This window comes from Helianthus annuus, chromosome 3 (assembly GCF_002127325.2).
Source record: "Helianthus annuus cultivar XRQ/B chromosome 3, HanXRQr2.0-SUNRISE, whole genome shotgun sequence".
NCBI lineage: Eukaryota > Viridiplantae > Streptophyta > Magnoliopsida > Asterales > Asteraceae > Helianthus > Helianthus annuus.
In genome coordinates, this window is record NC_035435.2 from 114106192 (window position 1) to 114178280 (window position 72089).

At 36.2% G+C, this 72089-nt stretch overlaps 3 protein-coding genes and 1 pseudogene across 3 annotated transcripts in view; 2 read left to right on the forward strand and 2 right to left on the reverse strand.

Moving 5' to 3' along the window:
- Positions 1–33333: 33333 nt before the first annotated feature.
- LOC110932021 lies at positions 33334–41117 on the reverse strand. Its single transcript, XM_035988127.1, has 13 exons — positions 40883–41117; positions 39400–40788; positions 37847–39308; positions 36617–37778; positions 35585–35654; positions 35211–35313; positions 34997–35124; positions 34834–34918; positions 34636–34741; positions 34400–34557; positions 33903–34026; positions 33435–33742; positions 33334–33343 (listed from the first exon to the last, which is right to left on the reverse strand). The coding sequence occupies exons 1-13, from the start codon at positions 41115–41117 to the stop codon at positions 33334–33336; spliced, it is 5340 nt and encodes a 1779-aa protein (XP_035844020.1).
- Positions 41118–52006: 10889 nt separating this feature from the next.
- On the reverse strand, positions 52007–52548 carry LOC110887949. Its single transcript, XM_022135503.2, has 3 exons — positions 52312–52548; positions 52182–52247; positions 52007–52081 (listed from the first exon to the last, which is right to left on the reverse strand). Exons 1-3 carry the CDS (start codon positions 52525–52527, stop codon positions 52007–52009), a joined length of 357 nt encoding a protein of 118 aa, XP_021991195.2. The 5' UTR covers positions 52528–52548.
- Positions 52549–59893: 7345 nt separating this feature from the next.
- LOC110887948 lies at positions 59894–60872 on the forward strand (annotated as a pseudogene).
- An 8968-nt stretch (positions 60873–69840) lies between these two features.
- LOC110889889 (L-type lectin-domain containing receptor kinase IX.1) overlaps positions 69841–72089 on the forward strand; it is a 2335-nt gene continuing 86 nt past the window's right edge. Inside the window, exon 1 of the mRNA XM_022137466.2 lies at positions 69841–72089. This exon is cut by the window's right edge and continues 86 nt beyond it. Coding sequence (XP_021993158.1) covers positions 70028–72046 — 2019 coding nt within the window. The 5' untranslated portion in view covers positions 69841–70027 and the 3' untranslated portion in view covers positions 72047–72089.

Sequence of the window (72089 nt, forward strand, 5' to 3'; positions counted from 1 at the left end):
GCGAAATTAGGAATTTGTGTCCCTATGAGCGAAACCTGATTGTCCAAATGAGCGAAATAGGGTGTATCTATGAGCGAAATTATTTCTTTACAAGGTCTTATGAGCGAAATAGCTTCGATGTCCGAATAAGCGAAACCCTATTTTTAACCAATTTTTACCATTTTTAAACCGTATTTTAACCTGATTCTTTCTAGGGTTTGTTATTACTATGTTTCGCACGTTATATTCAAAATTCAGGCCATTTCAACCGTAGAAACCAATTCAAATCGAAAAAGTATGAGAGAAAGTGAGTAGAAATGAGAGAATCTGGTAGAATCAAGCTGTAGTAGTATGAACTCCTCGTCCTGAGCTCTGATACCACTTGTTGGACCGTTCTATGACCCTCAAAAGTCAGTCATGGTAGTTCATCTCCAAATACAAAGGCGGAATCAATGCACATGAAGTTACACAGCTTTTCCTCTTTAATTTCTTCTCTATTGATGCTTTCTGATTACAATTTGACAGAGTTTCGTTACCACAAGCATGACCAGGTTTTGCTCTAAAGGTTACAAATGAAGACACACACTAGGTATATATATGTTGATAGATTTCGCTCATATGGCATGTCCTATGAGCGAAACCCTGTGTGATCATAAGAGCGAAACCCCCAAGAACCTAAGAGCGAAACCCCCTAAGTCCTAATAAGCGAAACCTATACTAAACTGTACATAAAAGCGAAACCTATACATTAAACCTAATTTTGACTTTCAAGCTCCATTATTGACTTATCTTGACCTAAGACTCAATGTATACGTAGTCAACAGACATTTCATGCACCAACAATGCACTTCGTTACTTCGGACAAGTAAAACCTTTTGAATGGCAAGGCATAATTGCACAAACTTGTTTCGAAAAGTCAAATTTCATAACTCACTCGACAATTCACAAATATAGTTCAAATGCAAGACAATTGTCAATCAATTCAAATACAATTCAAGTTGTCACAAAATCAAACTAAAACATTGTTCAAACCCTAGACTTACAATAACCTACACCGGGGTGAAACCTCCAAGAAATTAGCCACGCATGATCAAAAAGACGTGATCACTGGATGTTGGAAAATTGTTCTTGATCATCTTGATGCTTGGAGATAGTAAGTGATGGTGACTAGGGTTGTGATGAGTGACGGTGGTGAGAGGATTGAAAGATAATGGTAATGGTGATGAACTAGGGTTTCGATTTGGTTTAATCGGATGATCGATTAGTGTCTTGATGGAATGGAGATGATGTTGGTTGGTGAGAGAGGCTCCAAGATCAATTCAAACCTCTAGTCAATGTGTAACTGCCGAATATTCATGACTGAGATGTTTTTAGATCATTCAAACACCCAAAGAAGCAAAGTTATGCGTCGTCAACATTGGGAGGCCGTCACCGACGGCCTGAAGCCCCGTCGGCGATGGTTCGTGTTTTGTTTAATTATGGCCGACGGCCTATACCGCTGTCTACGGACTTTTGTGGCGATGCAACTTTGTAAACGGCGTGGACGACGGCCCATATGGGCGTCGGCGACGGTGCCCGTAAAACCATCTTTCTATTTTTCTCATTTCTTGAGTCCGATTGACCCGTTTCGCGTCCCGGTGGTCCGGTTTTCACTTCGGTGACCCGTAAAGCTCCCGAAAAGCTCCTTAAACTTCATTAAACCTGCAAAAGACAAATCTAATTAAAAGTAAGCTATTCAAGATAAAAACTCATATAAAAACATGATGTTACATAACAACGAACACCGGTTTTCGACCACGTATCACATCCCCACACTTGTCTTTTGCTTGCCCTCAAGCAAATCTGTTTTTCACTTTCATATGGGTCGAACAACGAATACATTCCCCATTCCCGAGACGAAGGTTAAGGTCAATTGTCATACAAAAGTTCAAACTCTTTTACAGTTTTCAACATATTTAACGGTCAAGTGAATAATCACATATAACAATGGTTATCCAAGATTAACCCGCCCGCGAAACCAACAATTCATGCACATCCCTCACAATGTTCTCTCCACTTGGTTTATAAATTGGCTAATGTTTATAATGTATTAGCACTTCAACAATTAATCGCTCAAAACCGATTAGAACACGTACCCGCATAGGCTTGCAACTCAATCATTCTCCCGCACCGAACACGAATACCAAGCACAAGTCATAAGGTCTTTGAACGGGTTGTAACGGGGCTAGGCTAAGGGTAGGAAATAGGATATTTTAAGGTAGCTAAGGTGATGAAAATTCGTTTTTTTTTATTACAAAAGACTACTCTAAACAAAACTGAACTATAAACATCACTACAAGGCAACAACTTTAGCCTTTTATTCAACAACTACTAGCTTCTTGTTTTTGTTCTTTTCTCAATCATTTTCTATTATTTTTCGCAACATTTTCTGTTTTTTTTAAACAATCAAATACAATTATACAAACTCAACTCATATAATCGAATTTCCATCACACGGGTTTAATTGAAGCATAAAGAGTTTAAGCATATAAGATGATCTTGAAATTTTTTAGTGTGCAAAAACGAAGTGTAATGATAATATGCATGAGATTGTCATGAAACATTGATTAAATTGTGTACGACGATATGCAAGTGTAATTGTTTGAGTAAATCGTTGAGTTTATTGACTAAAAAAAATTGAGTTTGTCGGGAGTGGAGAGTTAGATTTGTGAATGTCAAAACAATATAAAGTATCCATTTGTTATGCGAGATGTGTTTTGTAAGAAGAAAATGCTACTTTTGTTTCACAAAGAAATGGAATTACGTGTGTCGGAGATTGACTACTTCTATGAAGTTTCCCTGCCCATGTGTTTGGATTTAGAATTGTGTATTAGTGGTGTCTGAAAATATTTTTGAAAATAGTGGGTTTGCTTCATTTAAAGTATTTCGTGAAACTTTGGTCTTTGAAAAGAATTTAGCAAAATAAACTTATAGGTAGTCGAACTTCGTTGGTATAGTCGTGTAGGTGTAGAGTTACTATGTCTAACATATGTATTGGGAGTTAGTTTGGCCGGTAAGATGATTGTGGTAGGTTGATTGAATGATAGGTTAATGGTAAAGTGTCGGGTTCCGACTAAATTCCTATATGTATGATGCTTGGTGTTTAACGGTATAGTGTACGAGTGGGTTACCGGTCATGGGCCTTGGAAGCTTTCTCTAGGTATGGTTCGTATCAAGTTTCTTGTGTTCTGAGTATAGACGAGGGTTGTAAGAGTTTCATCCTTGTTCTAAGTTGTTGATGGATTTTCTGGTAGGAGAGCTAGTTCTAAGTTAGGATCTACTGTTGGAAATCGAAGTCTTGAGGGTGTATGGATAGGCCATTTGCATTTGTTGGCTAGGTTGACTATGGGTTGTTGATGTTTATCAAACTGAGTGAGGTTAACGAAGCGACATCTATAAGTTTGCCCGTATGTGAATGAAAGTTTCCTTGGTTCCCTATTGGGAACATAGTATTTTTAGGATAATAGTATAATGTGAGTATGTTTTAGTGATTGGACGAAATACGAAAAATTACGGGCAAGAGATTTATTAGACCGACTAGGTTGTTAGGTAGCATTTCATGAGATTTTAAAAATCGGGTAATAAAACATTTAAGGTATGATTAGAAATTTTGTGCATGTGATTTACGTAAAATAGATTGTGGGGTAAGAAATACATTTGATAAAATAATGAGGTTTGAGATTTTTGCATAAGTAGAAATTTTGACAAAATGATAAAAGATTTAGGTGATCATGTGGTTGGCATGATAAAGTTTCTTTGGAAAAAGAGAGTTGGTAACGATCACCGAGGTAAGGAAATTACCCTTATCTCATTGGTGAAGTCGTTGTGAGAAGAAAAGGGAGCGGAGCTAATCGTCAAGGTAAGGAACTAACTCCTATCTTGATGATATGCTCCCATTTTTGGGAATGTGAGTAGTGTATTCCTTGTTGGTGAGCGCATATAAATAACGTATATGTATATGAAAAGGATTAGTATGTTGTGTGTGTAACCATTGTGAAAATAATTTTATTTTTGAAAAGGAAAAGTTTGGATCCTGTTATGCATAAAATTGATACTAGTAAAATGGAGGTTTGATTAAAACTTGGATTGTTTCGAAACAGAACTTTGACTAAACCAAAGTGGTCGAAAGTTCTTTTGAGTTTGGGAAGCATGCTTTGGCCTAATTGGTAGAATATTCTTGCCGAAATTTTGGTTAGCGGTATTTTCCCTTCCAGTTACTACATGTCCTTAGTCAATCGAAAGTTCGAGACTTTGGCGGGATTTAAAAATCGAGGAGTGGGACTAGTTTGACAAGATGCGGGTTTCACCCCTAACTTGACAACCTCGTACCCTAAGTGTGATTAGTACTCGTCGGGTCAAGAAAGTTAATTCCGACATATTGACGAGGGTCTACTAGAGTTTGAAATGGAAATTTTCCATCAAGGAGATGATTTCACTCCTAACTTGATGGCGAAATTTCGTCCAAAAACGAATTAGCAGATTGAGAGTCATTCACCAAATTGTGGATTTCACGCCTATTTTGGTGAAGCCTTCTCATTTGTATAATACAAGTGTTTTCATGTTCTAACATAATCATGTAAGTTGCCTTAGCAAAGGCATATGTTTTGAAATAGGACAATAAATATGAGCACATAAAAGACGCTTCGAGAATTTAATACATAAATCAAGTATGGTGCTTAACTATAGACTAGGTCAAAAGCATGACAATTTTCCTAATTCCCTATAGATATGGCTCTGATACCAATCTGTCACACCCCAACCGATGTCGGAAACATCGGAGTGAGACGAACGAGATTGCTCAAGACTTCATAACACCAATTGTGACAAGTATTTAATAAACAAGTTTCATTTGATTGATAATAGTTGTCTAATACAATACATGGAAAATTCAAAGTACAACATTTGATGAACGAAATACAACAAATTTAAAGGATCAAAATACAATGACATCATTAATAGTCTAAGTGTGTATCTAAGCATATCCTACTAGAATCCATATGCATCAACATCAACAACCTGCAACATGTTTAAAAACATAGTTCAATACAAAGTAATGGCGAGTATACAAGTTTGATACATAACATATGTATAAAATGATTGAAACAAATCCACATGCCACACCTAGTTATCAAGATTAACGTAAAACTGGCATGCGAATAATAAGTCAACCCTCTGATTAGCGCAAGTATAAATGAATGAATAACTTAATATGACCTCACGTTCATGGGCGGTGCGTTACTCCTATAGCGCTATACATGTTAAGGGGAGGCTCATACGAAGTTAATGACAAGTTTATCACATAAGAATCACCCAGAAACACGAATCAAGTATAACGTATTAGTATGCGTGTATTAGATTGTTTGTGTGATTGCATAAAAGTATAAGTGATTGTGTAAGTTGAATAAGTAAACATATTGCACCCGAAAGTGTAAAATGAAAAAGGGTGTTCGAGTATACTTACGGTTTGCGAAGAAATTTCCACTTTGTGAGTTTGACGAGTCTTGAGTTGTTGGAACACCGAAGTTAGCAATTTTGGTTCTTGAACTTTTTGCACAAAGTTGAAAATCTTGGGGATTTGAGAGAGTTTGGAAGTAATTTGGAGGTGGTGCAAGTGTTTGGAAGGTGTTAGGGTTGGTATTTATAAGAGGGTTAAGTGGTTGGGGTTTAAATGAAGGTGGTTGGGAGTTCGGAGTGGTATTAAATGAGTTGGTTGTAGGTTAGAAGGTGGGTTTGGGGTATTAAATGAGTTGGTTAGAGGTTAGGACATTAAAGAAAGTGGTTGGGGATATGAAAATTTTCATTTTTAGTCCTTGCACTTGTATTGTTGGTTATTTTATGCTATAAAGGTGTATGTAGGTATATTATAAGTATGATAAATGTATGAATGTGATTCCGAGAAAATATAGTCTCGATGTATGTCTCGGTTTTAAATTAAAAGGTGTATTTCGCGACTGATTACATATTATGCATGTATGATTAAAAAAGGTTGATATAAAAATACGATTTCCATTATGATCAAAGTCTCGAGATTACAAGTATTGAAATAAAGTAAGAATACAAGTTTCTAAAAATAAAAATGTGAATACAACTTTCTAAATATGAAAAGTAAAAAAATGCGAAGCATTACATACTGAGTCTTGGCGAGCTCCACTCCTAGTCCGTGAGACCCTGTTGGAATGCTTTTGTTGTCCCAATAGTCGTGGTACACTATGTACTTAGTGGACGGAAAGATAACCATCATCTAGGTTTGGTTGCTTTACTTTTTCGGCAAATATATTAATATCCTTGCAAAAATATAATGACCAACGAATTTCAAAGATGCTTTGCATACTGGTTTTCAATACCTGTCTTAACAAATGTTTTCAAGATTCATTTTCTACAAAAACAAAACACATTAATTTACCAACATTATTGTTGACTTTTTAAACTTAACATGTATTTAAAGAAAGTAAGCATATCATGATGAAAGGCCAATGAACTAAGGAATACAAGAGACCGATTCCCACTTTTGAGGGATTTTCCTTTCATATACTGCCCTCATGCGGGAATATAGGAGTTAAAACCTTTAGTTATTTACAAGAAGAAAAACTGTACTTTGTTTAATTTGTGATGTAAACTTGAAAAAGTTTTGGGAATGTTGCGAACAATTTCTTAAATCTTGTATTTTAAACTTCAAACTATATATCAAATGGCATCGTTGTTTATTTTTATTCATGTAGATTGTTTACACTATCGAATGCTATGAAAACCTTTCATGGTCACACGTTTTTTTTTTTTTTGAAACGCCATATTTTATATAACCCATTCGCCTTAGAAACGCCAAAAAACCCAAACATCAAATATCTTCTACCCCAAAACGTTTTTTTTGAAATTCAGTTTGGCTGTCAGTAAGATTTCGCTCAATGAAATAGACAAAATCCTTAAGTGAGCATATTGTCCATTTCATTGAGTAAAATCTTATTGACTTATCCTAAAACTTCCATCCAATTTATAACGCCAAAACATACAATAACATTATTGAGGTTTGTTGTCAATAAAGTTTAGCTGTATGGGGTGGACAACATTGTCAGTTATCTTTCTTAACCGAGGATTAACAATGTTGTCCATCTCATTAAGCAAAACATTATTGATTTTAGCATGATCAAAATTTGAGATTTAAGGTGATCTTATTTCGTGGCGTTCTTTTTATCAGTAAAACGTCAAAAAAGTTAAAAAATCAAACATCGTTGATTGTAAAAATTCAAGATTGTTGGCTGAAGGATCTAAACTCAATAACATTTTGCTGCATGAGATGGACAAATCTTCAAGAAAAATATGTTGATGTCAGACTGTGTGCTTCCAAACAGCAACACAAAAAACTACTTGAAAAACAAAAAAAAAAACAAAATGAATCATACAAAAGTCGAACCAGCCAGTTAACATGATTCAAAAAAGAAGAAAGAGACTGGTAACAGAGAAGATTAGGAAGATCAATTGTTTATGTATTCCTTTTTTTATTTTCCTTTTCAGTTAATTGTTATATAATAAAAACGCCATATATTATAAAAACGCCAAAACAGCGAAAATGCTTGTTTAAACGATATCATCTAGTTAAACGCCACCAAAAAACTCCCAAACTATAATAAAATTACTTTGAAAAATTATTATAAAAAACCCAAAAAAATAATAAAAAATAAAAAGCAAACCTGAAAATGTAACTAGAAACAGTAAATACAAAATCAGTAAATTGCAGTAATACTGAAGAATCTAAAACGCCAAACTTGAAAGATGGGACGTGTTACAGACTTCAGAGATAAAGCTCATCAAAAACATTAATTACAAAACAGTAACTGAAAAGACGAATATTTTATTATAATAATGCACCGCCTAATTTAGACGCCAAAAAGACATCCTATAAAATGATACGTCTCAGCAACTTCCATTTGATCAAACAAAAAAAAAAACAAACGCCAATACTACTAAATACCACCCACTGTAAAACGCCAACAAATAAACTGAATGAATTGTTATCAGAGGGGAGTAACTCAGAAAGATTTTGCTGCATGAGATGGACAAAATTTCAAGAAAAAGATATTGATGCAAGTCATATGGCATTTTGTATTTTTTGTTCTTGAAAAAGGTTTGGATGAGGAGGAGAGATCAATAACATTGAAGAGTGGATTCACTGTAAAGATGAAGATCCAGATAAAGAAAAAGCGAAAAACCCACTCACACGCCATAGATCTATGTCCCCAAACATCCATAAAAAAAGCCAGTTCAACAGACGAGCAGGCAAAAAAAAAAAAAAATCAAACCGATGGGTTTATTAAGTTTTACATAAAACACCATATATTTGGTGACAGTTTTGTACTATTAAAGAAGAGAGAGACTGATGACAGTGAAGATTGGGAAAAGATATCCGATTAGGATTTTTAATTTATTTCCTTCCCTTGTATTTTTTTTCCTGTCGTTGAAATATAATTTAACAATAGTAAAACGCCAAGATACCACAAACGCCAAAATGTTTATAAAAAATAATAGAACAATAGGCCATCTTGTTTAAAACCCCTTGGAAAACGCCATTCAAATAGATTTCCTGCCCCCTGGGTTTCAATGGCATACGATGTGAATAAACGCTATTAAATCCATAGACGCCAAAATGTTGATACAATTAAACCATTAAAACACCATTAATTATTGAATTTGGTTAACGCCAAAAATCTTAAAAATAAAAAATTAAAACAACATTGGGAAAAAACGGAACTGGAAAAGCAGAATATGAAAGGACAAAAAAGCCCCTCCGCCCTTTTCTAAGCGACGTGACACGTGTTGGGCCAGGAAGAGTTCTCACACTTTTGAGCGTTTTCTCCAGATCCCGTCTATATATATATAGGGTAAGGTTCATGCGAGAACCACCTTTATTGCGAGAACCGCGAGAACCAATTTGAACACAACCTAAAATAGCTAAAAAAAACCTAAAAAAAACTAACCCCCTCCCCCACCCCCCAAAAACCTAACCCCCCCCCCCCCCCACCCCCCAAGCTAAAATGCTAAAAACAAAACCCCCAAAAAAACCTAAAAAAATCTAAAAAAATAAAAAAAAACTCTAATTTTTTTTTAATATTTTTTATGTTAAAATCGCTACTTTTAGTAGCCAAAATTTTTTTTTGGCTACTAAAAGTAGCGATTTTTTTATAAATAATATTAAAAAAAATTGTGTGTTTTTTTAGCTATTTTTAGGCATTTTTTGTTGTGTTCACATTGGTTCTCGCGATTTCGCAATAAAGGGTGGTTCCTAACGGATCTTTGTCCTATATATATATATATAGTTACAAAGTTACTTATGCTTTAATGGTTGTAAATTGTGGTTTGTTAATATTTTTTCTTTGTATCATATTTATTAAGCTTATATCTATTATTGATTGTTTATATAAAACACTTTTCCTTTTATTAATTTTTTATAATTTTTGCAAGCATCGGACGAACTCTATATGTGGTTATATATAATTTTTATAATCATATCTGTCAAGCTCCAAGTGAACCCGGAACGGCCGCTTTTATTCTTTAAGTCGAGTTTCCGGTGGTGATGATGATAGCTGGCAGTGGTGTAACGTTGGTGCTACATGGCATGATTTTACATTCCCACTGCAACATAGGTTGGTTAAGACTTGTTATTGAATAAATCTCTAAGTCTCATATATTTTTATTCATGATTATAACCTGCCCTCAAGTTAAAATAAAATTAAATTGGTTTAGTTGAGGAAATTTAATGGAAAAAAATATCTTACAAACGATTGGATGCATACGTTCTAAAAGTTATATTAAGTTGAGTTAGTTTGTGATGGTCCTGTACTCCTATAGCTAATCAAGTCAGTCTTCTTTGTCTCAACCTGGAATCCGATCTTCACGTATAATTACTTAAGTTACCACTTGCATAATAAATTCAATATGTATGAAGATTCATCAATGACAACTTTTGTCTTGGTTTCACATTTTAGAATCTTCTTGGAAAGACTGATAGACGTCTTATTTGATTGGATTTCAGCCTCAGAATTTATGCCAATGCCAAGATTATAAAACTCTATTGCAAATATTATATTCATTGAATAGAAACATCAAAACTACACAACCTACAACTTTTCTAGCAATTTACAGCAATCATGGCGTTGTCCATGACCCATTTCATCACTTCTATGCTTATGTTGATCCCAGTTGTAGCTTCATTCTCCTTCAATTTGACAAACATCGGTCCACAAAATCTGAATCGTGAAATAGTTACAGAAGGTGACAGTGAAATCTCCAACGGTAGAATCCAAGTGACCCCAGATGGCGACCGAAAAGCCGGACGGGCCACATTTATCAGTGTGACTTTATGTTGACTATGCAAACCTCACAACCTTCATAACATTGCTTAATCATGATACTATATTCTGATTAATCTTCAGAATATATAAGGTATCGAAAGGCGTTGTTAGAAGACTGCTTATTATGGTTCTTATAGCCTTAACAATTAATTTTGTCACTAACTCTCATGTTAGTTATTTGTTGACTTCTGGTAAGGAAACGTTTAAAACTAGAGTCAACTAATCATGTGTAAATAGGAATATTAAAGAATTATCAGGCTTAAATATCATTAGTAAGTTACTATCTAATTAATTTATCCAACTATTCTTTAGAATAATGGATAGTCTCGTTGCTTATGCCTAGTCTAATGACATAATTATGCAGTGAGATTTTCCCTTGAAGAACCTTAACGTTGGGATTAGCACTTGTAATTTGTCTATGGACCTTAGAACAATCCTCTCTTAAGGTTTTAGTGGTTATAAGGTGAATAACATCTTATTTTCCAGTTTCAAACATTTATTTCTATGTACATATGTTGCTTATCAACACACTCGTTATACTTTGGTATTTTTGAGTGTTATAGTTGATTTATAAGGCATCAAATTGTACAAGTGAAAATCTTAGTATGTAATGTACTGGAAAAATATACTTATTTCCATGTGTAAGCCCTTAACTTTATAGGTCATGGTATTGTACATTGTTATGTATTCACATAAACCACTTAGCTTTATAATTAATAATTTTAAATGAAGGCATGCATCTTAGGAGTTCTAGTGATTATTCCACAATTATAGATTAGTCTTAGGAAAGACCTAATCTGGAATAACCTTTTAGTGACAGCACTTATGTTACAGAGTTCTTGATTATCATAAGAGACATCATGTTTGATTTGTCCTATTCATCATGCTCTACTTTTCTTCTGTAGTGCTTTATCAGAAGAGAGCAATAGGGTCATCGTGTCTTAAGAGATAATCAAGGATTTAATTTAAGAGCTAATTCTTATAGAAACTTTAAGCAAAACATATTAGATTTAGGAATTAGAGTGGATGAGACATAGATTTATAGAAGAAAATTATAGTGAGTAAAAATTATGGGTACTAAGAATAAGGCAGACAAAATGATCACAAAAATTAACTGAGGATCATTAATATAAGGATCATTATGTGAAGAGGTTGTGATATGTCTATTACTAACATCAAAATAATAGACTACTTAAAGTTCTACTTAAACGAAGACAAAACAGCTTTGGCCAGAAGTGTAATCATTTAAGCATGTGTGCAAAGTGGTTGTAACAAATCAGCTTTGGCCAGCAATTGAGACAATCACTTTAGTTATGCACTTGTTAAGTATGCCATCTATGAAGGAATTAAATCAGCTTTGGCCAGATATTAAGACATTCATGTTTATGATGCACACTTAACATAGCTTTCGTAATACTTGAACGATAAGTAGATGCGTCAAATCAGCTTTGGCCAGAAGTGAAACATCAGAAGCTCATTCAAGTTAAGCCATTTTGGTTTTGTAAAACATTATTTGATCCTCATTAATTAACTAAGTAATTACAAAAACCAATCATTTAATAGCAAACCACCTGTTAGCGCGGATCGAACTCCGCGGTGAGTTCGCTGTGGGGGTGCAGGGGACAGCGTGCCCCCGCACGGGGTTCGGGCGGAGCCCCGAGCTAAATCTTAGTTCACATTAAACAGCCCAAAATAATGAGGTTTCGAGTGAGATCTCGACTGAGTTATGAGATCTGGAATCAGTTATGAGGTCTCGAGTCAAGTCTCGAATCAGCTTATAACATTATGAGGTCTCGACTCATTAATGGTCTTGAGTCACAACCTCAGTGTCTCGAGTCGTAATCATGGTCTCGACTGCTGTGAATTATGAGATCTCAACTCCTTATGAGGTCTCGAGTCGCAAGCATGGTCTCGAGTTGTGACCTTTATGGTCTCGAGTCGAGACCTTTGTCTCGAGTTGTACAGATTTAAGCCCTTAGTCGAAACCTCAGTGGTCTCGAGTCGAGACCTTATGATTTCGAGTCGAAATCGTTGTCTCGAGTTATAAACATTTGAGAACACTTATGATTTCGAGTCGAGTTCTTGTGGTCTCGAGTCGAGACCTTTGTCTCGGGTGGTTAAAACTTATCTCGAAACTTCTGTTACAACTATTAATGTGAAAACATAACCGAAAATTCGAATTGTTAGGGATTTTGAGATATGGTTTCCTGTTTTAGTGATGATCTAATTTTATCATAATATTTCGAAAATTATAACTGTATATCTTTTAACAGTTTTCGAATAAACTTAACAGATTAAATTGGATCAAATAGGGAAATAACACTCAAAAATCCAAATTATATTCCAAAACATAAAGGAATTTCGAATTTTCCTAAGAACACACGATGAACCCTAAAAAAATAAAACATAATTCTGGAACCCGAAACCTGAATTTTAAGGCTTTAAACAGATTTCAGTACAATTAAGATTTACCATTATGATTCCGAGTCATTTAAAAACATTATTTCCCCGAAAAACATTGATTTCGGCACATATGACCCGAAAACAGCCGTGAGTTTTATTGAGTTTTCAAAACTTTTGTTTTCCAGATTTCAGTCCCAGAATAATGGATAGAAACAGAACTGACTTAATCAACATATGCTCTGATACCACATGTTGGTCAGTTCTATTTAGACATAAAGGAAAACATGAAAACATACCTGATTGCAGCAGTACAGGCCAACAGAGAATCCAGATGGAGACACAGCTATAAGTTTTGACATGATTGTCATCTTGGTCTGGTTCCTCCTTAGGGTGTAATCTAATGATGGTGATGATAAGAAACCGACAAGGGAATCAGTTATGGAGAGGGAGGCGAGAATGATGTTATGTGCTATTAGGGTTCGTGAAATTGTCTAACCCTTTAACCTCCACATTATTCTCCTTATATATACACCCAGGAGGAAACCCTATTTAGTTAATAAGGGTAATTAGGCCCATCAAAAATTACCAACTAATTATTTAATAGGATTGTTATATATTTTGATCCATATAATGTAAATGATTATAATGGCTACTAGATTAAATATAGAATAAATATATTTAATCTTACATTCTCCCACTTAGCCGAGTAATCATTTACTATGAGTGTTAGATAAGCCTGATCAGGAGTTAACACTCATTTTAGCCTTAAACAAGTACTATAGCAGAGAAATACAGCCGTTGAATCATTATGCGACTCAGGACCCCCATTAATCATACTATAGCCTTAATTTAAAACCTTATCGTTATGATCAAAATACGCATAAGCCCTTTGTTTGATTTGTAACTTTATTTGTCTATATGCCATTATGCCGGCTTGACATATTCTTAGAGACATACAAAATCAAACTGATGAGGAAAATTAACTAATACTTAGTCATTCATAGTACAATATGCAATTGCGCATGGCCATTAATTAATACCCGTCTATGAGCTCTCCTAATAAGACTTATGGGTGATAACCCTTCAGTTATAGGATCCTTAAGCATATCATGAATGTATTCGATACAAAACTTAGTTTCCTCAATTCGTTCATAAACGAATAATTAATTGTGTATCGAAATTTAATGCAGCACCTCTTGAACTGTTACTGTTCAAGGAGTCATGGTAGCTGACTTTATCACACTAATTCTTCAAAACATTAATTATATGGAGTTAATAAACTTATGAGTCCACTGATAAATTTCCAACAACATTTAGTGACTATATTATGTCGTTATAACTTAGGTTGTTGATATCAGTCCATTATGACTCCTCCATGAGATAGGTTTTGTCTGCTGACATAAAGATATACCCGAAATTACATTTTGTCATCTTTGAATATCACAAAGTTAAAGTAATCAACCGGTTTTAATTCTCACTTCTTCTTCAAATTGTAGTCTCTCGTTTCTTTTAAAGATATTGTAATACTCCATTAGATGCTTCACATTAATCTAGACATATCTAGTGTGTTGCAATGTGAGTAATATCTAAACGAGTATAGACTTAAACTTACATAAGGCTTCCAATTAATGAAGCATAAGGAAATAATTTCATTTATCATATTATCCTCTAAAGGAGAGCAGTATTTTGTTACATATGTAAGGACCCATTTAATGTTAAACTTATGGAACGAAACTAATGTCCCATTGGGTCTATCTCGGTACGTTATGATATCTATTACATAAGAGACATCTCTGAGATCTATTATATCAAAGTTTGTGTTAACAATGCTTTGACTTATGTAACATATACTTGTCAAAAGAATATCATCTATATAGGCAAGTTTATCTTAGTTGCTCCCACTCATTTTGAGGTAGGTTCATTAATCCACTTGATTCTTGATGAAAATAATTACGTTAGCTTTTCATCACATTATGATGTTTGCATTAACCCATACATGGATATTATTGGCTTACAAATAAAGTGTTCTTTAACCTTCAGTTTGAAAATTTAAGTTGTTATCTAATGAACATGTAAATGTGTCAGCCATTTGTTAGGGAAAATTGTTTTTAATGTTCATCTAATGTAGCTTTAAACTATTATAAGCTACTAGAACAGTGATGATCCTCAAAGAAAACTTTGATAATTTATCTCTTCCTAAGTATAACCTTTGACAATCAATCATGCTTCTTAGTGTCTTAACGTTTGTATCAGGATTTGGTTTAGTTACGAACACTTTTAGGTAATTCAATCAAATCCCAAACGTTACACGAACACATAAAATCAGTTTTACTAGAAAACTGTTTTATTCCATTCAGATGATTGATTTATCCTAATGGCTTGATTTTAAGAGATAGGATCATTAAACATTTCCAAAAATCCATTTCACCTTCATTAGGGAGGTTATGTAATCATCAAAGTTAGTAGGCTTTTAAACCTAGATGACCTCCTGAGTTGATTATTGGGTTCATTAGAAGTTTCAGTTTTATGGATTAGCTCTTGGTTAGGTTGCTATCATCTTCATTCTAAGTTTGTAAGAGTTGGTGCAGTATGGTGTACAAGAGGTGTAATCGGAGTTAAATTCAGAGTGAAATTTAATGACACTCTTCCCCCCGCCTCTTGTATTCCTTGCAAGCCATGATAAGGACTTTGACTGCTCCTACTGACCTTAGAAATCTTTAGGAACTCAGCATGCTTAGGGTCAATATTTAACGACCAACAAATTCTAATAGAGAAAACAAATTAATGACGTTAGTCATTGTGATTTCTCTTGTTGAGGATTATGTTAGTTTAGGTAAGAAATCTAAGTGTGCGCACAATTAAGCAACAATGAACCTTTTGTAAGAGTAGCATTAGATTTTAAGGAGACAAGTATTGATGGAACAGTGTCATGATGGAGCGGTGTCTTGTACAAGAGGTGCAAATTTAGGTAATGTAAAATTTTCACTCCCCCACCTCTTGCAACTATTGCAAGTTATTATTAAGACACTTAATGCTCCCACTGATCTTTAATATCTCTAGAATGCTACAAGAGAAGTTTCAATGAGCTACGTGACGTGGGAACCTATCACATATACGTTAGACTTTATTTGATTTCTTTTAATGTCCTGATATCATAAGAAACTTTAGGGACATATTTAATAGAAATCTTATTAAGTACATATGTGAATAGAGTTCTTCTAAGACAGTGGGCCATATGTGACAAAATTTAGATACAAGTTGATAGTCTGTTAAATGATAAATGAATTATATCTGAATATTCCATTTGGAATAAGTTCCACGAATGTCAATGAATAACTTATGATGGACCCATGCTTATTCCTTAAGCCAAGTCATATTTTAGGGCTTTAACATCATGATTTAAAATCACATAAAATGAGATTAGATGAAAAAATTATCCTCATTAACCAGGTTATGATTTCTCATGAATTTTGGTTATAATGGATGAAATTTATAAGTCTCGTTTTCCTTTTGTCAAATTCTCATTTGCATGATGACAAAAGTTGTGAAAAAGTAAGGTATCATCTAGTTTCATCTTAGTAATGTTTCTATCCAGATATTTAGAACAAATAAGAGGAGAGTTTAAGATAAGTATGACTTTATGTTGACTATGCAAACCTCACAACCTTCATAACATTGCTTAATCATGATACTATATTCTGATTAATCTTCAGAATATATAAGGTATCGAAAGGCGTTGTTAGAAGACTGCTTATTATGTTTCTTATAGCCTTAACAATTAATTTTGTCACTAACTCTCATGTTAGTTATTTGTTGACTTCTGGTAAGGAAACGTTTAAAACTAGAGTCAACTAATCACGTGTTAATAGGAATATTAAAGAATTATCAGACTTAAATATCATTAGTAAGTTACTATCTAATTAATTTATCCAACTATTCTTTAGAATAATGGATAGTCTCGTTGCTTATGCCTAGTCTAATGACATAATTATGCAGTGAGATTTTCCCTTGAAGAACCGTAACGTTGGGATTAGCACTTGTAATTTGTCTATGGACCTTAGAACAATCCTCTCTTAAGGTTTTAGTGCTTGTAAGGTGAATAACATCTTTTTTTCCAGTTTCAAACATTTATTTCTATGTACATATGTTGCTTATCAACACACTCGTTATACTTTGGTATTTTTGAGTGTTATAGTTGATTTATAAGGCATCAAATTGTACAAGTGAAAATCTTAGTATGTAATGTACTGGAAAAATATACTTATTTCCATGTGTAAGCCCTTAACTTTATAGGTCATGGTATTGTACATTGTTATGTATTCACATAAACCACTTAGCTTTATAATTTATAATTTTAAATGAAGGCATGCATCTTAGGAGTTCTAGTGATTATTCCGCAATTATAGATTAGTCTTAGGAAAGACCTAATCTGGAATAACCTTTTAGTGACAGCACTTATGTTACAGAGTTCTTGATTATCATAAGAGACATCATGTTTGATTTGTCCTATTCATCATGCTCTACTTTTCTTCTGTAGTGCTTTATCAGAAGAGAGCAATAGGGTCATCGTATCTTAAGAGATAATCAAGGATTTAATTTAAGAGCTAATTCTTATAGAAACTTTAAGCAAAACATATTAGATTTAGGAATTAGAGTGGATGAGATATAGATTTATAGAAGAAAATTATAGTGAGTAAAATTATGGGTACTAAGAATAAGGCAGACAAAATGATCACAAAAATTAACTGAGGATCATTAATATAAGGATCATTATGTGAAGAGGTTGTGATATGTCTATTACTAACATCAAAATAATAGACTACTTAAAGTTCTACTAAACGAAGACAAACAGCTTTGGCCAGAAGTGTAATCATTTAAGCATGTGTGCAAAGTGGTTGTAACAAATCAGCTTTGGCCAGAAATTGAGACAATCACTTTAGTTATGCACTTGTTAAGTATGCCATCTATGAAGGAATTAAATCAGCTTTGGCCAGATATTAAGACATTCATGTTTATGATGCACACTTAACATAGCTTTCGTAATACTTGAACGATAAGTAGATGCATCAAATCAGCTTTGGCCAGAAGTGAAACATCAGAAGCTCATTCAAGTTAAGCCATTTTGGTTTTGTAAAACATTATTTTATCCTCATTAATGTAACACCCCGAAAATATAAAACCTTATGTTAAAATTATAAAATTATAAATAAACGGAAATTTACTAACTAGAAACTTCTAACCTAGTTAGTTGATAGACTAGAAATAGCTCATGAAGGGTTAAAACCTACTAAACAATGTGTAGAACAAAGTAGAGGGGCCTGAATTGTCAAAAGCTAAAACTTAAGTTACAATTAGTAACCAAACACCCAAAAACCTGGTGTGGGTCGATCAAGAGAGAAGGGGGCGACCAGGGATATCTTCAAAAACCCTAACTTGTCACAAAAGCTCAAATTGAAAGCCAAAATCAAGTCCAAATCGAAATCTAAACATAGATTAGTAATCCTCATCACAAGAGGATTCCAAGGTATGTAAAAATTCGTGTTAATTCTTCGTTTGAAATTCTCATGATTTTAGAAAATCAGAGAAATTACGTTGCATGTGTGTTATTAGGTTTGATTGGAAGTGATGGGGTGTTTAGAGGTGAAACTTAACTGATTTCATGCTAAACATGACAAATTAAGGAAAATTCCATGAACACCTTGAAGGTGGGTTGTGGGTTTTACATGAAGATGCTCTAGGATTTTGAGTGGTTATTTTAGTGTAAATTGACCTTAGAAAATAGCTCCAAGAAGATATGATGTTTACATGATATATGATGGCTTAATTGAAGTTAAGTTAGCTAATTAGCAATCCATAAACATGAATAAGAATGATATAGAAATTCTGCCCTCATGATGTTTGTTGAAATGCCTCAAAGAAGGCTTGAAAACTGAATTGTTAAGTTTTAAACGCATAAATACGAAGTAAGACGAATGTGCGTTATATGTGTAAAACATGGAGTTCTAAACATAAAGTGCTTGAACTCTTTAGGGAAGGAAGCCGGGTCATCTAGCGGACAAACCGGTGTGGGTGCACGTTGAAGGATTTACTTTAAAGGTATGTAACATGACTCGTTACATTATGTGAAATTAGATCATTGTAGTTGATTATCAAAATTACTAGTTATTATGAATTGAAGCGATGGCATTGTTGTATTGAATACTTGGTTGATTAACGAATTAAACTCGTTGGTAGTTGTCATAAAGGAAGGAATTCCATAGACAAGCCAAACGGGTCAAATAAGCAAGTAAAACATGATCTACAACTCGGAATATGATAGATTGTTGTATGTAGTTGGTTATATTATGACGTGCTAGCAATATCAGACTTTTATTACATTGATAATGCAGAATACTGAAATCCGAGAGTTGGGATTTTGGCTGAAATGCTTAAACCAAACAAAAACATGAATTCCCATATGCTACCGTAAATTACGGTGTCACCGTAATTTACGGTAGAGATTAATGTTTTACGGTGGTTTTCTACTGACTTACGGTGGATCGAAGAATTTCCAGCACTCACCGTAACTTACGGTGGCACCGTAAGTTACGGTGGAGCCTGGAAAACTTTTATATTTTTGTTATTTTCAATGCGATGTTAAACCTTGAAATCCTATTATTTATAAACGTCAATACTAATGATTTATTGGTTAATCATAGGTAATTAAGTGGGTCACATGGATGGCGATCAAGTGTCTTGATGATGAACCGAACACTCCACTACGAAGCTTCCGCTATGTTTTGAACTTGTTAATTAGTGGTTCTTTGGTTGTAAACAAATTCTTAAACGACTTAGTATGTTCTACCTTAGTATTTAGTAGACTAAGGTGTGTAATATTTTTGAAACTTATGTTAAGTTAACATCTTTTAGTATAAAATAGCAATTATTCTAGTATAAATACAAGGGTGTTACAAGTTGGTATCAGAGCCTCAGGTTGCCAATAAGTGTTCGGTTCAAGCTTGATCGACCATCCGGTAAGAACTAATTTCTGTTAATAAATATTATATTACGTAAAGAATGAGAAATGAACAAATATGCATGAAAAGAGCAAGTAAGCTCAATCAACAGCAAGAACGATCAAATCAAGTTGTGAACTTGATTGAATCAACAGCAAGAACGATCAAACCAAGTTGTGAACTTGATTGAATCAACAGCAAGAACGATTAAATCAAGTTGTAAACTTGATTGAATCAAAAGCAAGAACGACTAAATCAAGTTATGAACTTGATTGAATCAAACAAGAACAGCATGTGTTATAAATGGAATGTTTTAACAACTTGTGTAAACATTTCAGAAACAGAGATGGCTGATAAAGGTAATGATGATGCGGTGCCAAGAGTCACCGAACAAGTGAGAGAAGTGATTGCCGAAGAGGTTGGAAAGGCAATCGAAAACAGTCTGACAAGCTTCATTGATAGAATTCAAAACACAGTTCTATCAATGGTAGAAGATAGAATCAAGAAATTAGAAGATGACTCAAAACTTGAAAAGGAAAAACATGGAGGACGGAAACCTTGTTCATACAAGGAATTCATGGCCTGTAAACCACCGATATACAATGGGGAGGTTGACCCAATAGTGTGCCAAAGATGGCTAAGTGATATCGAAAGGGTATTCGAGAGGACCCATTGTGATGTAAATGACTATGTAGCCTATGGTACGGGTCAACTAAGAAATCAAGCAAAAGATTGGTGGGATAACAAGAAGAGAGAGATCGGTATTGAAGCTGTTAAGGTCATGACTTGGGATGAATTCAAGACGCCATTTCTGAAGCATCATAGCCCCAAAGCGGTTATGAATAAAATCAAGGAAGAGTTCATGCAGCTCAGGCACAAAAACGAGACCATAGACAAGATCACGGCAACGTTTATGGACAAAATGAAGTTTTGTGACGATCTAGTGACAAACGAAGAACAAAAGATATACTACTATCATAACATGTTGAGTGCTGAGTATAGGGAGTTTATCACCCCTTCCAAATACGAGACCCTTACCGAGATTATAAATGCTGCTCGGGAGAGGGAAATCGAGCTGAAAAAGAGTATCGAAAGGGGTGAACGGAGAGCACATGATGTAAATCCAAGCCCTACTAAGAAGGCACGAACAAATGAGAGCGCAAGGAAATCTGATACGAAAGGCGGGTCACCAAGTTGCAGAATTTGCGGGAAGGGTCATAAAGGCGAATGTCGTTACAAGGACAAGCCTTGTCCTATATGCAAGAAAACGGGACATATAGCCATATCGTGCCCGGAGAAGGTGACGGTTTGTTATAATTGTTATCGAACGGGTCATAAGAAGTCTGAATGCCCGGAATTGGTTGAAAAGAAGGATGGGCCGGAACCGAAGGGTGAAGCCCCTAAAGCCAAGGCAAGGTCTTTTCAACTAACCGCCGCAGAAGCAAAGATAGAACCTGACATGGTCTCAGGTATATTTACTGTAAACTCGATTCCTGCACGTGTGTTATTTGATACGGGTGCGAATAAATCCTTTGTTTCATATGGATTTATTCGACATCCTTCATTTGTTCTAACTAAATTACCTGTGCCCTTAGAAGTAGAGATAGGTAATAATAAAAGTTTTATTGTTTGCGATGTATGTGAAAATTGCAAACTGAGCATTGACGATGAAGAATATTTGATAAATCTAATCCCGATGTCGATGGGAGAATTTCAAGTCGTCGTTGGGATGGATTGGCTATCTCGACACCATGCAAAGGTCGTGTGTTTCCGTAAAGAGATAAAACTGACATCTCCGAGCGGGAAACACGTCACCATCTATGGCGAAAAAAGGAGGCAATCCCATAGTATACTCAATGTTGAAAGCACACAAGCTAATGAAGCAAGGATGCAAGGCATTTATGATATACGCTAATGAACCCGAAAAAGAATCACGAAAGATTGGAGATGTACCGGTAGTACGAGATTATGAAGATGTTTTTCCGGAAGATTTACCGGGGATACCGCCCGAACGGGAAGTAGAGTTCGGGATCGAATTGATTCCGGGCGCGAAACCCGTAGCAAAAGCCCCGTACCGACTTGCGCCATCAGAATTGCAAGAATTGATGTCCCAAATCCAAGACCTGCTTGACAAGGGATTCATAAGGCCGAGTGTGTCTCCTTGGGCCGCACCGGTATTGTTTGTGAGAAAGAAAGACGGGAGTATGCGCATGTGTATCGATTACCGGGAGTTAAACAAACTCACGGTAAAGAATCGATACCCGCTCCCGAGGATAGACGATTTATTCGACCAACTACAAGGTGGCGAACTGGTTTTCCAAAATTGACCTTAGATCGGGGTATCATCAATTAAGGGTCAAAGAAGAAGATGTGCCGAAGACGGCTTTCCGCACGAGATACGGACATTACGAATTCCTTGTGATGTCATTCGGGCTGACAAACGCACCCGCGGCTTTCATGGACCTCATGAACCGGGTTTGCAAACCAATGCTGGATAAGTCGGTCATCGTGTTTATCGATGATATATTGGTATATTCGAAAAGTGAAGCTGAACACGCACATCACCTACAAGAAGTGTTAGAAGCCCTTAGACGAGAGAAGCTATACGCAAAATTCTCTAAATGTGCCTTTTGGTTACGAGAGGTACAATTTCTTGGCCACATTATAAGTGCCGACGGAGTACTGGTGGATCCGTCAAAGATTGAGGCGGTGTCAAAATGGAATTCCCCAAAGAACCCTTCTGAAATTAGAAGCTTTTTGGGACTTGCGGGATACTATAGGAGATTTATTCAAGATTTCTCCAAGATTGCGTCACCACTAACAAAGCTGACCCGAAAGACAGAAAGATTCATCTGGGGTGTTGAACAAGAGAAAGCGTTTCAAACGCTAAAAGAAAAGTTAACTCAAGCTCCGGTACTAACATTGCCGGACGGAGTCGAAGACATGGAGGTTTATTCAGATGCTTCACTATCAGGACTCGGATGCGTGTTAATGCAACGGGGCAAGGTAATAGCCTATGCCTCGAGACAATTGAAGATACACGAGAAGAAATATCCTGCACACGATCTCGAGTTGGCGGCGGTAGTGTTTGCATTAAAAATATGGAGGCACTACTTGTATGGGGTAAAGTGCACCATATTCACAAACCACAAGAGTTTGAAATACTTCTTCGATCAGAAGGAGTTAAATATGCGACAAAGAAGATGGCTGGAAACGGTGAAAGACTACGATTGCGAAATACGTTATCACCCAGGAAAGGCTAATGTAGTGGCCGATGCGCTGAGCCGCAAAACAGATTATACCCCGATACGGGTACGATCAATGCAACTGGTTGTGACTTCAAGCTTGCTAGAACGAATTCGAGAAGCACAAGACGAAGCTGTGAAGGCAGAAAACTGGAAAAAGGAAAGAATTATCGGCCAAGTTAAAGACCTAGAGGTGGGTAGTCACGGCCTAAAGACTCGTTTTAATAGAATCTGGGTCCCTAACACATGTGGGGTTAAGAAGCTTCTACTTGATGAAGCTCATAAATCCCGTTATTCCATTCACCCGGGAGTGACCAAGATGTATCATGATTTGAAGCAAAACTATTGGTGGCCCGGAATGAAGCGGGACACCGTGAAATACGTGGAAAGGTGTTTGACGTGCCTACAAGTCAAGGCGGAACATCAAAGGCCATATAGTAAACTTCAACCATTAGAAATTCCGGTTTGGAAATGGGAGCAAATTACGATGGACCTATTGACCAAACTACCTAAAACAAGTCGTGGTTTTGATGCTATTTGGGTAGTCGTGGATAGGTTAACTAAAAGCGCTCACTTTATTCCCATTCGTGAGACTTATACATCTAAGAAAATGTCGGAGGTTTACACCAATGAAATCATAGCAAGGCATGGGGTAACGATATCCATTGTGTCAGACAGAGATACCCGGTTTACTTCGAAATTCTGGCGTGAATTCCAAGAACAGATGGGAACTAAATTGCTCCTTAGCACTGCTTACCATCCACAAACGGATGGGCAGAGCGAAAGAACAATACAAACATTGGGTGATATGCTGCGGGCTTGCATTATTGACTTTGGGGGTAGTTGGGATGTCCATTTACCCTTTGTCGAATTCGCATATAACAATAGCTATCACGCAAGCATTAAAATGGCCCCGTATGAGCTATTATATGGCAGAAAGTGTCGGACTCCGGTATGTTGGGGAGAAGTGGGTCCGCGAGGGCTAGCACCAACTGATATAATCCGAGCTACAAATGCGAAAATCGACATAGTTCGGGCACACTTGAAGGCGGCTCAAGACCGGCAAAAGGCATACGCAGATAAAAGAAATAGGCCAATTGAGTTTCAGGTTGGCGATATGGTCATGCTAAAGGTTTCCCCATGGAAGGGTATTATTAGATTCAGAAAAAGGGGAAAGTTAAGCCCGAGATTTATTGGGCCGTTCAGAATCACTGAACGGGTTGGTAAAGTGGCTTATCGACTTGAATTACCCGAAGAGTTGAGTGGAATTCATAGCACATTCCACGTATCACATCTTCGAAAATGTTTGGCCGACGAAACTGCTCATATCCACTACGATGACATCGAGGTGGATAACAGCCTCAACTATGCAGTAAAACCAATTGCGATTTTAGATCGTAAGGAGAAAAGTTTGAGGAACAAGATAATAAGCCAAGTCAAAGTCAAATGGGAGCACAGAAAGGGATCAGACACTACATGGGAGTCCGAGGAGGAGATGCGACGACTCCACCCTACATTATTTGGTACGTAATTCGGTTTCGGGGACGAAACCCCTTTTAAGGGGGGTGGACTTGTAACACCCCGAAAATATAAAACCTTATGTTAAAATTATAAAATTATAAATAAACGGATATTTACTAACTAGAAACTTCTAACCTAGTTAGTTGATAGACTAGAAATAGCTCATGAAGGGTTAAAACCTACTAAACAATGTGTAGAACAAAGTAGAGGGGCCTGAATTGTCAAAAGCTAAAACTTAAGTTACAATTAGTAACCAAACACCTAAAAACCTGGTGTGGGTCGATCAAGAGAGAAGGGGGCGACCAGGGATATCTTCAAAAACCCTAACTTGTCACAAAAGCTCAAATTGAAAGCCAAAATCAAGTCCAAATCGAAATCTAAACATAGATTAGTAATCCTCATCACAAGAGGATTCCAAGGTATGTAAAAATTCGTGTTAATTCTTTGTTTGAAATTCTCATGATTTTAGAAAATCAGAGAAATTATGTTGCATGTGTGTTATTAGGTTTGATTGGAAGTGATCGGGTGTTTAGAGGTGAAACTTAACTGATTTCATGCTAAACATGACCAAATTAAGGAAAATTCCATGAACACCTTGAAGGTGGGTTGTGGGTTTTACATGAAGATGATGAACTCTAGGATTTTGAGTGGTTATTTTAGTGTAAATTGACCTTAGAAAATAGCTCCAGGAAGATATGATGTTTACATGATATATGATGGCTTAATTGAAGTTAAGTTAGCTAATTAGCAATCCATAAACATGAATAAGAATGATATAGAAATTCTGCCCTCATGATGTTTGTTGAAATGCCTCAAAGAAGGCTTGAAAACTGAATTGTTAAGTTTTAAATGCATAAATACGAAGTAAGACGAATGTGCGTTATATGTGTAAAACATGGAGTTCTAAACATAAAGTGCTTGAACTCTTTAGGGAAGGAAGTCGGGTCATCTAGCGGACAAACCGGTGTGGGTGCACGTTGAAGGATTTACTTTAAAGGTATGTAACATGACTCGTTACATTATGTGAAATTAGATCATTGTAGTTGATTATCAAAATTACTAGTTATTATGAATTGAAGCGATGGCATTGTTGTATTGAATACTTGGTTGATTAATGAATTAAACTCGTTGGTAGTTGTCATAAAGGAAGGAATTCCATAGACAAGCCAAACGGGTCAAATAAGCAAGTAAAACATGATCTACAACTTGGAATATGATAGATTGTTGTATGTAGTTGGTTATATTATGACGTGCTAGCAATATCAGACTTTTATTACATTGATAATGCAGAATACTGAAATCCGAGAGTTGGGATTTTGGCTGAAATGCTTAAACCAAACAAAAACATGAATTCCCAGATGCTACCGTAAATTACGGTGTCACCGTAATTTACGGTAGAGATTAATGTTTTACGGTGGTTTTCTACTGACTTACGGTGGATCCAAGAATTTCCAGCACTCACCGTAAGTTACGGTGGCACCGTAAGTTACGGTGGCACCGTAAGTTACGGTGGAGCCTGGAAAACTTTTATATTTTTGTTATTTTCAATGCGATGTTAAACCTTGAAATCCTATTATTTATAAACGTCAATACTAATGATTTATTGGTTGATCATAGGTAATTAAGTGGGTCACATGGATGGCGATCAAGTGTCTTGATGATGAACCGAACACTCCACTACGAAGCTTCCGCTATGCTTTGAACTTGTTAATTAGTGGTTCTTTGGTTGTAAACAAATTCTTAAACGAATTAGTATGTTCTACCTTAGTATTTAGTAGACTAAGGTGTGTAATATTTTTGAAACTTATGTTAAGTTAACATCTTTTAGTATAAAATAGCAATTAATTCTAGTATAAATACAAGGGTGTTACAATTAATTAACTAAGTAATTACAAAAACCAATCATTTAATGGCAAACCACCTGTTAACGCGGATCGAACTCCGCGGTGAGTTCGCTGTGGGGGTGCAAGGGACAGCGTGCCCCGCACGGGGTTCGGGGCGGAGCCCTGAGCTAAATCTTAGTTCACATTAAACAGCCCAAAATAATGAGGTTTCGAGTGAGATCTCGACTGAGTTATGAGATCTGGAATCAGTTATGAGGTCTCGAGTCAAGTCTCGAATCAGCTTATAACATTATGAGGTCTCGACTCATTAATGGTCTTGAGTCGCAACCTCAGTGTCTCGAGTCGTAATCATGGTCTCGACTGCTGTGAATTATGAGATCTCGACTCCTTATGAGGTCTCGAGTCGCAACCATGGTCTCGAGTTGTGACCTTTATGGTCTCGAGTCGAGACCTTTGTCTCGAGTTGTACAGATTTAAGCCCTTAGTCGAAACCTCAGTGGTCTCGAGTCGAGACCTTATGATTTCGAGTCGAAATCGTTGTCTCGATTTATAAACATTTGAGAACACTTATGATTTCGAGTCGAGTTCTTGTGGTCTCGAGTCGAGACCTTTGTCTCGGGTGGTTAAAACTTATCTCGAAACTTCTGTTACAGCTATATTAATGTGAAAACATAACCGAAAATTCGAATTGTTAGGGATTTTGAGATATGGTTTCCTGTTTTAGTGATGATCTAATTTTATCATAATATTTCAAAAATTATAACTGTATATCTTTTAACAGTTTTCGAATAAACTTAACAGATTAAATTGGATCAAACAGGGAAATAACACTCAAAAATCCAAATTATATTCCAAAACATCAAGGAATTTCGAATTTTCCTAAGAACACATGATGAACCCTAAAAAAATAAAACATAATTCTGGAACCCGAAACCTGAATTTTAAGGCTTTAAACAGATTTCGGTACAATTAAGATTTACCATTATGATTCCGAGTCATTTAAAAACATTATTTTCCCGAAAAACATTGATTTCGGCACATATGACCCGAAAACAGCCGTGAGTTTTATTGAGTTTTCAAAACTTTTGTTTTCCAGATTTCAGTCCCAAAATAATGGATAGAAACATAACTGACTTAATCAACATATGCTCTAATACCACATGTTGGTCAGTTCTGTTTAGACATAAAGGAAAACGTGAAAACATACCTGAATGTAGCAGTACAGGCCAACAGAGAATCCAGATGGAGACACAACTATAAGTTTTGACATGATTGTCATCTTGGTCTGGTTCCTCCTTAGGGTGCAATCTAATGATGGTGATGATAAGAAACCGACAAGGGAATCGGTTATGGAGAGGGAGGCGAGAATGATGTTATGTGCTATTAGGGTTTGTGAAATTGTCTAACCCTTTAACCTCCACATTATTCTCCTTATATATACACCTAGGAGGAAACCCTAATTAGTTAATAAGGGTAATTAGACCCATCAACAATTACCAACTAATTATTTAATAGGATTGTTATATATTTTAATCCATATAATGTAAATGATTATAATGGCTACTAGATTAAATATAGAATAAATATATTTAATCTTACAGAATCAAGTATTAAACTTTGAAACTTCACTGCCTATAATCCCTTCAAAGATGCCAAAAGCGTCTTACCTGATACATCCCATATCTTCACTAGATGAAAACACGGATTCCCAAAAGCAAACAACATCGATGGCTTCTTCTTCTCCGTTGTATCACTCTTGCACTCAATCGTCAGTACAATGACATCTGTCACAAACTACATTTCTTTTTGAGTAAACTGCCATTTTGGTCCCTGTGGTTTGGTCACTTTTGCCACTTTAGTCCAAAACTCAAACTTTTTGCATCTGGGTCCCTGTGGTTTCAGTTTTATTGCCAATTTGTTCCAAAAATGAAACCAGGTCATATTTTTCTTATAAAATCCTGCTATTCTGTCATTTTCCGCAAATGCAAAATGATCATTTCTTTTTTATAAATAAATACCATATTTTATAAGACAAATATGACCTGATTTACCTCTGAGGAAAACGATAAAATTGCAGGATTTTATAAGACAAATATGACCTGGTTTCATTTTTGGACCAAAACGGCAATAAAACTGAAACCACAGGGACCCGGGTGCAAAAAGTTTGAGTTTTGGACTAAAGTGGCAAAAGTGACCAAACCACAGGGACCAAAATAGCAGTTTACTCTTTCTTTTTTTTCAATTATGTCCTATTATTAATTGGAATATATTAGGGTAAAGCAGCTGTTAGCGTTAGACTTGTAATTTGCATTTCGGGTCGTATTACACCTTCATATACTTTTGCCGAATATATCAATTACATATACAAGATGTGCATATATTGGTCAAAAGTGATTTGGATTAACTTAATATGTATTGAGCCTTGTAAAATTAAATATATTGGCCGGATTGTTTGACTCGTTACTAAACGCTCCCACCACCTCTAGATAAATGGAGTGTCTCTTACAACTTAAAAACCGTAAAACGAATGTTGCGTGCCAAAATTAAATTGAACAAGGGTTGTTTTTTGGTAATTAGGCTGGTGGGTATGGTATAAAACTCATAGAGCTTTATAACGCCCCATCAACATCACTTAGACGCCACCTCATATGGTGGACTTTAAAGGCCCTTCCTTTAGCATCCTTATAATGGTTTAAAGCCCTTTTAAAAAATATAAAAAAAGAAAAAGAAAAAAGAAATAAAAAAATGGAAATCTGATTAGTGAAAATGGAATGGGTCCCACATGCATACCCTATAGCGCTATTCATTGGGGTAACGAAATTGTCTATAACGCCCTCTCTTAGCGTCTAGGAAATGGGGAAGGAACGCCGTGAGGCGCCAAAATAGATTAGGTGGCAGGGAGCGTCATACCACACCCACCAGCCTTAATATAACAATAGTGAATTTTCTCCGAGAATTAGATACTGCAAGTAATTATTATATTCATTTATTTAAATTTAAATTACGTAATTATATAATTAACATTTCTAGATATTTATATAAGAGTAAACTTTCGTTTTGCTTCATGTGATTTGATCACTTTAACGGTTTTGCCCCAAACCTTTAAAAATAGCCATTTTCCTCCAATAGTTTGATATGGTTTTTCCATTTTGCTCTCCGCCTCTAACTCTATCTAAATTGTTTGTTTTTCCATTTTGCTCCCTAGCAAATTAGTGGAGGAAAATAGCTATTTTTAAAGGTTTGGGGCAAAATCATTAAGGTGACCAAACCACATGGAGCAAAACCGAAGTTTACTCTTTATATAATTAATCGTTTAACTTTTTAATATTGTAGATTATCTATGATCGAGAATCATTACATCGTTTAACTTTTTAATATTGTAGATTATCTATGATCGAGAATCATTACAATCTATATTTAACTAGTTTAATACCCGTCCGTTGGACGGGTTACGCTAAGATAACAGACAAAGACAATGTATATTCATGGTTTTTCGGTTTGCTTCTCCTTTTCCTCGTTTCCATCTCCTATTTGAAAATAGTACAACAATCGAACTTTTTTTTTAATTTTAAAACCCGTGAAACATATTTTGCAAAAACATTATCCAAACACTACAAAAATGACATATTAAATTTTAAGAAGCCAAAAACTTAAAAGCAGGTCAAAATAAAAATTACAAACGCACACATTAAGTGAACACAAAACTAAAGTGGGAATGAGCGAATACCGATCCCGTCCCGATCCCGCCCCGATAACGAAAAAACCAAAAATGTGGATAGCAGTTCCAATACCGAAACATGCCAGGATCAGAATTATCGATATCAGGATCAGGATGACGTCAATATTTTATACATTTGTTCATGGCCCGTGTAAAGAATATTATAAACAAAAATAACAATTTTAATTTATATACAAAAAACAATATTTACCCTTATGGATAAACATCAGCTTCACCATTTATAATCTACCCACCGTTTGGTTTTCTCCATGCACCTCAATAGTCAACAGGCTATTATAACAGCCACCCACTACTTCCTTTTCTCGATACACATCAAGTCCCCCTCAATCCATCAGATCAAAACACACACAGAGAGAGAGAGATAGAGAGAGAGGGAGAGAAGAAACACAGACACTACAACACAGAGAAGTCGGTGAACTTCCGATCGGCGAGACCACTCTGGCAAGTGCACATCTTCAACTGCTAAATCGCGGAAAGCTGCAAAGGTCAGATTCGTATATGGCATAATTAGGGTTTCGTGGTCGGGTTGTGATCAGAAAAAACAATGGACCTTCATTTACTTTTGTTTTGTGTTGATCTGGGTTCTTCAATACACAAAGAGAAACCTGTTTGTTGGGGTTTCTTTCTTTTTTTCTTTTTATGCTTATTATTACTATTATTTTTTGGATGTAAATCTGCGATTAAAGTCTGAAAAAGTATTAGTACGATTCATAGATTTGATATTTGTTCGTGTTGTACGCCTTTCTGAGCATACTTAGCTTTCAAAATCGTTTATATCTTGTGTTTTTACATGAAGAATGTTAGATGTAACATATGGACTACTATTTGTGAGGCCAAGGTTTATGTGATGAAAGAACATGAACTATTCTGTTGATTTTGATTATATTGAACTTATGACTAATGATAAATAGTTGTTTAATTTTTAATTAAATACATGTTAATAATTTCCTGTTGATACATTATATATGAGTGTTCTAATACTTATGGGCTTATTCAATAGTTGAACTTGCTTCTTTTGACATCGGTGTATAGTTAGTAAGATTGTTTTTTTTTTCAGGTGCATAAATGTGTTTTAACTGTGTCTACATGGTTAAGTATTATGCCTCTGTGTCTATTTTACTTTCATCTTTGTTTTTAATGTTGTTTAACAACACACCCTGTTGAGTGGTTTGAAGCCGATAACACACCTTCACAAGATTCTGGACAAAGGCTGTTGTTTAACTTATTCTAAACCCACAAAGATTTTACCTTGATGCATACTGCTATACTAATAGTTGTAATGAACTGAAAAAAGTTTACACAGGAAATAGAAGAATAAACTAAAGTTTAACTTATTAACTAAAGAACAAAAAATAAGCAGTTTTAATATTTGATCAACGGTAAAAAAAAAAAATAACATCAGCCATTAAAAAAAAGGTTCATTCGTTCATTTCTTCATCACAGTAGGTATGGAAATTTATACCAGTACATGAATTTCGGTTCGTCTTACTATGGATGTTTTTATTGTACAGAATGGCTGCGGATGTGAAGATACGCAAAAAACAAACTACGAAGGCGAGAACACTTGACAACCTCCTAGAAGATTGTGCGGTGCACTTAAGGAAGTGATTGATGAGAACGATCAATTGCATCTGAATGAATATAACCCCAGCGGTGGCAGCTACGTAATTAGCGAGCTCTGGAATTTCAAGGAAAACCGAAGAGCTACACTAAAGGGGTTATCAGCTACATTCTGAAGTGCACCAATCAATAAAGATCCACAATTTTGTTAGACCAGTACAGCGTCTTGTTTACGTTGTATGTTACCGTGTATGTTACGGTGTATGGTACGCTGTATGTTACGCTGTATGTTACGGTGTATGTTACGGTGTATGTTACGGTGTATGTTACGGTCTTTTGTTATCGAGTCTGTAAGTTCTGTCAAGATTACCAAGTTTTACTTAGTAATATGTTTTGTCCATGTTTGATGCTTGACTGTTTAACTTTTAGTCTTAAGCTCGTTTAAGCTCGATTGGAACGCACAGTGAGTTAGTTTTCTTGAAGCATTTCAAATGATTGGTCTTTGCATTTAAGGAACTTATAACAACCCTGTATTAGTTGATTAAATTTGATTAAAGTCAAAAAAAATTTCGTCTTATATCTTACGTTAATGTAGAAGAAACTTAAAATAGTAAACCCATTGTCTTCGAATCTAATTGAGGTTATTTTACCATGTGATTATCGTTGAAACTGAACTAATTAAGCTTCTTTGTATGTTTATTTACTTACATTTGATGAATTGGAGTGTTTAAAGTTTTTCATGTGAAACGAATAAAGGGGTATCATATAAAAATAGGGTAACATCCGAATGACAATTATGTCACTACAATGGATTTTCTGAAAATAATTTTTTTAATAACGGAAGACTCAAACTGTTATGAATTTATAAGCTCAGTGGCTAAAAAAACCAAATAATAAATTTACGAGCTCAGGTTGATGTTTCACACATATCAAAAGGACGCAAATTGCATTTTGCTCTAATTTATAAAAGGAAAACCTACGTGAACGGTGTACAACCAGAAACAATATAAAATAAAACTGATAGAGAGATAAAACTTGAAATATTGTCGTTTTAATGCAAAAGTAAATGTTAAACAACACGGTGGAAAAGTGTTATAACAATCAAACGTGGTTTACTGCTTCAATTTTCTCGGCTTTTGGATCGTCCTCTTTAACCTCGAAGATAGCCTCTTTTCGACTTGTTGGGTTGATGCACGATGCTCATTTGTCAAAGATGGGATATTTTTGGCATCGTCTACTACTGACGCATCCTGATGGTTCACATCAACAACCACTTGAAAGTTAAGTATGAAAGCAAGGAATAGAAAGTATAAATATGAAGTTTGTTTACATGTAAAAACAACTACCAATTCTTCTTGACTTGTTGCATTGTGGACATCTGATGAAGTTGGTGTACATCTAGCATCATCTACCCGGGAACATTTAGAATTGCCAGTGTCGACCTCATGTTCCACGTTATCAACCACCTAAAGTTGTTACACAAATTTGAATGTAAGCAATATAAAGTATATGCACAAAGGTTTTTAGATATAAAAAAGATTACCGATGACGTATTTTCTTCTTGTTGAGTTGTCGTCTGGTCCGCATCTGACAAATTTGGCGTATTTTTGGGATCATTTGTTGGGGCAAACTGAGAATTAGCATAATCAACCTCATGTTCCGTATCTACAATCGCCTAAAGGTATTACACACACATTAAGAATAAACAAAAAAAGTATATATAGGAAGTTGATTTACACGTGAAATGAATTACCGATGACAACGACGTTTTAGATTCTGTCGGCAAAATACGTGGTCCCCATAATGACTCGTGTATCATGTCCCATTCATCATCATTGATCCGACATAAAAACTCGCTAGCTTCGTCATGGAGAACTTCAGCAGAAGGACATGTTGAAGGAAGTAAAGTGGTAGCAAGATTATTAATATCATCACCCAAGTATTTTGATACGGTGAAGCGTGGACTGTAAGTAGGTGCCAAATTGTAATCATCAACTCTTATCCTAAAAATCACATGCCGAGCACATAAAGCGTCCATCAGAAATTCATATATCCAATACGGATCATTAGCACCCTATAAAAACACCAAGACAAAGTATTATAAATTAGAAAAAAAAAGATAACATAAGCATGAAAAAAAATCATGAATGAGTATATAGACATGGCCATTTTTAAGTATAAAGATCCGAAGACATATATGTCATAATTAGTACATGATAATATATAAAATATACCTCTGATAAGGTCTTTATAATCAATTGTTCAGCCGTAAGTCCGAGAAGAAGATTTGCAGCATCGTCAAAGAGAACACATGTAATCTCTTTTTCTTGGTTCCATAATTGAACAGCCAGTTTATACCTAAATAAAGAAAACCGATAACAATATATAAGAATAAAAAAGTCAGATCCACGAATAATAGTCAAAACCCTTTGTGTGTAAGACCACAGTATTAATGTATCAACCGGAACCGGTACCAAATGTCCGAATCAACTGAACGGGTACTTTATCGGTACCAAATCAATACAAACTGACGACACTTTTCCGGTGCCGCTTACGTTATTGGTCGAAACCGGTTTTACCAATTTATGTCGACAAATATATGTACCGATCAGGAACTGAAACGTACCGTACCGAGTACATTAGGTATCGGTACCGCTACCCAGTTGTGGGGCTTTTAGGTACTGTTTGTTACCGAGGTGATCCCTAGTTTTAAAATCCTACAGAAACTTACGAATGACGGGGATTGACGACATATCTATTGCATTTCAAACAAAGGTAGCGTGCATCTGAAAAAGTCGTCTTCTTACGACATATGGTACACCGAACGTACTTCCAATCCTCCTCTAAATCAACACCAATTATTGTGCCCTCAACATTGTACATTTTTCCCTTTAAAAAGATATGAAGAAATTTAGGCATGACCATGGTAAAAGCTGCTGGTTGTAGACTAAAAAGCACTAACAATACCTTAGCAAGACCATCTTTAATATAATTATAGATGTCAAATACACTAACAACAGACATGTCCTCGTTGCTTTGATCATCCAATGTGAATATAACAGGCGGCACTACACTGTTAACATAAATAAATAAATAAAGTTAGTATTTACAAGTAGACTAATCGTATGTCACAATGAACGGAAAATTAGGAAAGAATTGCTGTACATGTTTTTGAAGGCCTCAATGACAATAGGGAAATCCAGATTGAGATAAAGTTCAGTGGCAACCATTGACACTAAACACGGACCCCCTGGTATAATTTGACACTATTATATATAGGTTGAAATATTAACTGATGAAAATACATAGTATTTTAGAAAAAACATACCGTCGAACATTCGGACCTTGCAACCGGTCAAAATAACCAAAATTTTATTATTTCCATAACTGCGGATAGCCTCGTCAGTAAACTTGAGAGCAGCTTTGCCCCATAACGTAACATTAAGTTTGTTGCCACTATATTGTTTAAAGCAACAATGAAAAAAAAACATAGTTACATTATATAACTAACATATACAAAGAAAAAGTACAATAAAATTTACCGCTCATCAGATAAAACTATGTGACGAATCTCCCGATTACATGACTGAACGTTTGAAGATTCAGTGTTAACAGGACCCCATGCGCGTAGTGCACCAAAAACATCTACATTTAAAAGAAAGTTACACATAATGATGTAGATAAAAACAAATGATAGCGTCGTCGGTAAAACCTGTCAGATAGTGATCATCATTTATGCGTTTGGTGAGATCCTCAAATGGAGCCAAATCAAAAACATAGCGTTTAAACAACCACGGTTCAATAGACGAAGCAGCGACTCTCGTCCAACGTGAAAATTCAAGATACTTACAACGTCACAAAGGACGGTACAACATATCATAGGGATGAACAAAAAAGTTATCAATCATATACACACAGCCCTCTTCCAAACGGTTCTTGAAAATGTAAATCAAATTAGCAGGTATCCTTGCATGAATTGTAAAACCCTAAAAAGAAACAATGTTAAGTCTTAGAAAAAAAATGTTATACCGCTATGTATGCAAATAAATATTAGAAAGGGCAATCTTTACCCAAAGGCTTCCAAGTGGGTCAATTTGGGTTACGTTTAATATTATATTGGTTCATTTGGGTAAAGATATAATATCATTCGGCCCGAAACTCATACTGACCCGAAACGTTCCCATCCAAAAAACGTTCGGTCCCAAACCCGTTCCATCCCGAACCAAAAACAACCCTTTAGGTAGTTGACCCGGTTATAACAAAACCCGTTTCAAACTGAAGTTTTAACCCATGAGTCGACCCAAATCCGGCCCGACCCGTTTGCCTGGTCTAAAAAATATGATCTTACACGTTCATCTGAAAAAATGATGTCGTTAGAAAGAACACGGTTTGTTTTGGGGTTGTATGTTGTCCATATGCGCGAGACCATAACAACTATTCTCCGGTTGTCAGTACGATTGCACCGTAAGTCTGTAATGAAATTATAAGCCATGCTATGGTGATGGGAAACCTGAAAAGTTGGTGAAACATGAGTAAACACAAATATGGTAAACATGAAGACAATATTTTCAAATACACACGTTAAACGAATACATTAGTGACAAGAACAATAATATTGAGTACACAGTAAAATACCACCTTTTATACCATGAAAAGAAGATAGTCCATATTTATTCAAAACTATACAATTACCAACCAACGACTACATTACACCACGTGTTGCTACAGATGGTAAATTGTAGAACACTTCTTTGTAAACAACATTTCTTGTGAGGTTGTTATTGCACTTCCCAGTATTGTCAATGTAAAACCTTAGGCCATCACGAGACGTGACACGGGATGCAACGACGTATAGCTGACCATGTGTAAAGACAGGATTTACCAGATACGCGCAAACATGTTTAAAAGTTTGCCCTTGACTTTTATTGATAGTCATAGCAAAGCAAACCTTTATTGGAAACTGCCTTCTTTTAAAAGAAAAAGGCCAACATGTATTCGTTGGAGTCATATCGATCCTACCAATAAATGCCTTTTCGCCAACATGTGTACCGGTAATAATTACTGCCTCAATAACACGCCGACTAATTTGTGTAACCACCAACCGTGTACCATTACACAAGCCCTTTTGCAAATTTAAGTTGCGCATCAAAATAACCGGTGCACCGATCTTTAACTGTAACCTATGGTTTGAAATCCCAGAAAAATTCAACGTGTTAAGAAACTCAGGTGGATACAAAACACACATCTCGTCATAGTTGTTTGTGCTTTGACATATTTCATCAGCACTTAACAATTCTTGAAGTTCACCTGGCATTTTTTCAAGGACGTGAAGGTTGATCTTATCGACCTCATCATTCGTTGGGCACAAAATGCAGCGTTCTTTTAAATAGTGAATGTCATTGACTCTCTCTAAAATATCAGGAAAGGTATTGGAAACCACTGCACCAATCGGATTTTCAGAAACCGGGATTAAAAGATCATTAGGCATTTTGATCCACGTAGGTTCATCTTCCCCCACCAATGAAATTGTAGGCAAGCGACCGGCCCCCATGGCCAAGATCCAATTGCTGAACCTTTTCATTTTTTCAAGCGAATCTCCACTGATATTTGGATTGTGTAAGCGCATATTAGTCGTCAAATGAAATACCTTACATGCATTCCATATTGTGTCTGACTTGTTAACAACAGACGCGACAATCTGACTACGTGGGGCATGCGGAACAACCGGTAAAATTTGACGAAAATCACCTCCAAGAACCACAACTTTTCCCCCAAATACTCGATGCCGAGCGTCAACCATGTTATCACGACAAACATCTCTAAAGGTTCGGTCAACAGCCTCAAATGCATACCTGTGTTGTAAAGGTGCTTCGTCCCAAATTATTAGATCAGCAGCATTGATTAACTGAGCAAGGTTGCTGCCGTAGTCGATCGAACAACATGAATCATTTTCAATATCTATAGGAATGCGAAACCGTGAATGTGCGGTACGACCCCCAGGTAACAACATAGATGCAATTCCGGACGATGCAACGGATAATACAATTTTCCTACGTGAACGAAGGCAAGCAATAAGTGTTCTCCACAAGTACGTTTTACCTGTCCCTCCGCTGCCATATACAAAAAAACGCCACCATTGTTGTTATTCACTGAATCAAGTATAGCATCAAACACTTGCCTTTGAATAGCATTTAACCCGCTATGTAGGTCATTGAATTTCACAACTTCTTCTTGCACATTATATGTTTTTTCAGCAATAATCAACCCATTGGAACCATCATCCGTTAAATGAGGATCAAGCTGAGGTAGAGTTGGAAAGTCGGCCAATGATTTGTTGTGATTGTTTAAAATCGAATTTATCTCAACCAACGTATAGTTAAGTATCTCCTCATCCGTGAACACCACAAGTTGGTTACCTAGAAGTGCTCTCTGTTTGAAAGCAACATCTTCGGATAAGTATTCAAGACAGTCATAAAATAACTTCGACTGATCACTAACTATGCAGAATAAAAGAATCGTCACAAACAACTCACGCAATTGATTCCCTAACTTCCACTGGTAGGCTTCACGTATAGCCTCAACCCATTCAACATCGTCTCCAAGCAAACTTAGTGCTTTACAAGCTAACATATAATTTGGATACTCGACACCGTCAACCGTACGAATTTCTTTGAAGCTACGTGGACCGCGAACAACATTTAATAACAAACGAAGATAATACTTCTCACCCATAGAAGGATTCACATGATAAATGCGACCAATAGTATTACCACCATACCTTGGCATCCATTGCCTATCCTTTTCATGCCACGTGTAATGAGTTGGGTACTCAACGTAGGTTAAATTCCGACCCTCTGGGTGATTCCGATTTGCCTCCATCCATGCAGTGAACTTAGAAAAGGCAGATGTTGATCGTTGTGCTACATCAGCAACATCAGCATCATCTCGGAAATAGACTCTATTACAACCTTCTTCATGGAATGGTAGTCTTTCAACCGCAACTGAACGGTAATTCATGTCAAATGAAAACAGCTTCCAACACGCTTCTATCGCTGAAATGTACCGACAATTTATATATTCTTCAATTTCATTTTCATTACGTAACAACGATGCAAAAGACGTTCTACTGTTAGGACCTTCCAAGACAGCAGTTGCACGATCTGGACCTTTGTTAAGATACGTGAATAAGTACTTAACCAACATACCCTGGTTACACCACTCCACATTTATATGGCAACCATATTTGACAAGTAAGTCACGGTTATAAGGAACCACATATCGATTATCAAGCCTAATATCTTGACTACCAACCCGGACTGTTCTTGAATTGTTCGGCCTTTTATAACAGGGCCACCCATCATTTCTTATAAATGTTTCATCACAATAGTTCTTTGGATACCCTTTCGTACATTTCTGATTATGCATACAAGGACTGGATGGATTTAGTTCACCACATGGTCCATGCATCATTTGCTTGCTAATAACTGCAAAAGCAGCAGGATCTTGCAATTCAGAAGGAAGTTCAGCGGATATATATCTATCAATATCTTCCGTTGTACCAATCTTATCCACAGGTTCTAGAAAAAGCAAAGCATGACAATGCGGAAGTCCACGTTTTTGGAATTCAATTGTGTAAATAACTACAAATTAAGCAAAACATATTTTTTAGTTATGAATAATGAAATATATGTTCAATTAAAGAAGGTAAACTTAAAAAAATAAGTAACGTACCAGCCTTCGTCTTGCCAAAATGATTTTTTTTCCTTAAATCTTTAATAAGCTCATCAAGCCGAATTTTAAAAACGCGTGCAAGAATGTCTGGTCTATCTGATGCTGTCCGCCCAGGTGTGGTAGCACTAATGTGACGGTCAACTTCAGGCCATCTCGGGTTGCAAGTCATGGTAATAAAAAGATATGGTGTCCCAGCCCAACGGCAAATCGCCATTGCATCTTGATATTGTTGTAGCATATACCTTGGCCCCCCAGTAAATGACGCTGGTAGAATAACCCTGCGTCCAACAAACTCACACGTTGTTTCTCCATTACATACATGATCATACAATCCGTTATATAGATCTGAACGAATCGTAGCTTGGTTTCGCCTATACCAATCTAATTCACTCTCTAGAACAGCACTATAAGCATCAACGACATACGTCTGAAACAAACGGCCAGATAAGTGCAACGTTCTTGCTTCAGTATCCCTAACATGTAAACGATACCGATAGTATTCCCTTAAAGATATGCTTTTCCTCCTTGCCGACGTATTACGTGATAAGGGAATGTTTGGATGGTACCCATCCTCTCCATAAGGAAAGAGCAACGGATATTGCAAAGACATGTAACTTGGGTGCAGCTCCGAAATGCGTTTTGTAGTATAAGTATCTCGCTCTTGAATAAGGATGTCACGCGAGTCAGTTGGATTACCATCACTTGGAATTAATGCAGCCACTTCGGAAGCTGTGGGTAAATTATATTGACGAGCCTGTGTATTTCGCGTGCCAAGCAAGCGAAGTCTAACTGGTTGCCTAGACGAATCATCAAACCTTTCCCTAGCCATCCTAAACGCTTGTACTAATACATTATTTTCATCAAGCATGGCCAGCAAGTCAACCACCAACGAACGAAAAATGGATTCATCAGAAGATGATGGAACACAGTTTCTTAAAGCATAAAAGCGATTATCAATTTCATGGGCCGTATCATAAATATATAATTGCGCAAATCTAGGCCGACCATCATCATGAGTTGGAATCAGAGAGCCAATTCTATGATGGTTGTGTCCATTGAAACGAAAGGCATACGGACCACGACTATCATTTAATTCCGAACATACTCTCCCACCGGTTGACGTCATCGAAAAAAGTGAATTAAAAACTTTGATATGGTCTCTATAAACTGATGACCGTGGCTCAGAATTGTGATTCAGTAAACTTAGCAATGGCTGCGGAGGATTCATAAGTAAAGGTAAAATGACATTCCCCTCACCGCAACATAAGCTGAATCTAGGAACAGACGGTGCAAAATGTTTCAAAGTTCGTTCTGCATACCACACCATTGCATCACAATGCGAACATACATGATCTGCATCACCACAATCCCAGTATGATTGAACACGACCTTCAATAAGAATGATCAAAGTATAAGTGATGATAAAATTACGAAATCAACAAAAAAATATGAAAAAAAAGTTAGATAATGGTAAAAACTTTACCTTGAGTGTTTTCATCTTGATACTGGCCATATGCACCATTTCGCGTTTGGTTTTGAGGAGTACATACAGGGACGTTTGAATTCAAACTGATACAACTTGAGGGAGATGGTACTGCAGAAGTTGCTGGAGTTAAAGGGCTTATTGCACTTCTACCACCAGCACGACGACGAATTTGTGAAGGTGTGTTGTCATTATTCAAAGAAAGTGGCCGATCTCGTAAGCGAGGACGACCCATTCGTCTCGTAGCTTGTAGTACTCCTTGTGAGCAGAAAATATATGTATTGTGAGACAGCATGTATCGGACTAACACTGATAAACGAACATTTGTTACATTTGTGTAACAAAACCTATCATTTACCTTCATTAGTCATATTGATATATGGCACAAACATATATTTCATTTTATCTTATATACCTTGTGTCACCACGTATCACACAGCTTATCCAATTCATACCTTCTTTCCCCACATGTCCAGCATCATATCCACTTCATCTTATGTAACTTTCTTAAATTTTATCACGTACAATATAAAACAAAGACCTGACCATCATAATCCGAATCCTAATCCTAATCCTAAGTACGAATATCATAGTGACATAAGTATCTTTAAACACGTGTGTATCCAACTAAAAGATATGATTGATGAATCGAGGCAACGAATCAAATATATAACCTGTTTACTACTTTTATGAGTTCATATAATGATACTTTAAATCAAAATAGACGAACAGATAACACAAAAGATATTATCATACCTGTTGATTAACAGGAAAACTGTAGATTGAATTGTAGAACAGGAAAACTGTAGATTGAATTGTAGAACTTGATGAACCGGCACTTAAGTAAATTCAACCTAATATTACACAACAACTGATTAACAAAGGAGTTACCAATACTAAAACACAATTATGAAAACACTAAACAATATATACCTTTCCGAAGCAACACTTGGAATAGATCAATGTATCTTTTTTTCTGAAAATAAAAATTATATGCAGATAAGTTTTTGATTACCAAAAAAATAGGATATAATGGGGAGTGGAACCATAAACATAGAAGTTAATTAAATGTCTGAATAACCAACTTGTTTAAAAAAAAACCCTGTTATGTAACTTCTTTACATGGGGAGTGGGTTTCACTGATGAGGACCTTAAAAACACAACTACAAGTCAAGTGTCTTCACAAGTGGTTTCGAATAAGGTGATTAACTACAAAAAATCAAAAGCTGAAAAGGCTAAATTGTAATTAATTTGTATACTTAGCATACATACCTTAAAAATAATCATCGGTGGTCAGTGCAGATGTCCTGGTCTTCCCTCTTTGCTTTCAACATGGCAGTTTGCCTAGGCCATCCCTGTTATCAACGACCCTAAAATCGAAATATTTGTATAGTTACAGTTTTTTTATTGGATTGTTTAATCACAAAATTACCCTTGTTTTACCCTGATATCAACATCTTGTTCACACCGTACACCCAGCTTCTCATTCTTGCAGGTCTGATGTTGAACATATAAAATAAATCAGGCAAACACAATATAGTTCCACCATTAAAAATGTGCCCTTCAAATTCACTGCCCATCGCCGATCATCCTCGTACCCCACCCCCAACGCCACCCAGAGCATATCTATCCGACTAACTTACCATATCCGATTATCTAGGTATAGAATCCACCATCATTGCTTGAATCATTTGATTTTGGTAACGAATTGAAAAGCAACTTCAAGGCAGCCGCCGACTGAAGTTGGACCCCATACCATCACCACCCACTTTGTTGAAAACACTGATCTATAACGATTCAAACGATTTTCAGAACAGATATGCAAAGATCCTCGCTTCATTTTTGAATTTCTCAACATTTGATTTGATTTCAGACAAATGTAGAGTTGTTTTGTAAAGACAGGTAGGTAAAATTGAATGTGAACGATGACTCAGTGAGTGGTTTTGGAACATGATGATGTGAACATACAAAATAATTTTTCTATTTATTTTTGTAACAATATATATAAGAGGTTAATTTATTAAAAATCATATATCAGTAGAATTTTTTTATTGTTTGGTAATGCCTTTTCTTTTATCAATCACACTCTTTGGGTTAAAATTATCGGTAATTAACAAAATAATTTAAATTTAATACCATTTTTTAAACAGTAACAGATGTGTTAACATTCTTTTGAATGAATGTCAACTATAAATGAGAACCACTAAGACACCCCTTTAGTGGGGCGTTTTTGTTAAAAAAAAATCAAAAAAAAAAAACACTGAAAACTGATATTTGTTTTCTATTTCTTGACCAATATTAAACACCTCTTTTTATTCGTATATATAGTGGCAATATCAACTAATATCAACGGGAACCCGTTTCAAAGAGCAAATAAACCCACTGGTTTACCATAAAATGTGAAACTTGGAAGGATCAAAATGAAATTGAATCCGTAATGTTCATTCCTCAAAGCTTGATTGATGAATAAACTTTCGCCTAATCAACGCAAATCAACCATTGACCCAAATTTTCACATATGAAAGTCCATTACAATTACAAATAATATTTATTTAACATTGCCCTAATAATAACAAAACAAAACATGAAAGGCCTCTCAGGGGTAATTTTGTAATTTAAACATTGAACGATTATTGCTTCACCTCTGGTCTTCCCTCTTCACCATTACAACCTACCTGTTTTGTGTCATGCTTGTCATTGACTACATCTTCAGAGACATAGAGGGTGAGGCCGGAGAGAGATGATAGTATGTTTGGTGGGTTAATTTAACGCCGATGAAGATTAGGGAAATTGATTCTTTGGGCGAGCAGATCTGGTAGCAGAGATGCAGCTGGAGGGAAGGGACACCAACAATCGATCGTCAGATGTGGAGTCGTCATTGACGAAAAAGACGGAACCTTCTTTCAATCCTCCCAGTGATCAGGTACATATTTCTTTTCTTTGTTAGGGTTTACACAACTTAGAGGGAGTTTGGGTTAGCTTATTATGTGTTTAAACACAAATGCGTATCCAAAAATTAATATCATCTACGACATTTGGAATGGAGTCTTCTTGCTGCATTTGTTGAAAAGTTTTGAAGTTCTCGATGGGTTTGATTTCAGTTTTGGGAGTTTTGAAATTTAGGGTATTGGGTTTTTGATGATGTAGTCTAAACACTAAGTGTATCAAAATATTTATCTCATCAAAGGGGTTTTGAATGGTGACTTGTTGTTGTATTTGTTGAAAAGTTTTAATCTTGATGATGGGTTTGGTTAGGTGTTTGGGTTTTCATTTGTGTACTCTAAACACGGATGTGTATTAAAAAAGAAATCTTATCAAGGTGCTTTTAAATGCTGTCTTCTTGCTGTATATGTTGAAAACTTTTGATTAACATGATGGGGTAGGCATTCATTTTGTGGTATTGAAAATCTGAGTTTTGGTGTTTGGATGGCGGGGGATCCAGGTTATCGAGGATACAAAAGAGACTGTTCATGAGCGTGGTTCTAAGTTTATCAACTTAGTGAAAAGTGAGTAAGTAGTTCGTTGTGGACGGTTGTTTTCATACACTATTTCTGTACTCACTGAACGGTTTAAATGTTTAGATAAACAAACCTCTGTTTTGATGTGTGAAATAAATTTTTGAACATAGTGTGTGTTCATTGAAATTTGAAGTTTGCAGTAGTTTTTATCAAATTATTAGCCATACGAGTGTCTAAAATCAAAGGTTACATTTCATACTTGTCTAATTACAGTTAAATGAAGAGCTTGGCTGGCGAGACATTTGTTTGCAGAATTTGGCAGAACATATCTACTGTCACAGGTAATAACTATGTGTTTTCTATTTTTTGATAGATAAAAAATTACTTTTATCTAAAAGACAAAAAAATTAAATTTAGAAGATCAATCATAATCATGCTGAACAAAGGAGAAACCTAAACAAAACATAAGAAAAACATTTTTCAACTGATAATTATAAGGAAAAACATACTTCAATTGAGAAACCAAAACAACCACACAAAAACACTCTTCAACAAATAATGAAAAAACCATCGTTAAATTACCATTTAAAAATAAACAGTCATCTTTGGAATCTTCGGAATCTTTGACTTTTTCCTCACTGACCAGATTGAATCTGCCGTATCAGCGTACTCGTCCTCGACATCATTTTCTTTACCCCTGGTGTTGTTAACAACTTGACAACTTTCATTGGAACTACTAATGTCAATAACATCATTCCATTGCCAAGTTAATATAGCTCTTGCCCGTTTGTTGGATCGATCACACCTTCGAATCTAGTACAAATGAAAGGCTTGGTTTAGTCGAAAATAGACAAAGAATTTTAAGACAAAAAAGTGAAATTAAGTTTTACACAAAATCATACCAATTCGCTAATAGTTTCCTCAACGTTGTCACCATGCTGTCACATGGTAAATAAAATAAGATTTGAGAACAATATGTTAATACCCCATGAATGTTAGAGAAGGTGTAAGACTACCTTTGGCATTGGTTTGACTGTCTTAGTTACCTTCTTTGTTCTATTTCGTGTGGTTTTCTTCTGTTGAGGATGCTCCATTCTTACCAAGACGTAACTGACAGAAGCTAAACAAAACAAAATACCAGTCTGATATGTATAGGGTAAACAAATAAAAAAACGAAATGAACCACCACTGAAATCGGTTACCCATACCATAAAAAATGGAATATGGCTATACCCCCACTATCAAGAAGTAATTGAGGTGATTACCCACATTCCACATATCGTGGTATGGTGGTTATTTTTTATTAGATATTATAAATTACTATAGTTTGTTAAAAATAAAGGTAACCAACTTTGTAAAATGTCTCAACTAAGAAATACAAACTATTTTTTATCTCTAAAGTAAATAAACTTCAATTTAGTGTTTCAATAGTGTGTAATTAGCAGATAATCAAGTTATTCTTTTTAATTCTATTAATTCTTATGTAGTTATTATATATATATATATATATTACGTGGATTTCATATAAATCAAAACTTAATTTTAAACTTCCAAGTGTGACATTTCAACCATCAACCTTATTTTTAAACCTGGTCAAGCATGAACCTTTCGTTGACCAACAACAATTTACAATTATTTTCTCTTATTTTATAATTTGTTTGTAAACTGATCTAGGTTTTGATTTTACACTTGTATGAAACAACAACTGACCAAATACTAAAAAACAATAATAAACCACATATAATGTATAATCAATTCATTGCAAATAGAATGCACGACTAAGAAAACGAAATAAGGTAACAAACGGTAACGTGAAAATAAAAAAAACAAAACACGTAATAGAACTACATATTTGGTAACACCAGAGTTTCCGTAAATACCGCGCCTGCCAACATCGAATAGGAACCTAACACAGGATAGTAACAATCTTCGCCACTTAAAGTTATGTCTAGTTCATTAACGTCTCCATAATCGTCTACGACAAGAAACTTGCCAGTACTAATCACGTATGTAATCGTGCAACCTAAAAGAATCGGCCGAATTGGAGGAAAAACCCAGACTTTAATCCAACTGTCACCGTCCAACCTCCACAAATCTACTGACCAAAAAGGCATCCCGTGAGTAAGAAATATGTGCAGATTGTTATGTATAAGCAATAAATGCCCTTCCAAGTCATCACGTGGAACCTTTGGATAGCGTATCTTATTAAATTTTTCCAACTTCACATCAAAACCAAGTAGCATACTTCCCGAGTGAAAACGATTTTTGATGAAGTCAACCGTAAAATAAACAACACCTTTGCAGAAAGTTCCGTTAGACCATTTAAGCTTCCTTTTGAAATACTTTTGTTCGTCAAGAAAACCTACTTTCCGCCACAACTGACGCCTCAATGAATATATATAAAGCCACATTTTACCACCAAAACGCTTTAAATGTAAAAGCATGTACCCCTTCGAAGAATCTACATAAAAACCAACAGCATCCAGTCGTGGGTTGCATAAACCACGAATTTTTGAGTTAGCCACCATGTTATACACCTGTGTTAGCGGGTTCCAAATAACCATCTCACCAGTATCGCACAAACAAATACATAATAATCCTTCAAAACTCGCAAGAATCCGTACAAGACACGAAGAGCGTTCGAATGGAAGTGAAAGTACAATTTTTGAGGAACGACTTAAATGGTCAAAAACAACAGGATAAACGTAACCCGATAACGATCCGATTAATATGAACTTTTGGTCGTAGGTAGTCGATATGTGGCGACAATGCATGATAGCAAATTGTTGCGTCGATAGTAAAGAAAGCCATTCCCTGCACACACACCTACACTGACCCACACACCTTGCCGGAAGCCTGACTAATATATGAGACACAAGTATGTCAATACCAATATCGTCGATGCACGTCCTACTTTGTGCATGGCGTCTCATATGTAATTTCTTTCTAACTGGATGCAGACAATCCATGAGAAGTATTCACTGCACTTAATACAAATCAAATAGTGAGTGGAATTATAAATATAGGGGAATGGAATTATAATGGGGAGTGGAATTATAAATACAGAAGTTATTTAACTGTTTGAATTGCCAAATTTAAAAAAAAAAACTAATCCTTGTTTTGTAACTTCTTAAGTTGCATTGGAGAAGTTATACTAACTGGCCATAAAGAATTGAGCGTAGACATTTGATACGACTGGTTGATTTTGCAATAAGGGGCTTTAAACGACAAGAGCCTTGCTAAGCTATAATGTAAGTATACGAAAACCACATATTTTATCAAATGGACTGCATATTCTATTTAGGCATCATTGTGACCAGGCTAGCGGGGACCAACATTGAATTTTAACTGATATTTCTGAATGGGTTTCTACTTTTCACAATTGTTTTAAATAGAGGTTACACTTTACCATAAAATATTATGGGTTTCTACTTTTCACAATTGTTTTAAATATGTATATCAGTATCGAAATGTTTTTTACTGGATTAAAAGGCATTTTTTAATCAAAACAACGTACTTTTGATTGGGTTTTCGGGTAACGTTACACGTCTACCATCAACGTATACAGTTCCCCCTTTTATAATATCTTAAACATCAATGATTTTTGTATACTAAAAATAACACACACAAATATCACATTGCAACGTAATATAAATCCAAATGAAAGATAATACCATAGTTTACATAGAAGACGAAAACACACAATACAAAAATCAAATACCTTAACATTACTAAACTCTATTGAGAAACATAGTCCAAAAGAAATAAAAACATAAGGTAAATGGAAAACCTAATCATAATTGCTTCTAAAAAGACGGTAGCACTCGCCACAAAACGGCATCATTAGAGGCAAATTAACATAAATTTGGCACCCCATACAGGCTTGACCAGCACCAGCAGCACCGTCATCACCCTCACCGTGACCCCCATTTTCTTCAGCCCCAACATTCTCTACAGCCCCGACATTCTCTACAGCCCCAACATTCTCTTCAGCCCCAACATTCTCTACACCCCCACCATTCTCTACAGTCCCAACATTCTCTTCAGCCCCAACATTCTCTACACCCCCACCATTCTCTACAGTCCCAACATTCTCTTCAGCCCCCACATTCTCTTCAGCTGCGACATGGTCTTCAGTAATCTCATTAACATTACTTTCACCTTCCATGTTATCATCCCTTACCCCTTGTACCATCATCTTTGCATGCTTCTTCCCTCTCAAATGAGCGTCAAGTTGCATAGAACTTGTACAAAAAATATTGCACAAACCACAATGAAAATCGATGAAAGGAAACGTAGCTTTGTCTACCTGTCACATCAAAATATGAATGAAACGTTATATTATGTACGAATGAAATATAAAATGAAAGATTTTAAAAATAGATGTACCCTGTCAAGATGTTTGCGTGAAGATACATGGACATTGTATTGGTGCATGTCAAGGCATATTATATTACAAAGAGGGCAACCTACGAGATCATCTTCGTTGGCACCGTTTGCTAGTAAATTGTGTAACTTGGTGTACATTGACATTGAGGTTGAAATTTTTTAGATGATGAAAGATATATAAAACAATAGAATAGGGTATAGTTATGTAGGTTATGAAGAGAGATTGTGGGAAGGTGGGTAGGTTATGACGAAAGTTTGTGGGGAGATGGGTAGGTTATGAGGAGAGATTATAGGAGGTGGCTAAGTTATGAGAAGAGATTATGAACAGGTGGGTAATGTTGATAGAGAAGAAGGTATAAATTTTGAAATCTAAATCTTTTGAAAATCGATAAAATAAAAAGTGGAAAAATAATGGTATGTTTTTTGCTCCACATTTTAAATTCCACTAATTTATAATTTAATGTTTTATATTTTTAAACTAACCACTATTTTTAATTTTCGAAGAGTGTACAAATAATGGTATGTTTTTTGCTCCACATGTTCAGATAATATATAGTGTTTCAAATTAATCATGCCTGTGTGTATTCATCTAGAATGAAACCATATCATATTTGCCAAAACTCTTAAAAACTAAAAGTATGAGAAGTATTGTTAACAATTTATGAAGCATAACCAATAACTTAGATTATATGGATTGTCACGTGGCTGAAACATTTGATGTAACTGACGTGATATTGAATGTAAAAACTCTGTATTTATATACCGAACATGACAACACCAAGTATATCAGTAGAAATAAAATCGGGTTGTTTTTACCATTATCTTCATTTTGATACAACCCACATAACTCCACACATGACATTATTTGATGCGTTTGAGAACCGAAACTAAATAGACATAAACCAAAACTTATAAATTGACATAATCCACAAATTAGAATGAAAGAAAACCCACTAAAGATGCACGGACAAACATAGTAAACAAAACACGAAAAAACAAAAAAAAACAATAAATTCAAATACGAACAACCCGAGAGCGACTGTGAATTTTAACTGTTGGAATCTTCAAATTCTTATGGAAAGTTTCTAGCGAATCAGCAGTATCATCAAATACACCTTCAGGATCAGCATACTCATCATCATACGGAGTAGAAACCTCATTCCCATCAACATTGCTAGTCATATCATAAAAATCAATTTCTTCTTTAGAGCTGCTAGTTTCTACAACATCATCCCATTTCCATTCTAGCAAGTCTCTTTCTCGTTCTCGCTGCTTTTCAAACTCTTGCATCTAAATAACCGAAATAGGTTGAATGTAGCAGTGCTAATACTCTAACAGGAGAAATAATTATGTATTCATCGTGTATTACCTCGGCACTGAACTCACGAGCTAAATGTGATTTGAAAGGACTAAATGGACCGAATGAAATAATCCCTACACTGTCACTACATGACTGAAATTAAAAAGAATAAAATTTTAAATTAATTTGACGATAATAAGTAAAAACTGATAAGATAATTGAAATAAACCTTTGCTAGTTCATTTGGCTGGGGGATCAACTTCTGTTCCACGTCCTCAAAGACAGAGATAGCTTTGACAACCTAAAAGACAGAATTAGTAATGGTAGACCCAAACTATTTCATGTAAATAGACAAGACAAACATTAAAGTAAAAGCAAGATAAGTATTAGATGCATATTACATTGACAGATCGATCACTTGTTTTATTTGAGTTTTCGTCCATACTTTTAATCGAAAGTATTATTAATTTTTTGGGTTGTGAAGGGGATCCCTATTATATAGGCTGAAAGACAAACTGCTTGTAGGAAATTGCAATCAAAGCATATATTGAGTTGTAAACTACCCTGTAGTTAGTGGAGTCATGGGTTGGTTTATCGGTTATCTTAAGAAAATAACTGCTTGCAGGGAACAGTAATCAAAACATAACTTATGTTATCAACTACCCTATAGTTAGCGAAGTCATGGGGTTAGTGGAGTGATGGGTTTGTTAGTCGGTTATATTACAAGAAAATAAAAATGTTTACCAAAACAGCCAATGACTTTCTTTGTAAAGACCAAGTCAACCCAAATTAGACATTTGGGCCAAAACTGCCAGATCAAAGGTCTACATTTGGTTTTTTTTTTTTTTTATTTTAACAACTCAAAATATAACAAAGGGCTAGTAATACACTGGAAGTCCCCAATGGGCCAGTAACAAACAAACTGGTAATATATTAGATAGCATAAGCTTAAAACTTTTGGAAGCTAGGTTGCATATTCTCAGTTCTTTAAACTGTGATGGAAGGGTGTTAAACTAATAACATTTTTTTTACAATTTGCTATTTTTTTGTGTAATTTGACTATTTTATTTCTTCTGTTGTAATTTCCAATAGAACAAATGGCTAGTATAGCTGATATCTATTCAATATAACCTAGGAAAACTTTATTTAAAGAAACACAACAATTAAAGATGTATGCAATATTAAGTACATGAATACTTGGTCAAACATAAATGTTATCCAAAAGATTGTACAGTAGTATATAATAGATAATATAATCTAATTGCTTACAACAGTTAAAACACGAGCCGAATTCTGATCCATTGCATAGCAATCTGATTGTGATCCCATTAATTAGTTGACTCAAGCTTTTAAATACCAAATTACGATAACATAATTACTTTTTACTCAATCAAATAGAAGGAATCCTCCACATAATGTAAACAAATGCCAGTATATCGAAATAACACCTTCCTATATAGAACAAAGGTTAGTGTTACAAAGTCAATCCAATAAATGTTAAACGGATTAACCGAATTAGACAAAAGTGCTAAAACAGAAGTTAACTTAAAACGGGTTGAACCTTTAAAAGAGGCATTTCATTCAATACAATAAAAGATACAGCCACATGGTCCACCTTAGAAAAGGAAAAACACAAAAACAACAACGTACAATTTCTAACACCACTACAAGACCCATTAAAAACATTTCTGTTTCTACCCAACAACTTTTGATTCAACAACAAAAGCATGCTTAGCTCTTTTTATCACAGGTGTAACATCCTCTTCTTCATCTTCGGTTTCACTATCAATTTGTATCACTTCATCCCACTTCCAAGTCTTTAAAGCATTTGCCCTTTTGTCGAATCTCTTAAACTTGCTAACCTAAAAAACATTCAAGTAATGAAAATAATAGAATATTAATACGTGTACAAAAGTAAATTTAGTATAATGTATATACTTTTGCCAATTCATAGAAAGATTCACAGATGCTTGCTTGCTAGCTATCCTCGATACTGGATGGAATGTCTTTGTGACCACCATTCGATGCCTCAAACTCCACGTCATCAATTTCCTGTTTTTTAGACAATAATATATCACTTGAATGATAAATTATAACAATAAAATCATAGGTATAAAAAAGCTATTAAATTGATTATAAAACTCCTACTTACCTTATCCGATTCATTTGTAGGTTTACACACGATTGGGCTAAGGAAGGAGTTGTCCATTGATGCAACCTGAAAGAAACAAAAAAGTGGAGTTTACAACCAGCCGAAATAAACAGGTATGTCTGAAGCTTACTTTAACAGCTTTATCCATTGTTGCATCTTCAATCTGCTGCTCCATGTTCAGCAACAAAAACCCAGGATGCTGCTCCATGTTCAGCGACATAAACCCAGCGACAGAAGGTAAAGAAATAAAGCAGGATGTACTATTCATCGGCAAGGTTTCAATATTTATAAGCACATGTATAACTGCAACGGAGCTAAAATATAGGAAGGTGGAGAACATGGCCATTTTTTTAGGAAAAATAAAAACCATTAATAACAGAGGTTTCGGAGGTAACTTCCAGCTAAACAAAACTGTGATTTCCTGAACATAACTTCCACATTTATCGTGGCTTTAGTTATTTTGAAAATCCTCCACATTTATCGGTTGCAGGTAGATAATGGGGCAGAAATAATGGAGCAAAACCACCAGATCATGGACCAGAAATATATGGAACGAAACCACCACCGGAAACTACCAGGTAACTTCTCTGAACCGCCGGTGGTAGCGGTTATTTATGCTAGTTTAAACGGACAGGATTTAATCTCAGCAAGTTTAAACGGCCAGGATCGATTTCAAAAACGGTTAGACTTAATGGGTTTAATATATATATATATAATTCAAACAACATACTATATGTCTATATTGCAAATAACAATAAGAGAAAAATGTAACATGCATCCTTCATGTAAGGCACAAAATCAATCTAAGCATCTTTTGCAAAAACGAAAACTTGTGTTTCTTTGGTTTGAAAAGCGCTACACTTCAAGTGTTTGGAGCTAACACCGATAGTCTGACACTCATATGACTATATTATCCTTATTTCCTATTTGTTTGGGTCCCTATGCATGGTTTATGATTGGTTTTTCTCTACATCCCTAAGCTTAAAATAATTTTTTACCCGCCAAATACAAATGCAAGTCTTTCAATTTGCATCCTTATGGTTTATAATCTGGTTTTTTCGGGTACTCACCTTCCACAAATAACCCATACATTCTCTTTGGACAAGAAAAATCAAGAACAAAAGTATTTGAGCCAACGAGCAAGCTACCTTTAGCTTGAACTCAGCTTTAGTGTTTATACTAGCGTACCAACTCGAGCGAAATAAAGCATCAGGTCAAGCTAAGCTAAATTACGAGCGAGTTTTTACCATGCTAATCATGAGCAAGTTGAAAAGCAGTCAGACTAATAATAGTTATAAACCCCATTAGTGCTATTTTTTTTAACGGACTTGAACCCAGGACCTCCAAGAGAAGCAAATCGGGTTAGTAGTTAGTATGTTAGTGTCAGAACTCAATAATCAAACACTTTTATTATGATGAATCAAATACAAAGACAGGATGAATCTGTCAACACAGATTAACAATCAAAGCAAAGAACAAAGATCTCCAGCTGGATGATCTAATACAAGAGAAAGTAAACAACCCTAGACTCACGAATGAACTTGTGAGGATAGGGTAACTCAACAGAGAGTAGTGAATGATGAGCAAGAGAAGATGAAATGCTCGAATGAATATGCTCCTCGAATCTTCTGCCCAATATAAGGGTTCTAAGCCCTAAACACCAGCTAGTGCACAGCTGTCATAAACGGCTTGTAACACCTCAAAAATTCATGTCCAGTATTATATCGACACGTGTCATGGACTTAAAACGTGTAAAGGATTGATTTAGAGTGACTAAAGTTGACAAACAAGAAATCTATGTGCGTAAAAGGATTCAAAGTGTCAACAATGAATAAATATATCTTTCAATAACCCTACATGATGTTAATACCCTTAAACGAATAAATCATGGATCATACGAAGCTAATTGTGAAAGAAAGTGAGAAATTACAAACTACAAGGGTTAAAAGTGTCAACATGTTTAAAGTATACCTCTGAATGACCTTCTAGCAAACCCAAAGCTTTGTAATGATTAATTATGCTCACTAGAATGTGTGATAAAATTTCACAAGGTTTCGATTAAGTATGAGAAAGTTATGACAGAATTCGTATACGAGGGGTTAAAAGCGTCAAACTGCAAAAGTATGTCAATTCGTAGGGTATCGGACCTTCCGGAATATGACCATGAGTTTAACATACTCTATTTAACCTTTATATAGCTTATATATAGGCTTAGAGGTGTTTGGTGCGCAAAAATAAACTTTTACGTCATGCAGGGACTAAAAGTGTCAAAAAGTGCACAAGTTTGCATTTTCGTGCATATCTTGTATTCTGAATATATCCGGACACCCAAAAATTTATGTAACCACTAAAATATTTTATTTTAGTGTTTGGCTTGATAAAATTCCATTCGTCGCGTAATTTGGATCGTTTTTCGCGTCCGTCCGTGTTTCTTCGTAATTAGCCGAACAACGTGACCATACGACCAAACGAACCGACATCCGACATGTTATTGGGCATGTTTCATGTTCCCCATGCTTAGGCATCATTGTAGAGCCTTAAAAATGGTTTAACGGGCCTTAGATGTGTCGGAAATGGCATTTGGAGGTGCAGGGGCCAAAATTGCTAACTTTTGAAACTTGCTGTGTGTAGGCCTGGTCCTTACGAACCGTATGACTTGACCCTTACGGTCCGTAAGCTGTTGCCAGTAACAGAAAACCAAAAACCAGCTGTGGTTTTGCTTCTTGTCTCACATATTTGATTCAAGGGGCCTTTGATGGTTTTCTAAATTAGGGGGCATACTTGTAGGGCTGAGATTGAAGCACGGTTATCGATGAACGATCCAAACGGCACTCAAAAATCTATAAATACCCCCTTGTTCATGACATTTCTTTCTTTTTCACTTTCTATCTTGCTCTAACTCTCAAATCTGAGGAGCCTGATCAAGGGAACCTCCTTTTGAGTGATTTTCTGCCCTTAAACCTTTTGTAAGTAATCCCTTCATGCTTAGTTTAATTATTTAGCATTTTAAACCGAAAAGTCAAGCGTTTTCGATAAACGCTTTGACTTTTAAACGGTTAAACCATGGTTCGCAATGAACATGGCTACGTGACCGTAATTAGGTAGGTGTTAAACCCTCAAAAAGGCACCTCCTAATTACCACGTTTACATAGTTAATTGTCGGGTCAAACTAATTAAAATAAAAGTCAAACGAGTTGGTTTTTAAATAAAATTAATAACTAATAATGAAAAAGCTATAAAACCAGTTTTGTCACTTTAATAACTTGGTAAATATTAGTTGAACATGTGTAAGCATGTTCAACCCGACAATTCTAAGTATAGGCTCGGTTCACAACCGGGTCGCAAAGTTTGACCTTTGCTTTGACTTTCAGTTCTGACCCGAATTAGCTTGAGTTTATTTATGCCTTAGGGTCCCTTGTGACCATGTTATATGTTAGTATAACCTCCTAAAGTTATACTACTTGGTCCTTTAGAATTAAAGTTCATTGCATGATTCCATAATGCCTAAATGTTGACCATAATGCCCTTTTGATGTTAAAACAAGATTTTTGAAGATGTGAAAGGACTAAAACCTTTATTACTAATTTATAAACATGTCCATAAAATTTCACATCAGTTTGAGGTCTAGATTAGGAATTATGCTCATTAGCGTAATTAAGAAGCTTTTTAGTAAATAAACCGCATAATTAGCATATAGCCTATCTAACCCAATTTTTGATACCAAACTTTTTACCCACTGATGTAGTATAATATTTTAGGATTTTTGGAGATTTTTATTTATTTTTAGGCTGAGCATAACCTAGAGTTCTAAGATTAATTCGGTAATTGCCGGTTTTGCCCTTTTGGGCTATAAAATGAGTTTTACAAATCCTTTTGGTACCAAACCTTTTTCTACTGGTTTAATATGATAAATAAATTATTTTGAGCCTTCTGGAATTATAAAAATATCAGCTTTCCTTTAAAAACCCGGAAATGGCTCCAAATCGCCTTTTTAAGCATTTTTAACGCATAATATGTAATAAAACTATTTTAAACATATAAGGTTTGATGCTTACTGATATTTTCAATAAATTTTTATATTTTTACAGTAAGCAAAAGTTTTAAACTCAGATTTCCAGTTTTGACCTTTTAGGCTTATGTGAAATTACCAAAATGCCCCTACGGTGCATAATATGGTTATAATTAATAAATTTCACATATATATGATACCCTACTGTTATGACTTATAAAATTAAGTATATTTACTGATTTAATCAGACCTATAACTCAGATTACTATTTAACCTCTTTTATAACCTTTAAAATAACCAAAATACCCCTACGGGGCATAAATTGGTTTTTAAACTCGTTTTGGGCATAATGGAAGATATCCTACTGATATCACAACATATCAAAGGCATATCAACTTATGGAACATGTTCATGACTCTTTTGGTTACCCGTTACGCACTTTTCGCGTTCAGATCGGCGTATGTAACTAGGTTGCATATATTAGCCGAAACTGGTCAAACCATATTGTTTTTGTCTCAAAATTCAGAATGTGTTTAAGTTACCCATATTAAACAAGCATACAAGCTTGTCGGGTCAAAACCACATTCTAAACCGGTCTTCACTTTATCATGCGTTTGAACTGTGTCTTCCTTTTGAAAACTAACCGGTCTAAGTCTAAGCTTAATTAAAGACCCGTTAGGATTCTAATAGGTTATTAAAAACCTTCATTCCAGATTAGGAGCCCAGTAAAAGATACGTGCACTTGCTGTATTTGATTTATACTTTGCTCAGGTAAATACCCTTAACTTATTTTCCCTATACGGGCTTGGGATACGGTACTATAAAAGTACCGCTTGGTCGGGTGTGTGTAGTCATTTAAATCGGATTGTGATTAATGTATTTGCATGACCCGTTTGATATGTATTATTTGGTGTATGGCCTTTGGGGGTTAAATGACCATGTCCCGGATATCCTAGGCATCATTCAAAGAAATGGCCACGACCTAAGCACGGGGTGTAGGCGTACACCTAACAGATGCATTATGTAAAAACTGGTATCCCACTTTAAGGAATCGACCTTGTGGGCATTATACCTGTGGCGTGTCAGTTAACTTAAGTCCGGCCTTACAAACCGGCCCTAATGGACGACAAATGAGTAAAACTGTATACAAGATTATTTTGAATAATTGTCCCAAGTTATAAAAATATTTTTGCCGAAGCGCATTCAAATCAATTTTCAAACTCTTTTCAAAATGAGTCGGTTAAGTTGTATTTACCAGTGTAAACTGACGTATTTTCCAAAACGGCTAAGTGCAGGTACTAGACGAAATAGGCTGGCTACTCCAGGCATCATTACTCAAGTCTCGCAAGCTTTAGATGTCAAAGTCTGTTGAACAGTTTTCCTTTTTATTTTGATCCGCCTGTGGATCTGTTTCGACTGTTTTGTGATACTTAAACATTACAATTTATTCAGTTGAAATAAATCTATCTTTTGCTTCCGCTGTGCATTTAAATATTTGTGTGTTTGACAATGACGATATCAACTACGTCACTATACCCCCACCGGGCCCATCGGTGATACGTGGAAAAATTAGGGGTGTGACACGGCTACAGGCCCAAGTGAAGGAGCCCAGTTGCAAGGTGGCTACAAGCCCAAGTGAAGGAGCCGCCGAGACAGGAGATGAGCACAAAACACCAAACCTCACAATAAACAAAAGGAAACAAATGAGAAAGAACAAAATATAAAAGCAGGAGAAAATATATAAAACCAGGCACATTTATACTGAAATATATTAGCATTTTAACACCCCCCCCCAGTTTAAATGTGCAAATAAATTACAGAGCCCTAATGACGTACACATTTCAGCATGGTTTTTCGGGAGTAAGCCTTTGGTAAATATGTCAGCGAGCTGATATTTGGTCTTGACGCCTTGAGTTTTGATGAGACCAGATGCAATTTTCTCCCTTAGGAAGAATAAATCAACTTCAAAGTGCTTTGTTCTGTCGTGAAAGACAGGGTTGGCAGCAATAGACAGTGCTGCAGTGTTATCGCATTTCAACACAAACAGAATATTTAAATCCACATGAAGTTCTCTTAAAATATTCAGAAGCCACAAAACTTCACACGTGACACTGCACATTGACTTGTATTCGGCCTCAGCAGATGACCGAGAAACAACACTTTGTTTTTTGCTCTTCCATGAAACCAAGGATCCACCAAGAAATATGCAGAAACTAGTTACAGACCTTCGGCTGTCCACACACTTAGCCCAGTCAGAATCTGCAAAGGCGGTTAACTGAAAGGTGTTGCCTTTTGAAAACATGATCCCATTCCCAGGTGCACCTTTTAGGTACCTTAAAACTTTGAACGCAATTTGAGTATGAGCCTCAGTAGGCTTATGCATAAATTGTGACAAATAGTGAACAAAATAAGCAATATCAGGCCTAGTGTGTGATAGGTAAATAAGTTTACCTATCAGTTTTTGATACTGTGTGACATCAACAGGTTTTGGGTTATTTAGGGTCAGATTGGTCAAAACATGATTTTGATCAATGGGACAGCTATTGGGCTTACTTCCACTCATCCCATACTCGTTTAACAAATCCATACAATACTTCTTTGGGAGAGACAGACTCCGTTACTTGATTTGATTACTTCTATCCCAAGAAAGTATTTTAGTAAACCTAAATCTTTGATTAAGAATTCATTTTTCAAGAGATTTTTGATTTTGGTTATCTCCTGTTCACAGTTCCCTGTTAACACAATATCATCAACATAAACCAAGAGAACAATAAAGACAGTTTTTTCAGACTTAATAAACATGGAGTGGTCACATTTAGATTGTATAAACCCAATTTTGATTAATGTTTGAACAAGCCGCTCATTCCACATGTGTGGGGCTTGTTTTAACCCGTATAACGACTTGTTTAACTTACAGACTTTATTTTGTTGATTAATATTTAACCCATCAGGAAGAGTCATATAGACATCTTCCTTAAGATTCCCATAAAGAAAAGCATTGTTAACGTCTAGTTGATATAGGGGCCAGTTGTTTTGAACAGATAGACTAACAACACACCGAACAGTAACCATTTTGACAACGGGGGAGAAAGTTTCCTCAAAGTCAATCCCCTCACGTTGGTTAAACCCCTTGGCAACAAGCTTAGCTTTAAATCTATCTATTTCACCTGTTGACTTATACTTAACTTTGAACACCCATTTACATCCAATGGGCTTAATGCCACTAGGGATATCTACAATGTCCCAGGTATTGTTTTTATATAGGGCAGACAATTCTTCATTCATAGCATCAACCCACCTTTGATCTTTTAGGGCTTCCTTATAGGTGTGAGGTTCACTAATTTTATTTATATTAGCAGCAAAGCATATATTCTCACTAGGTAGGTTGGAATAGTTAACTACTTTATCATAACTATATTTGGCATTGCCAACAATAAAGTCATCAAATCTTTTAGGGGCTGTCGAGGATCTAGAAGATGTTCTAGTGGGAATGATACCCTCAGGAAGGTTTGACTCATCATTTACACTACTAGACTCTGCCCTCACAGGACCAGTTGCAATTCCTAAGGACACATTACCCTCAGATATGTCATCATTCCCTGATGATTGCTGAGTATTACTATCCACAGGTACGTGGTTCAGCTTCGCGATTCGCTAGAGTGGATGTATTCAGGGTACGGAGGAGGGTAGGTTCAATTTGGAAATGAATTTGGTAACAAACGCTGTAAGATCGAAAACCGAGGAACCAAAATTCCAAAGCCGAATAAGAGCAAAGGCAATTGTAGTATGCATGGCTTTACATTGGAAAAATGCATAGTCCTTCACATCAAATGCTGATGAATTATCTGTGAATAGGCTCCTGAAGGTGCGATAATTGCTGGTGCTTCAAGGATCATTGGTGTTGATCTCAATGCCAATAGATTTGAGCTTGGTAAGTATTAAAAAATGTACATATATTGTAGCTAAAATGTGTATACACATAAACTAATCATAATGAGTTAATGACTTTTGTTTTTGTTACAACAACAAAGAAATTTGGGGTTACATAGTTTGTGAACCCAAAAGATTACAAGAAGCCAGTGCAAGAAGTGATTGCAGAGATGACAAATGGAGGGGTTGACAGGAGTGTTGATGCACTGTTCTTGTGGGTGTTCCGCATAAAAACGCCGTGTTCAAGACAAGTCCCATGAATGTGTTGAACGAAAGGACTCTGAAGGGTATCTTCTTTGGAAACTATAAACCGCGATCTAATATTCCTTCGGTTGTAGAAAAGTATATGAACAAGGTAACTAACACATTGATTTTTTTGTTTACAATTACTAGAAAAAAAAAGGTAATTGAAAATTGAAGGATTTGAGGGTAATTTTTTTTTTTGTTTTTTGCAGGAACTTGAGGTGGAGAAGTTCATAACACATGAAGTACCATTTTCAGAGATCAATAAGTCCTTTGACTTGATGCTTAAAGGTGAAGGTCTTCGTTGCATTATTCGTATGGATGCATAAATAGTTTCAAAGAGGGAGCAGTAACTGTCCGCATTCTTTGTGTTTTGTTTCTCATTATCGTTGTTAGCTGTCTTAATCTTGATTGTAACCCATCAAAGATTTTGAGTTTGAATCATCAATAGAAATTGATAGTCTATTGAATCAACAATAGATGATATATTATAATCTGTTTTTTATAAAGATGTGTAACTAAACGCGAATAATTTAAATGATATATTATAATCTATTTTTTAGTATTTGATTTCATTTGTTATTAAACATACTCGTGTGTTCACACGGGTGTTACAACTAGTAATAGCTTAAAACTCATCAACGTAAGCTGACTTGCTTAAGTCTGTATTTCAGAGAGGTGTAATGCCTCATCTAGTTAGCAAGGGTAAGGGCCATGTGTTTCAAGTGGCATTCAATAGGCTTTAACGTTTTCTAGTTGGCTTGGTATATAATGAAATATAACCATTGGACTAAGTTTCCTTCAAGACTTCCACCATGTTCTTTCAAGACTTCCACCATGTTCATTACTAGCTTATAACCGTTGGACTAAGTTTCCTTCAAGACTTCCACCATGTTCATTACTTTTGGATATGGGTTTCTTTCATAATTCCAATAAATACATTTGACTAGGTTCGCGTGTGACATCGTGCCCTCTCGAATGGGTGTTGGACCTCACTGATTCAAAAGGGTGCCTTGTGACCAATAAAAACAAAGTTCTAGAAGAAAGCTTTCTAAATCTCTCAGGTTCTGTGAAAAAATTACTTGTATTAAAGTATAATTAAGAGAATATGTCATTTTTTTATAGTTATTTTGTTTCCTATTCTTTTGGTCAAATCTCCTTTGATTATGGAGTAATTTATGTATCAATGTTATTATATAAAGCAATGTAATACCTCAATATACGTGTGGTGGATTTTGCCATATCTCACATGGTATCAGCCAAATAATCACGATCCCATTTTCTTCCTAACCCTATTCTTCCTTCTTCTTCTTTTCAATGGCAGATTCCTCTTCTTCCTCTTCTGAATCGCTATCTATGAGCACCATCTTACACCTTGTCACTCTCAAACTAACCCCTTCAAACTACCTGGTTTGGAAGAATCACATGCTTCCAATCTTTGCATTCCAGAATCTGCTTGGTCACATCGATGGCACCTCCCTCAAGCCGTCATCCACCGTCACCGTCGATAGCAAGACGGTTCCGAATCCAGCCGCTTCTCTCTGGGCGGCTCAAGACCAGAAAGCTGTTATAATTTTGAATGCCTCTTTAACCAAAGAAGTTGCTTCGGAGGTTCTCGGCATCTCCGGTGCATGTCAAATCTGGCTTGCACTCGAATCGGCTTTCAGTAATTCTTCTACTGAGCGTATGTATTCTCTCCGTGACACTCTTCGTCAACTCACGAAAGGTACTTCTTCGGTTACCGATTACAGTCGAAAATTTAAATCATTTTGTGACCAGTTAGCTGCGATTGGACAACCCGTTCTCGAGCTTGACAAGTTCCACTGGTTCCTTTGTGGACTTGGACCAGCCTTTGAGAATTTTTCCGTTGCTATACGAACCACTAAACCAGCCCCGCTATGTCGTGACCTTGTTACTCAAGCCGAAAGTCACGAGATTTTTATGCAATCTATTCATGGGAGTTCCAACCCACCAGCGGCTTTCACAGCTCAGCATCAGTCAAATAATTACCGCGGGAACACTTCTCGTGGTCGGTCAAATAATTACCGAGGGAACTCTTATCGTGGAGGGCAAAGTAATGGCCGTGGTCGTTCTTATGAAAAGAGGCTTCCTCATTGTCAAATTTGCAAAACTCATGGCCACTCTGCTACTGCTTGTCCTGATCTACACAAGTTTGCTAGGCAACACTCTCCTTCTGATGAGTCCTTGGCAAAGGCCTTTCACGCCCAATGTCATGTTACTAATAACACACCAGATTGGAATGCTGACTCGGGTGCAACTGTGCACATGACTCCAGATTTTGATTCTCTTCACCAATCTGCTCCTTATCAAGGTAATACAAGTGTTATTTTTGGCAACGGTAAGACTCTTCCCGTTACTCATACGGGTATGTCTGTTATTTCCGATCATATTAAATTACGAGAGGTTTTAGTCATTCCAAATCTGACAAAGAAGCTATTATCTGTCAGCAAATTAACATCTGATTATCCGGTTGATGTGCTTTTCTCTCAACCTTTCTTTCATATTCAGGATCGGATAACAAAAAGAGTGCTAGCTAAAGGAGTTTGTGAAAATGGCCTTTACGTGTTAAAAGAAGTTCCTCAAGCCTTGGTTGCTACAGTTTCGAGCCGGGCATCTTATGAACTTTGGCATGCCCGTTTAGGCCACGTTTGTTTTGACTATATTTCTATTTTAAATAAGTTGGGGGCTTTATCTGTTACTTCGGTTTTGCCCAAACCAAACATTTGTGTTTCTTGTCAACTTGCAAAGGGTCAAAAACTTTCATTTGATGTTAATTTAAAAAGATCTTCACATCCGTTGGATCTTATACATTGCGATTTATGGGGACCATCACCTATTGGGTCTAAAGATGGTTATTTATATTATGTTGTGTTTATTGATGATTATTCCAGGTTCACGTGGTTTTATCCACTAAAAACCAAAACAGGTTTCTATACGATATTGCCTATATTCATCAATCTTGTTCAAACACAATGTGCAAGGAAGATCAAGGTTTTTCAAAGTGATGGTGGCACAGAATTTGTCAATCACACGGTTCGGAAATTTTTTGAAGATAATGGCACTTTTCATCGTTTTTCGTGTCCATATATGCCCCAACAAAATGGGCGTTCGGAGCGAAAACATAGGCATATTGTTGAAACGGGTCTCGCCATGCTATTTAATGCCCATGTTCCGGCTCATTTTTGGGTAGAAGCTTTTACATCGGCAACCTATATTATTAATCGGCTCCTCACTTCATTATTAGATAACAAGTCGCCATTTCAAGTTTTATTTGATCACAAACCGCAATATGCGAATTTTCATGTTTTCGGTTGCTAAGTTTTTCCATATTTGCGTGACTACTCAAAACACAAGCTTGCATCGCGAAGTATTACGTGTATCTTTATTGGCTATAGCTCACAATACAAAGGGTATCGGTGTCTAGATCCAACCACTTCTCGTATCTACGTTACACGGCACGCTCGGTTTAACGAAACGGCATTTCCATTTATGGGGGCGACTGATGTTTCTAGCATATCTAAGCTTGACATCATAACCTTTTTGGATGAATTTTCGGGTCCTTTAGCCAACAACTCAACCACCCCACCAACTGACCCATCACCACCAATTACTCAGACTTTTTTTCATATCAATCACCCTGATTCGATTCCCTTCAACCATCTGGCCGAGCCTACCTCCTCTACCCATCACATGACCACTCGATCCAAATCCGGCATTTTTAAACCTAAACATATTGCTGATTTGGCATCGCTTACAACTCACCCTCTTCATATTGCATTAACCGCCATCACCAAACCACGTGGTTTCAAGACCGCGGCTAAGGACCCGAAATGGCTACAAGCTATGAATGAAGAGCTCACTGCTTTGCATCACAATCACACTTGGACTTTGGTTCCACGACCACAATCCACGAATATTGTCGGATCTAAGTGGGTTTATCGTATAAAATACCATTCCGATGGTTCTATTGAGCGCTACAAAGCGCGTTTGGTCGCACAAGGCTTTACTCAAATACCGGGTCTCGATTTCTCGCATACGTTCAGTCTAGTTGTGAAAGCCTCCACCGTTCACATCGTTCTTTCGCTTGCTGTTATAAACGGATGGAGGTTACATCAACTTGATGTCAAAAATGCCTTTCTAAATGGTCACTTGAACGAGACCGTCTTTATGGAGCAACCACCGGGTTTCATTGATCCTAAGTTTCCTAATCATGTGTGTAAATTATCTAAGGCTTTGTACGGTCTAAAGCAGGTGCCACGCGCTTGGTTCCAGCGCTTGAGTTCGTTTCTCATATCCTACGGTTTTACTTGTAGCCGTGCCGATACTTCTTTATTTGTGTATCGTCGAGATGGTTACATCATGTATTTATTAGTTTATGTGGATGATCTGATTTTAACGGGTAACAATGAATCCTTTATTGGAGCTTTCATCTCCCGACTCAACAGTGAGTTTGCTACCAAAGACCTAGGAGAGCTTAATTATTTCTTAGGACTTGAAGTTGCTTATACGGATTCCAGGATCTTTCTTACTCAGTCCAAATATGCAACGGATATTTTAAAGCGGGCTGCCTTATTTGACTCAAAACCGATTGCCACTCCTTTGGCACCACACGAGTCCTTTATCTCGGCTGGGGAGCCGTACTCTGATCCTACATTTTTTCGCTCACTGGTTGGTGCTTTGCAATATTTAACAATCACTCGACCCGATCTTTCCTATGCTGTTAATCAGGTATCACAGTTTTTACATGCTCCGACTATTGACCATTTCAAATCGGTCAAACGCATTCTTCGTTATGTAAAAGGCACCCTTTCATTCGGTCTCACTTTTAGTCGGCTGCACAAATCGTCCTTGGTTGGATACTCTGATGCTGATTGGGCCCGTTATCTTGAGACACGTCGATCCACTTATGGCTACTCAATATTCTTGGGTGGTAATTTAGTTTCTTGGAGTGCAAAGAAACAACCCACTGTCTCTAGATCGAGTTGTGAGTCTGAATATCGGGCAATGGCAAATACAGCTGCTGAAATAGTTTGGATCACTCATTTACTACAGGAACTTAATGCTTTACCACCGGATCGGCCTACTCTTTTATGTGATAATGAAAGCGCTCTTTTCATGACTCAAAATCCAGTTTCTCACAAGCGGGCTAAACACATTGACTTGGATTATCATTTTATTCGAGAGCTGGTTACTTCGGGAAAATTGTATACGCGTTTCGTTCCTACCAATCTTCAGGTGGCTGACATCTTCACAAAAAGTCTTCCGCATGCACCGTTTGAAGCCTTTCGTACCATGCTACGTCTTGGTCCACCACCGTTTCGATTGAAGGGGGGTATTAAAGTATAATTAAGAGAATATGTCATTTTTGTATAGTTATTTTGTTTCCTATTCTTTTGGTCAAATCTCCTTTGATTATGGAGTAATTTATGTATCAATGTTATTATATAAAGCAATGTAATACCTCAATATACGTATGGTGGATTTTGCCATATCTCACAACTTGCAACTTGGTTGCTATGGAAACAAAGTTCCGGTAGAAAGAATTCCTTGTAACACTTAGGCTAGAGCGTACGATGATGGTCCTCAAAAGGAGGATGATCCGTCACGTAGGCGTCACGTCATAGTACTCCCAAGGATGGTCCATCCCACAAAACTAGAGGGTATGGAGGATGGTCCTAGATGATCCTACCCCACCACTTTTATGTTTTTTTTATTTTTTTAATCTTCTACTTTTTTTTAACATTTAACAAATAAACTAACAAAATATTTTCATTAATATTAAAATCTATTACATAAACTTAAAAAAATATTATCGTTTAAACTCTATCCTTTTCACCTTTCTTCCCCAAACTCACCAAAACTCTTTCACCCAACAACCCACCGCTGAACACTACCTCCACCACCATATCTCTGCCGAAATTCCACCATTTCCTCCCATTTTTTCACCTTTGTGATTGGTTTTCCTCACATAACAAAACCCACCAAGAAGAATTACCTTTCACTCGCTGATTCGGTTCGATTCGGGACCCACTATACACGAAAAATTTTCGGTTTTTCTTGCAAATTTCAAGTGACTCAGGTATGTTTTTCAAATTTCGGATTTTCTTTCAAAAATTTTTGGTTTTTCTTGCAAATTTGAATTTTTTTAAACGGTAACATTATACATCGGTCCCCACAATTTTTTGGCATTTAGTGCCCGTCGCAAACGTCTTGTGCTTGCCGGAGAGGACGGGGACGTGGGGGGCGGGATGGTGTTGATGGCGGCGCCGGACCTCGACGGTATGGGGACGTCCCCCATACCGCATAGCCTTACTAGCTGATATTCTTTGGTTTCCTGCAAGAGTTAATTAAGGAATTTGCACACATAATAAATATGGGAAAAACCCCCTTGTGAGAATCGAACCCAGAACCTATTGGTCCAAAGTTTTATCTCACTCTCAAGATACCACTAAGCTATAAAACCATGAGTAGGAAAAACGATATTTAAACTTCTTTTAAGGAACCTGTAAAAATAAGTCAACGGAACCAATGTTTGTCAAAGGTCACGAGTTCGAATCACGTTAGTCCCGTTTTTTTAATTCTAATAAACCAATAGCTACATTACTACTTAGGGATTTAATCAAACACAAAAAAACCAATAGCTACATTACTAGTTAGGGATTTAATCAAACACAAAAACAAAATATTCACAACAACAAACACACGCAACATACAACCATTTCCATCCCCCTCCGATTCACAGCCCTTTGGTGACAGGTAACTCATGGCCCTCCCCATCTCAGCCTACCCATTTGCAAAATGTTAATTTCAGATCTAAACACGTCAGTTTGTAGTGGTATAACTTTTAATTGTTATGTGTTTTATTATTTTGTACTTGAATATGAATTTAGAACTTGAATACTTAGGGTGAAGGGGGTGCTCACCTAATAGGTGAGTCCCCTCTCTTACGCCAAAACAATCCCCGTGTGCCACGTCAAGTCCCCTCTTAAACTCCCCTAACACCCCAATTTGATGGCGCCACTCCCCTCTTAGGTGAATTGGTTTTTTTTTTTTTTTAAAAAAAAAAAAAAAGGAAAGCTGTGATTGGACCGCCCCTCTCTCTCTCCTCCCTCTCTCTTCGGTGAGCCGCCACCGGTCTCTCTCCTCTCTCTACCTCACCGCATGATCGGCGGTGTTCTTGCCGAGCGGTAAAATTGGTCACCGATGGGGGTCACCGATGACACCCCGTATACCCTTAGAATTTGAATTTTTGAATATGAATATGAATTTAGAAACTTGAGTTTTGAATAACTGAATATAAATTTTGGATACTTGTGTTGAATATTTGAATAGCTGTATTTTATAATTTAGTTTTTTCCTTTAACTTGAATTTTAAGGCCAATGTTTCGGTCAAAGAAATAATGGGAACATATTTTAAAATGAAAATTCATAGTAAACAACTTTAAAAATTCATAATTTTTTTTTATATTTTTAATGACATCATTATATTATATTATGTGTTTTCTAATGTGTAATGATCATTATATTGTATTTTATAATGTTCCTCTCACAACCCGACTCAAACGGCGACCAACCCGGAAAATTGTAACGCTTGATTGTAAGAAATACAAACACTGAAAAATGAGACCCCATTAGAAAAGAAAAATCTAGTTACAAGGTCTGCAATTAGTAGACAAGTTAGCAACAAAAAACAACACACATTGGTAAAGGCATAGCCTTTAAACACATTGGGAGGGGGAGGTTTTAGTTTCAAGTCACACAGACAAAATAAAAGAAATTTGCCGTTCAAAAAAAAATATTACCATAATTATACTTGAATGGTTATATTTTGTTTTTTTTTTTGTTTTTTTTTTTTTGAATGGATAAGAATCCTGGGATGCCCTCAATCGAGCAAATGCATCCTCACCTCTATAACGGTCAGAGTTGGATGCATACCCGAGCCATCAAACCACCAGTTCCGGGGAGAACCGGCCCGCTTGAAGGCCCACTGCGGTAAAACCCGGTTCGGCTCGTTTTCGAACTGGCGACCTCCAGAGAGGCCTAGTTCTAAATTTCATTGTCACCGCCAATTTCCTTCAAAGTGATGCTAGTAGGAGTTGAACTTGACACCTTAAGAAGGGAAACCAAATGACTAACCACTAGACCAAGTTGTTAGGACAAAGTATATGTCAAGAATGGGATTGACATGTTTAAACCCTCTCAACTAAATTTTTAAGTTTTACTTTTTTTTACTAATTAAAAGTATATACCCTATTTTTTTCTTTTTTTTTTCAACAGACAACCGATTTACATCGATTGAAAACCTAGGTTCCGTATCGCAAGTTCTTCTACCAAATCCATAATCTCCTACCTCAGATTGAGTATCCCTAATTTTCGATAACTACCCTAATTTTGACCTCGTTGACTTAATTCCCCCATTGATGCATCTACTTTGCTTCTCTACTCATCCAAGAACACATACCCCTGATGAGAATTAGGGATTAGGGTTTGGGTGTGGGGAGAAATGAAGAAGATGAACTGAGTAAAGGTTTTATAAGGTAAATGATATTTAATATAATTAATTTAATTAATATTATGTTATAATAAATTGAAATGGACCATTTTGCCCTTGAACTAAAAGACAAAATAACCAGATTTAAATAGCCAAATAAGAGATCATTTGATTTTTGGACCAAAATGGCAATAAAAGTGAAACCAAATGGACTCAGATTTAAAAGGTTTGAATATTGGACTAAAATGACAAAAGTGACCAAATCTCAGGGACCAAAATGGCAGTTTACTGTAAAAGAAATTAAAAAAGGTTTGAGTAAATTGCCAAAATCGTCCCTGTGGTTTTATATTTGTCAGTTTCATCCAAATATACTCAACTTAACAGAAAAAATAAACTAAGTTGGTGGTTTGGATGAAAATGACAAAAAGTTACAAACGTTGGGGCAATTTGGTACAAAAGTATCATTTTAGACGAAAATGCCAAACGTGTCCAAACCTCAGGGACGATTTTGGCAATTAACTCTAAATTGGTTGAGTTGAAGAAATTTAATAATAATAATAATAATAATAATAATAATAATAATAATAATAATAATAATAATAATAATAATAATAATAATAATAATAATAATAAAACTTTATAACGATTGGATGCGTCCAGTTTAAACGTTATATTAAGTTGACTTAGTTTGCGATGGTCCTATACTCCTATATCAACTAGCTAGCAAATCAACCCAGTCTTCTTTGTCTCAACCTGGAATCCGATCTTCACGTATAATTAATGACTTAAGTTACCACTTGCATATTAAATACATTATATATATGTGTATGAAGATTCATCCATGTCAGCTTTTGTCTTGGTTTCACATTTTAGAATCTTCTTGGAAAGACTGATAAATTAACGTCTTATTTGATTGCTTTTCAGCCTCAGAATTTATGCCAATGCCAAGGTTATAAATTAAACTCTATTGCAAATATACTCAATGAATAGAAACATCAAAACGACACAACCTGCAACTTTTCTAGCAATTTACCGCAATTATGGAGTTGTCCATGACCCATTTCATCACTTCTATTGCAAATTTTATGTTTACTGAGTAGAAACATCAAAGCTAAAGAACGCACAACCTTTCAGTAAATTTACAAATCAATCATGATGTTGTCCATGAGCCATTTCATCACTTCTATCCTTCTTGTTTTGATCCCAGTTGTAGCTTCATTCTCCTTCAATTTGACAAACATTGGTCCACAAAATCTGAATCGTGAAATAGTGACAGAAGGTGACGGTTACATCTCCGAAGATGGAATCCATGTGACCCCGGATGGGATCCGAAAAGTCGGACGGGCCACATTCATCAGACCACTACATCTTTGGGACAACAGGTCTGGTGAGCTAGCCAGCTTCAGTACAAATTTCACGTTTGTCATTGATGCAAGCGGGCTTACAAGTTATGGTGATGGCCTCACGTTCTTTCTTGCTAAGAATAACTCTGTGATGGCTCCTGGTAGAGCCATGGGGCTTCCAGTCAACTACACAACCCATGAGCCCATGAGCCGATTTGTTGCGGTTGAGTTTGATACTTACTGGAATGGTATTGATGCAAATGCCTCTAGAAATATTACATTGAATGATCATGTTGGTATAGACATCAACTCTCTATTTTCTGTTAGAGCTCAAAAATGGCTAAATAATGCAACCAGTGCGGGCGTGTGTCAAGCATGGATTGCGTATGATTCGGTTTCGAGAAATCTTAGTGTTTCCTTCACCGGTTATCAAAATAATACGGTGGTGCGTCAAGATGGACTTGTTTACACAGTTGATCTCAGGAACGAGTTGCCTGAATGGGTTATCTTTGGGTTTTCTGCCGCGACTGGAGCGTCGGTCCAGAAGCAATATGTGAGATCTTGGAGTTTTGATAGCTTGGAATTACAAGCTGATGAAAACAACGAAATGCAACCCAACGCAAGTCCTGATCCAATGGAAGGGAAAAAAAGCCGAGTGGGATTAGTAGTTGGAATATTGGCTCCGGTTACCTTTCTGGTTGTCCTTGCATTTATTTGGTGGATGAGGAAGAAGAATAGAGATGATCAACCAGAGGACATTGCACTCGATGAAGAGATGAACTATGATTTCGAAATAGGAACCGGGGCTAAAAGATTCTCTTACCATGAATTAGCTCTATCAACTAGCCACTTCGCAAAGAAAGAGAAGCTTGGAGAGGGAGGATTCGGTGGTGTTTATAGAGGTTTTTTGAAAGATTCGCGCACTTACATAGCGGTGAAAAGGGTGTCGAAGAGTTCAAAACAAGGGATAAAGGAATATGCATCAGAAGTTAAGATCATTAGTCGACTAAGACACAGACACCTTGTGCAACTCACTGGTTGGTGCCATGAGAAACGAGAACTCCTTCTTGTTTACGAGTATATGGAAAACGGAAGCTTAGATTCACATCTTTTCGAGGCGAAGAGCTTATTGAGATGGGGCACAAGGTTTAAAATTGCCCAAGGCCTCGCTTCTGCTTTGTTTTATTTGCATGAAGAATGGGAGCAATGTGTTTTGCATAGAGATATTAAACCTAGTAATGTGATGTTGGATTCGAATTTCAGTGCGAAGCTTGGTGATTTCGGGTTGGCTAAATTGGTTGACCACGAGAAAGGCTCGCAGACAACGATGTTAGCTGGAACGATGGGGTACATGGCTCCTGAATGTGCAGTGACTGCAAGGGCAAGCAAGGAATCAGATGTGTATAGTTTCGGAGTGGTTGCCTTGGAAATCGCATGTGGACGGAAATGTATAGAGTTCAAGGCTGAGGAAAATAAAATACGGTTAATAGAATGGGTTTGGGAGCTCTACGGGACGAAGACCCTTTTAGACGCAGTTGATCCACGTTTAGAGTTGGAGTTTGAGGAAGAAGAAATCAAGTGTTTAATGACAACTGGTTTATGGTGCGTGCATCCTGACCCAGAACTTCGCCCATCAATGAGACAGGTGAATCAAGTATTAAACTTTGAAACTTCACTGCCTATAATCCCTTCAAAGATGCCAAAAGCGTCTTACCTGATACATCCCATATCTTCACTAGATGAAAACACGAATTCCCAAAAGCAAACAACATCGATGGCTTCTTCTTCTCCGTTGTATCACTCTTGCACTCAATCGTCAGTACAATGACATCTGTCACAAACTACGTTTCTTTTTTTCAATTATGTGCTAT

Excerpts from the sequence above, each read along its gene's own strand:
- LOC110932021 (XM_035988127.1), bottom strand. The coding sequence starts at position 41,117 with ATGGGTCGTCCTCGCTTACGAGATCGGCCACTTTCTTTGAATAATGAC. Across the intron at positions 34,919-34,996 it reads CAAGGTCCGAATGTTCGACG|GGGGTCCGTGTTTAGTGTCA; the intron begins GTATGTTTTTTC and ends AAATTATACCAG. Across the intron at positions 34,027-34,399 it reads GTCGTCAATCCCCGTCATTC|GTATAAACTGGCTGTTCAAT; the intron begins GTAAGTTTCTGT and ends TTCTTTATTTAG.
- LOC110887949 (XM_022135503.2), bottom strand. The coding sequence starts at position 52,527 with ATGGCCATGTTCTCCACCTTCCTATATTTTAGCTCCGTTGCAGTTATA. Across the intron at positions 52,248-52,311 it reads CAATGGATAAAGCTGTTAAA|GTTGCATCAATGGACAACTC; the intron begins GTAAGCTTCAGA and ends TGTTTCTTTCAG. Across the intron at positions 52,082-52,181 it reads CTACAAATGAATCGGATAAG|GAAATTGATGACGTGGAGTT; the intron begins GTAAGTAGGAGT and ends TCTAAAAAACAG.